The following is a 60,948-nucleotide window of genomic DNA, read 5'->3' on the forward strand; positions in this document are numbered from 1 at the left end:
GAAGCCCAGGTTTTTGTCTGCCAGCAAGCAATTTTGCATATGTCCACATGAAGTTTTGGAGCTTTGACCCCATGGAGCACGCATCCAACATGACTTATATCACTAATAAAAATAACTAGCATCACATTGCATCCAATCAAATATGTGGTAATTCACAAAAATGTTGAAAAACTGAACGTGTAAATTCCTGAAAGTAAAACATAACGAGACCCTGTTTCACCTCAGCGCACTGTAAGGACCTGGGCCGTGCAACAGCAGTTCTACATTTGTAGAAAAGTTACAGATAATGATGGAGCTGATGGGAGCTTTGTGTTTGTTCAGATGCAGTGTGACTCCAGACTTCAAAGACTGGCTGGATGCCTGATGAACCCTCAGGACACCCCTGTGTGTGCATGTGAGAGATTGCGGGTTTATTTTTTCAAATCCGGATGTGGTGTGCTCAGGGTCACTTGGTCTGTAAGAGACGAGAGGAGAGTGAGCATGCTTAGTTACTGTCTGCTTCTCTGAAGTGATGGAAGAGCTGCAAACTTCATGATGAAGGAACAAAAATCTGCATCCTTAATGGGCAAGTACGAGAAAGAAGGGAATGTGAAATTAGAACTAATTAAACTAATTAAGTAATAATAATAATTTGAAAGGCAGATGTCTGTGTGAAAACACACATTCAGTGCAGATGCTAATGAATACGGTTGGTGAAGGTGAACAGCTGCAGGGTCAGTATGTCCACTGTGTTTGAATTTGACTGGGAAAACCAGGAATGCCATTAACCGTGCCTGAGATAGCAGATGCTGGGGTCCATAGTGCACAGAGGTCATCTACTTTCTGCAGAGGCAATCACTCTACACCTGCAAACTTCATGTGGCCTTCAGACTTAGATCACTGCTCCAGAGTCCAGCCAGCACTGAACCAGTGCAGGCATGCTCTCTGGAGGGATGAATCACACTTCTCTGTCTGGCAGTTCAATTAATGAGTCTGGGTTTGTTGGTTGCCAGGAGAACGGTACTCGTGAGATTGCAATGTGGAAGTGTGGAGGGGGGACGGTGTGCGGTTGTTTTCAGGGGCTGGGCTCAGTCCCTTAGTTCCAATAGAAAAAACTGTTAATGCTTCAGCATACCAAGATATTTGGGACAAGTTCAAGCTCCCAACATGTGGGAACAGTTTGGGGATGCATCCTTCCTGTTCCAACATGACTGTGCACGAGGACACAAATGTGCTTCTGGAGGAATGGACAGAAATTCCCATAAACACACAGCTCGTGGAAACCCTTCCCAGAAGAGTTGAAGCTGTTACACTACATGGATTAAGAATAGGATGTCTCTGAGGTACGCATACATTTGAAGGCAGATGAATGAGTGCATTTGGTGATATAGTGCTGTAGACTAGATAGAGTGAAATGAGTTGTACCCTGAATAATGTTCATCCATATAACACTGCTGTGGAACGTTTTTCTGCAGAATAATTATTTTTATGTTTGAGTAATTTGTCTTTCTGTGAAAAACCATCAAGAAGATGCAAACATGGATGCAAACAAAGCAGGATTTCAGTGTCTCTGATCATTTGTTTGTTTTAAGAAACATACACTGAGCTCAAACCTCGATCCTCACATTCACTGTTAAAGCAGCAAAGCCTCGTTTTAGCTCTCCAGCCAAATGGATCCAAGCACTTGGACCAGCTCCATGCTGCTTGGTGGAGACCTGTTTTCCCTCAGTAGGGGTTCAGAATCAAGACGCAGCTGCCATAATGTTTTTGCTCTGTGGAAAGGAACTGAACAGCGTCCAGCTTACAGACCAGGTCAGAGGTCAACAGTCAAGATAACAGCCGTTTCATTCTCTGAACCAAAAACGCAGATTGGTTCATGGCGATTCATTCTTAATCTCTCTGTTTCCATCGATGCTCCGTCAGAACTATAGCTGTTGTCCCAGCTAATGTTGTGTTATTACTGGAAATCTGTATGCAAACAACACATTTCTTCAACCAAGTAAGTGACTTGTTACTTTGGTCCAACAAGTGTGACTGTAAATCATTTCTCAGCAGAGCTAATGAGAGAGCTGCTGGAGCTGATGTTAGACTAGCTCACGGTGCAGAACGAGATGATCTGCGACTGATTACTGCTCATCACTGAACTCTAGCCACACACATCGAGTGTGACGCTGTTCTCTGGATGGAAACGCTGTAACTCCAACATCTTCTTATGGAGTTTGCTGCTATATTATCAATCACGGTAGCCAAGTTTATATAGGTTCTCCTCGTGTATCGTGTGGAGTATGTGATGATGGGAATTAGGTGAATTATGTGGGATCAATAAGATGTTGAGCAGGGGTAGGAATTAATAAGTATGTTCATACTTCTTCCTACTCCTTTTCAGACCAAACATTGTTACATTATGTCAGACGATTTTGTTTTATTTCATTATATATTTTTTGTTTATCTGAACACATACGTGTGTGTGTGTATATCTACATATATATTCGTATCTGTAAATGAAAATATATGTAGTGTGTATATATTGTTTTTTGTTTTATATGTCTGAAACAAATAAAGATACAATACAATACAATACAATATTATGTCTTTCATAGAAACTTTGACTAAAAACACTTAGACACTATAAGCTCTGAGACGATTGATATTTTCAAATTCCATCTAATATTTTTAGTTCTTTCATGCAGTGCTGGTTTGACCTCTGATACTTGAAATAGCATCTGTACACTCTGAATATTACATGGTACACATTAAATACCTCCAAGTTGAATGGTCTTAAGATCAAGGATGGGCGTAGGCTTCAGCCGAACCGCTCATGAGCTCCATAGACGTTAAATGGTAAATGGCCTGTATTAGTATAGAGCTTTACTAGTCCCTAAGGACCCCAAAGCGCTTTACACATCCAGTCATCCACCCATTCACCCATTCACCCACACACTGGTGATGGCAGCTACATTGTAGCCACAGCCACCCTGGGGCGCACTGACAGAGGCGAGGCTGCCGGACACTGGCGCCACCGGGCCCTCTGACATACTAAGTTATGCAACAGAAGCCCTGACATGTTCTCTGTTGTCTCCCTTGGCCTCAGTCTTTTGGTCATTGCCTTATTTGCCATTATTTAGTTTATTGGTCAGTGGACTGATTCTTTTATAGTACTTTTCTTCTCTCTAAGCGCACAACACGCCACATTCACACAATCACTGCCTTCGATGCTTTTCAGTGCTTCCTAGCCTTGGGTATCTTGCCCAAAGATATTTGGCATGCAGACTGGGATCAAACCACTAACTTTCCAGTCAGTAGATGACCTGCTCTACCTCCTGAGCTACAGCCACCCTTTATTTCAACTTTTGCATTTTCTTTTAGTTTTTAAATTCCCTTAATACCCTACCTGGCACTATTTTATTGTCAGCTTTGGTCAGACTTTGTTTTACCATTTCTCTGTTCTGTGGGTTTTAAGGGGTGGCCGCCCACTCGATAGCACAGACAGTTTGTGTTTTGCTAGCGGCTGCTCTGCTTAAACAAACCCTGCTTTAAGATATTTCAAACAGTCTCCTCCAGACTGATACGGGTACCTCCAGCAGAACCAAAAACAGCAATGCTTGAATCCATAAGGGTTCAGATCAATAAGGATGTGACACTATTGAACTAAATGGCAGCAGAAGCTTCCTGTAATCCTGACAGTTCCATGCTTCCCCAGTTTACTCCAACTACAGAGACGGTGCTGTGGACAGCATAGGCCACCTGTGATGAGGAGCAGTGACGTAGCCTTGGAGGGAAACCCAAGACAGATCTGTTTCTTCCCATTGTCATACCTTGATTTGCTGGGGAACCTGGAGCAGGACCTGGTTACATACAGAGCCTGTGGTTAACTTGGTCCCCCTGCTCTGTAACCCAAGTAGACACAACACCAGTCCTGGTTTGATTCAGCTGAACTGGGAGCATGTGGTCCCAACCCTTATCTGCTGATTGGAAGGTGGTCTGCTTCCAGCATGACCAGCTCTGTGTCCAGCGGCTAACACTGCATATCAGACCACAGCTCTGGCAACAGCTGACTCCATTATTGGGGATGTCCAACCAAATTTACCTGTTTCAATCAATAGCCTTTATTGTCATTGTACAAGGTACAACGAAATTGGAGTGCCACTCCCTTGGTGCAAAATGCAATAATAAATATAAATATAAAATATAAAAAGTACAATAAAACAACCGAAGTACTCAAACAATAATAAGTACGATATATACAGAATAGCAACATTCATAGCAGCATAATATAGTGACAGTGGCAAGTATGGTATAGCTAAGCAGGTTCAATTGTTTTGTGCTTATTTACTACGGTGATAGCTCTGGGAAAGAAGCTATCCCTGAATCTGTTTGTCCTGGTTTTATGTGACCTGTACCGTCGGCCTGGCGGTAATAGTTCAAACAGTTGGTTGCTGGGGTGAGAGTGGTCCTTGATGATATTGCCAGCTCTGCTGAGGTTTGCAGTGACCTCCAGGCTGGCCAGAGAGCAGCCAGTGATCTTCTGGGCTGTGTTGATGACCCTCTGCAGTACTTTCCTGTCCGCAGCTGAGCACCCTGCATACCATGTTGTTATGCCGTACGTTAGGATGCTCTCTATGGTGGCTCTATAGAATGTCACCAGCAGCCTCTCCTCCAGGTTGTTCCTCCTGAGCTCTTAGGTTCCATTGTTCGTGGCATAGAGGGGAAAGCCTTTAACACAGTCATCATCACAAATGTTATCCACAAAGAGCAGTCTCAGATGCTTACAAACCCCTCAAACATCTGTTCTCCTCAATAAAGATATCTGTGACATCTATGTTTCTGTCCCACTCCCTCCTGTGGCTGTGCGGTGTACGTTTATCAGGCTGCTATCTCTGAGCGTCTCGCTGTCATCAGCCTACCCCGTCCATCGTGTCTACTGCATTGAAATTTAAGCATCTTGTGGGAACACAGCATCCAAAGCTTCCAAACTGGCATCTCCTCTAACATCTTGTACTTTGTTATCCACCAAGAAACTCTCCTTAGTCCACATGTGCTGGCTAGTTAGACCACTACTTAAGTTCTAGCACCAGTTACTTTGGTTTCTCAGGCTTTGTCTATGATGTTCATGTGGAACCTGTACTGTTTATTAATTTCCCTCTTTATTCCACAGTTTTCCATGGCGTTGGTGCAGAAGCTGAATCTATTGGGATTATTTATGTGGTGTTTGCCATGCCAACACATCAATATAACTGCTCATATACCAAGCAAGGCTTGAGCTTTTAAATGTAAGAGTGTTTTTATCACAACAATTTCATCACTGAAAAGAAATTAGATTTTGTTTTTCTTCTTGAACCTTGGTTCCAGTAGGTTGTACTTTTGTACAGTGATCTTCATCTTGGTGATCTTGGGATTTGCAGTTGTTGTAAGCTCTCTTTGAGCATTTCTAACCTTGTGTAAAGCTGACTTAACAACCTCACCTGAGGCTGCGTGGGGTCCATTCACTTCACACTGATCATTACCCAAAATATTCCACTCACTGCTCCTGTGAGTGTGCTGTCTGTAACTAAAACCACACGACATCTGTGTCAATTTAGCGTACGTGCTTGCTTCTGCAAGCGCGTACGCTAAATTGGATACGATACAGAGAAGATTAGCATGGCCCCTGCGCAAGGATGACACGCAAATTCGTTAAAAAGCAGAGTGGCTTTGGGGACAAAGGTGGCGCTCCTCCTCCTCTCAGTCCTGCAGGAAATGCAGCGGAGGTGTCGCCCAGAGGGGAGCCATTGAAATGCAGGGTGAAGAATGGCAGAGGGGTCGTTGATGATTTCGGCTGCCTGTCTGAGGGCCTGTTGGCTGAAAACCTGTCAGAGTTCTGACAGGCCAATGATCTTAGAGTACACTGATGCAGTGTGCTGCTGTCTGTTCCTGTATGAAGGCTGAGGGAGTGGAACCAGCAGGTGATGGAGAAGGTCCTGATGCTTTCCATGAAGGCGTAGTAAAAACTCATCATGGTGGGTGTGCTGACTCCAAAGGAGATGAGTTTCCTAAGGAGGTATAGCCGTTGGTGACGCCTCCTGAGAAGAAGAGCAGGGGGGAGAGCATACAGCCCTGGGGGGAGCCAGTGGAGGTGGAACGGAGACCGGAAAGAGAGCTGTTCACCCGGAGTCCTGTTGGTCAAAAAGTCCAATATCCACAGGATTAGCTGATCATCAGGTGAAATCGGGAGGAAAGTTTAGTGGGCAGGATATAAGGCTGCAGAGTGATGCACGCTGATGAGAAATCAGCAAACAGAAGTCTGGCGGAGCGATCAGGGAGCTCCAGATGTTTGTGGATGGAGTCCAAGATGAAGATTTTTGCATCATCGACACCTCTGCGTACACGGTAAGCAAACTGGAGTGGGTCCATCAGGGGGTCAGTTGCTCTTACGATGTGCTGTTTTATGATCTTCTCCATGGCCTTCATCACCAGGGAGGTGAGGGCCACGGGACGAAGATCATTCAGAGACTTTGTGTTGTTTCTTTTGGGGATGAGGATGACTGTGGAGTTTTTCCACAGCTGGGGGACGGTGTGACTGTCGACTGAGGGTTGAAATAGAGTCCAGAACACACTTCCTAGGTGCCCTGCACAGTGGCTCAGAGCTCGACTGCTGATGTTGTCAGGGCCGGGTGAGCTCCTCTCCCTGGTCCTTCTGAGGGCTCTCACCACGTCCTCAGTGCTGAAGGTGAGTGCAGAGCTGCCAGGTTTGACTGAGGATTTGGACTCCTCAAGCTCGGTGATATTGTCCATCTCAAACCTGGTGTAGAAAGCGTTGAGGTCATCAGGGAGGGAGGAGGGGTTGCTGCCCTCCACCTGGATGGTTCTGGGGGTGGTGACCACAGTATCCACAGAGGCCATGGTTTTGAGGCCCTGCCAGGCTGAGCAGAGGTCCCATGTGGGGAATTTGTTTTTTGTTTTTCAACAGTGTTTTTGTACTCCATGACTTGTTCGTTGATGTCATCAGAGGGAGAAAGAAGGCTGTCCCAGTCAGTGGCTTCGAAACATCCTTGTAGGATGAGGATACTTTCCGCTGTCCACTGCTTGATGTTTTTGGTGACCTTTTTAATCCTCTTGATGACTGGGGTGTAAGCAGGGGCCAGCAGCACGGTGTGGTGGTCTGCTGAGCCGAGAGGGCGGAGGAGTGGGGCTTTAAATGCATCTGGTACAGAGCCGTAGCATTTATCCAGAGTCTTCCCCTGATGTGTGCTGCATGTAACATACTGTTGGTATCCTTTAAGCGACTTGTCAGGGGAACAGTGGTTGAAATCACCCAGGATGAACTTGGGAGAGTCCGGTGATAGTTGTTCCAGTTTGTACAGAGTGTTGGTGAAGTAAATGGTAAATGGCTTTTCTAGTCCCTAAGGACCCAAAAGCGCTTTACACATTCAGTCATCCACACATTCACACACTGGTGATGGCACCTACATTGTAGCCACAGCTGCCCTGGGGCGCACTGACAGAGGCGAGGCTGCTGGACACTGGTGCCACCGGGCCCTCTGACCACCACCAGTAGGCAAGGTGAAGTGTCTTGCCCAAGGACACAACGACCGGGACTGTCCAAGCCGGGGCTCGAACCGGCAACCTTCCGATTACAAAGCGAACTCCCAACTCTTGAGCCACGATCGCCCCTTACTCTGTGTACTCTGTGGCTTTAGCTGCATCAGCTCTGGGGTGGATGTAAACCAAGATGATGAAAAGCTGTGGAAAGTCTCTGGGAGGTAGTAGGGGCGCAGGGAAACAGCCAGGAGCTCGATGTCTGTCGTGCACAGCTTCTCCCTCAAAGTGACTGTAGAGCACCAGCTGTTGTTTACATACAGACACACGCCACTGCCAAGTTGCTTCCTGATGCGTTTGCGGTCTCTGTCCAGACGAAGAGGTGGTGAAAGGGCCATCAATGTCCAGCGCGCTGTCGTTGCTGTTGTTTAACCACAATTCGGTGAATGCCAGAATGGAGGCAGTTCTGTACTCATGCAGGTGGTTGATGCAGGCTTGCAGCTCATCCAGCTTGGAGTGGAGAGACCGCACATTAGCAAGGATAATGGACGGGAGTGCTCGTTGTTTGTGTGTCTCCCTCTTTAGTCTGGCTCTCACCCCACTCTTCTTTAATCCCGCTCCTAGTTACCTTTTTATTGTGAGTTTTTCGATTTCCGTGTCCACTGAGTATTGCCCCGGGAAAGTAGTCCGTGGAAGCGGAGCGGAAAAGCCGGATGCCGGGCTGCAGCTGCTGCCGCAGCTGGATGAGGGAGTCCCTGGTGTAGGTGAGCCTTGGGGTCATGTTGAAGTGTCGGAAAAAAGTCCGAAAAATCACAGAAATTAAGAAAAGGAAAAGAATACAAATATACAGAGTAGACAGCAAAATACAACAATGAAAAGAGCAGTTAGAAAAAGAACGCAAAACTGCTCAGCTGATTGGCCGGTCGACCACACGAGCAGCGACCTGGAACCGGTAAATTCACATTGTAGTTCAAATAATGTTGTTACTGTGTTACAAAGGTTCTCACCTGTATTTGGACTGACTGCACTGGACCTCTCCACAAATAATGATGTGGTTCAATCTGCCAGGAAGTCTAGTGTTTTCTAGAAATAGCTAGCGCTAGCTCTTATCCTGCTCTCCCAATATGTTAATATTGGAACACCAGTAACTTGTCCTCAATAACAAAAATATGATATTGATGAGCCTTCAAAGTCTTTTATATAACCAATGTGTTTTTAACCAGCATTAAGGAGGTGTTAATGCTGGCATATCTGGTGTGCTACCACTTCCCATTCATGTAAGTTCAGGGGAACAAGTAGTATAATAGATTTAACAGTTATTTCATATATTATTCAATGAATAATGCAAATTAATAATTACATGGAAATTTTTAAAATAAAACCCAAAACAACTTCAGGTGATGAGTTAACTGCAGTTTAGTACCTGGATAAGCCAGAACATCTTACTATTCATCACTGATTGAAGAAAATAAGAACAACCCCAGGTTTCTCTTCAGCTCTGTAGCCAGGCTGACAAACAGTCAGAGCTCTGTTGAGCCAACCATCCCTTTAACGTTAACTAGTAATGACTTCATGAACTTCTTCACAAATAAAAGTCTAGGAAGAAGTCCACAAGAACTTCTTCCTAGAGTATTTAAAAGTAGAATGGGAGGCAGAGCCTTCAGTTTTCAGGCCCCTCTTCTGTGGAACCAGCTTCCAGTTTGGATTCAGGAGACAGACACTATCTCTACTTTCAAGATTAGGCTTCAAACTTTCCTTTTTGCTAAAGCATATAGTTAGGGCTGGACCAGGTGACCCTGACTCCCCCCTTAGTGATGCTGCAATAGACGTAGGCTGCCGGGGGATTCCCATGATGCATTGAGTTTTTCCTTTCCAGTCACCTTTCTCACTCACTATGTGTTAACAGACCTCTCTGCATTGAATCATATCTGTTATTAACCTCTGTCTCTCTTCCACAGCATGTCTTTATCCTGTCTTCCTTCTCTCACCCCAACCAATCACAGCAGATGGCCCCGCCCCTCCCTGAGCCTGGTTCTGGCGGAGGTTTCTACCTGTTAAAAGGGAGTTTTTCCTTCCCACTGTCGCCAAAGGTCTTGCTCATAGGGGGTCATATGATTGTTGGGTTTTTCTCTGTATGTGTTACTGTAGGGTCTACCTTACAATATAAAGCACCTTGAGGCGACTGTTGTTGTCATTTGCCACTATATAAATAAAATTTAATTGAATAAAATTTTTAATCATTAGAGAAAAATTACCAATAATCATCCCACAGATGTAATATTATCTACAGCTACTTTTAGTACCATTGATATTCATTTAGACTCTTTTTCTCAAATTGATCTTCATCCATTCATCATCCAAAACAGCAGCATTTTCCTCTCTGCAGTTCTCATCCACATTCAACACATGTTGACTATTTTCCCCATTTTAAACAAAAATAGTTTTTAAAACATTAAACACGTGACGAGAAGCAGACATTTTCTCACAGATTATAACACCTCATTTTCATTGGTGCAAACGATGTAGACATACTCAGCGGTCAGCGTGTTAATGGGGCCGACCGTGCACACGGCAGCGGCGGCAACAGGGAAACCGTTCAGGGGGCTGACCGTGCGGACAGCAACGGCGGCGATGACACAAGTCAGGCGGCCGACCGCGCAGAAGGCAGCGGCGGCGTCTAGGAGGTCATCCATGTTGACGATGACGCTCCACCAGCGGCCTGGCAGATGACCGTCGATGTCGAGGCGGCAGTTTGGGACCCGAAGGTGGCGTGGCCTTCGCAGCACCAGACGAGACCGAAGCAGAGGCTGGACCAGACGAGGCCGAAGCTGAAGCTGGACCAGACGAGGCCGAAGCGGAGGCTGGACCAGACGAGGCCGAAGCGGAGGCTGGACCAGACGAGGCCGACGAGGAGGCTGGACCAGACGAGGCCGAAGCGGAGGCTGGACCAGACGAGGCCGACGAGGAGGCTGGACCAGGCGAAGCTGACGAGGAGGCTGGAGCAGTAGCTGGACCAGGCGACGGCGTGGGTGAAGCAGTAGCTGGACCAGGCGACGGCGTGGGTGAAGCCGTAGCTGGACCAGGCGACGGCGTGGGTGAAGCAGTAGCTGGACCAGGCGACGGCGTGGGTGAAGACACAGAGGCTGCAGCTGGCGAGGATGGAGACACAGAGGCTGCAGCTGGTGGCGATGATGGGTCTTGGGGCTGGACGGGCTCCTCGGGCCCCCCAGCTGACGAGGCAGAAAGCTGGTGGGGCTCCTCGGGCCCCCCAGCTGACGAGGCAGGAGGCTGGCTAGGTTCTCCTGAACCTCCAGCTGACGAGTCTTGAGGCTGGACGGGCTCCTCGGGCCCTCCAGCTGGCGAGACAGGAAGCTGGGCGGGCTCCTCGGGCCCCCCAGCTGACGAGGCAGGAAGCTGGTCGGGCTCCTCGGGCCCCCCAGCTGACGAGGCAGGCTCAGGACCAGTGGGCACAGGGGCCCCTGGAACACACAGGAGAAAACCAGCAGGCGCGGGGACCTCTGGTGGGCACAGTTCAGAACCAGTAGGCGCACGGGCCTCTGGCAGGCACAGAACAGAGCCAGTAGGCGCACGGGCCTCTGGCAGGTACGGGTCAGAGCCAGCAGGCGCACGGGCCTCTGGCAGGCACAGTTCAGAGCCAGCAGGCGCACGGGCCTCTGGCAGGCACAGTTCAGAGCCAGCAGGCGCACGGGCCTCTGGCAGGCACAGAACAGAGCCAGTAGGCGCACGGGCCTCTGGCAGGCACAGTTCAGAGCCAGCAGGCGCACGGGCCTCTGGCAGGCACAGAACAGAGCCAGTAGGCGCACGGGCCTCTGGCAGGCACAGAACAGAGCCAGTAGGCGCACGGGCCTCTGGCAGGTACGGGTCAGAGCCAGCAGGCGCACGGGCCTCTGGCAGGCACAGTTCAGAGCCAGCAGGCGCACGGGTCTCTGGCAAACACAAAGCAGACTGCAGCTGCACAGAGCATCGACTCAGCTCAGGCAGCGACAGCCGGATGCAGTCCTCAGCTGGCCTCTTAACCTCCAGGGGTCCAGAGTCGGTCGGGGGCTGGGACCCAGCCTCTGGGGAGGCCCTGGAGTGCGTCACAGTCTCTGGGCTGGCCAGCTGTTGCGGACTGACTACTGCGTTATGTGGTGTGTCTCTCTGCTTGACATGAACAGGTGAAAAACAGTGCTTTTCCGGTTGGATGGACTGGACTTGTAGTACAGGCGGAGCTGGTGAAGATGATGGCTGAATAGGTGATAATAAGGCGGATGAGTCTCTTGCCAACTGAGCTATTGACTGAGCTATGGATTGTAACCAAGTGTCTAATAGGTCTGGCTGTGACTGTAATGGGGGTGACGGTTGAGTGGCTAACTGAGGTAGCGGCTGCAGGGCAGCTAACCGAGCTACCGGCTGGGCAGCTGGCTCAACAAACACAGCCCCGGAATAAACAGTCATGCGAGCTGGCGAAACAGACGGAGTGTCTTTTCCACTCACCACAGCCGGCAAAACCTCCTGCCGGCCGGGCAAAACCTCCGGCGGGCCGGGCAAAACCTCCGGCGGGCCGGGAAAAACCTCCGGCGGGCCGGGAAAAACCTTCACCGCCGGGCTGGGTTGGGAAGCGGTAGCGGCTCGAGGGTGGAGGTGCAGCTCATGAAGGAGGAAGTCCCGTGCCAGCGGGTGAAGCGAGGCTAGCAGCCAGGAGTGTGCAGAGAGTAGCTGCTGTAGCCTGGCTTCTACAGCGCGGTGGAACTCTTCTCCCTCCTGCTCGAGCCACAGGTTTACCAACCTTGCGACTGTGTCGGTTACCTCCTCCCGAAACTCCCGGGTAGGTGCGAATGCTGCTGGGTCCATGTTGGTCGGCTCGTACTGTCACGGCTGGCGGAGTGAGCCGTGTGGAGTGGAGGAAAAGGAGGACCCAAAATGCAGCAAACTGATGATACGAGTGACGTTTATTTACAAGGTGGTAGTGGCAAAAACAGGCAATGAAGCATGAGTAATTACAAACGGAAACCTAAACTGGGAGAAACTAAGTGACAAACCTGGGACCATACAAAGGGGTGCGGGGCAGAGAGACGCAGAGACAGGAGCACCATAGAACGCAGATGAATGTAGATTAACGCAGTGATACATGGATGAACGCAAACGAGCCGACAACGAACACAGACCGACACCCACTATATATACACACACAAGGTAATCGGGTAATCGCACACAGGAGGGAAGAACAGCTGATCTGAATACACACGATGACTGGAGGACACAAGCTGAACACAATGACAACAGACACAGACTTTCAGAACAAAACAGGAAATCTAGAACCCGAACCGGACACAAGGGGGGAGGACACAGAATAACTAGAACAGAGGGAAATAATCACAAAACACAAAACGCTGGGTCAACGACCCAGGACCATGACAAATAATCATCCCACAGATGTAATATTATCTACAGCTACTCTTAGTACCATTGATGTTAAGTTAGACTCTTTTTCTCTAATTGATCTTTCTGAGTTAACTTCAATAATTACTTCCTCCAAACCATCAACGTGTCTTTTAGACCCCATTCCTACAAAACTGCTTAAAGAAGTCCTGCCATTAATTAATGCTTCAATCTTAAATATGATCAACCTATCTCTAATGATCAGCTATGTACCACAGGCCTTCAAGCTGGCTGTAGTTAAACCTTTACTCAAAAAGCATCTCTAGACCCAGCAGTCTTAGCTAATTATAGGCCAATCTCCAACCTTCCTTTCATATCGAACATCCTTGAAAGAGTAGTTGTCAAACAGCTAACAGATCATCTGCAGAGGTTTATTTGAAGAGTTTCAGTCAGGTTTCAGAGCTCAGCACAGCACAGAAACAGCTTTAGTGAAGGTTACAAATGATCTTCTTATGGCCTCTGACAGTGGACTCATCTCTGTGCTTGTCCTGCTAGACCTCAGTGCAGCGTTCGATACTGTCGACCATAATATCCTATTAATTGAATTGAATCACCTACAGCTTCATCACCAGCTGAGACATTGCTCCAGTGCTGAGTTGGCATTGTGACCACCAAGCCTCTGAACAAGCCCCACCCTCCTCCTCCTACATTGCTCAGCCTGTACTCTCCCCCACCGAGTGGGCGCTGTACCCATCTCATGATTGGGTGTAATCCTAGCCTGTAGCCATGGTGACAGTTGCTGGGGCTAGGGGCTAGCCAGCAGCAAAGCAACTCAAACGTGAGGACTGCTGAAGGACAGAGGAGGGGTAATCCATTGGCAGCAAGATTTGGACAGATGATGGCAAGTGTGAGTGGTGGTGGAGAAAAGGAGGGGCGGAGGGTGAAGACAGCCAGTTGTGTCCTGAGTCGTGGGGCACAGGTGTCTGTGTATGTAGTCCACAGGGGAGTGCCATTGATTTTTCTTTGTTTCATGTCTCTTTGTGTAGAAACATCATCATAAACTTTAACATAATTTCTATCTAAAGAAATGTTATAGATCAGCTCATTTGAATTTACTGTCAAAATGTGTAATTTAAACAGATCTTGAAACTTTTAAAGCAAAGAAATTAGTTAATAAGTTAAGTTCAAGATTTTGGTTAAATAAATTATGATTAATTTACAGAGCAGCATACACACACCCAACACACCTCTTGATGTACTGTGACTTTACATGAAACATCTACAGGTCACATAAAAACGTGCGCCAGGAAGAACCCTGAGAGCTACAAAAGCTGTCGTCTCTGGTGGATTAACCACCAAAGCACGGACACTGGTGACCTCAGCAGTATTACTAGTAGTAGCACTATTATTACAGTATTGTTTTTCTCCAGCAGTTCTTGTTTTTATTTGTCAGATTTATTATCACTGTGAATGCTAATTCAGCAAAGTGTGTGCCAATGCAATAACACACAATATATATTCTGTGAGAGATTTATTATTCTTAATAGTTAGTATTATTTACTACTCATCACATTTATTATTCTTATTAAGTGTGCAATAGCACTGAGCCATACTGTATAGTATTGGGCAGATTTATTATTGAGTGTGCTGGTATAATAACACTGACTTTAACACTAAGACTTTATTTGTCGTCATGTTATTCTTTTATTATTATTTCTTTTTCTTCTGCATAAAATTTCAAAGCACTGCTTGTCTCGGAGCTTTCAAATGCTCCCACAAAAGTTACATTAAAACATCGGGCTACAACTGGATCAGCGATTTTACAAATTTTGCAAAGAACGTTTACTTTTTTCTTGTACCTTACAATATAAAGTGCTTTGAGGCGACTGTTGTTGTGACTCTGCGCTATATATAAATAAAATTGAACTGAATTTAAAATTCCTTTTAAGGGAGCCTGTCTCAAAAACACCAGCCCAGATCACTTTGGAGCCCAATTTCTTTACCTCTCCCTCGAATCGCTTACTTTAGTTACCATAGCAACCAGTTCCCACCACTGTGATTTCACGCTTTCTCAGTCTTAATTGTGCACGAGGGTCAGTGTGTCCTCTGTTTATTAGCACCATTCAAACAGCAAAAGCAAATGAGCACAGCTGTTATTCATCACATGAATAACACTCCTTGTGTTCCAGCCCATACATTATTATAACTATAATTCATAGTTGAGATGATTGACAGGTAATACAGGAAATGTAATATACTTTCAAAATAAAACCAGCTAAAAAGTTAAACATGCATATTAGAGGCTCTAAATGACATCTTTCAAATTGAAAGTTTAGCCATTTTAAAATGACCTCTCGACACATGTTCTGGGTGTCTCTTTCTGGGGATAGGGTTGCTCTTTGTCACCAATTCTTTGCATAATTTTTATGGACAGAATTTCTAGGCATAGCCAATTGGCGGAAGGCTTTCACTTGGGTGGTCTCAGGATCTCATCTTTGCTCAGTCTCACTTCTCTCTCTACTCTTGTATAAACAGAATATGTTTATTCTGTGTTTCATGTAGTCTGTGTCGCGTCGTCTGTGTTACCACCCCCTGTGTTCCGTATCTCCAGCCATAGCTTTTCCTTAGTTTATGTCCAGTTTAGGTTTCTGTTTGAACTATTACTCTTATGCTGCCCTCACTCTGTTTTGTTCCTTTCATCAGCCAGAATAAAAGGCTCGCTTTTGTTTAACTCCACTCCTGCATCCTCGCTTGTGTTCGCTCCTGGGTCCACCACACACATTTCCGCACGGTCTGCCTCCGCAGACCGTGACAGTACGACGCGACCATGCCGGACCCAGCGACACACGAGAGAAGGATCATCCAGACGGTGGAGTCGCTATGTACTAAATGGCTGCAGTGTTCCGGAGTGGAGGAACGGGAGGAGTTGGCCCGGCAAGTGGGAGTATGCGCGTCTGTATTTCCCTGGTTATGGGAGGCACTACACCCACTGATCGTTGACTTTCTCGTCACCACTCTCCAACTCCATCCGCAGCCGCAGCGGCCCGGTGTGCGTGCGCCTTCGCCAGAGCCATGCTGTTGCGATGTTACCCCGCTGCCTGTTACCGACTCTGACTGTGGCAGTCAGAGTCGGAACGGTGAGGCTCACCACCGACACACCGTTGGCTCCCGCTTCATCGGCTTCCGCATCTTCGCCACCGCCTGACTGCACGGAGATGCCCGAGGCTGTTGACTTCGGTGAGGAGGAGCGGCAGCAGGTGTTGCGGGCGTATCGGGAGGACGAGCTACGCTGGAAGCCCTGGCTTATCTCCGAGGAGGAGCTCCCGCCAGCCGCCCCGCCTCGGACCGGCCGCCCGCCCTCGCCGCCTTGGTCGGACTACTTTTCTCCCGCTTATCATCTGGCGCGGATGTGGTCGGAAGACGAGGAACCAGTCGCCACAGAGATCCACGTTTCGCCCACCACCACTTCAAAAAGGAAGCGGCGTTCACGTCGCCGTCGCTCGTCGCTACGGCATGTCTCGCCCTCCACGGTGCGACGCGAGGATGCTGTGGAGGCAGTGGATTTCGACCTCGGGGAGCGGCAGCGCGCGGCATGCGCTCGACTGGAGGAAGAGCTCCGGCGGAAGCCGTGGCTTGCTCCTGACTATGACGAGGTCTTCCGGGGAACTCGCCTGGCTCTCGGGGGTCCCCTGAGCTTCCAAGAACTCTCACCTACCGCTCCATCAGCGCCCAGTTCCCCAGCCTCCGCGACGCCCCCCGGCGCGCATGAGGCGCCCCTGCCTGGTTCATCGGACGCTGCGATCAGGAAGAAACGGCGTTCGCGTGCCCGTCGCGCTGCGCGACGACCGGAGGTGAGTGAATGCAACCTGTCATCACCAGCCTCCATTGAAGCCGTAGAAGATGAACTAGACTCAGAATTACAGAGCCACGGGTCAAAGTTAACAGAGACACATAGTGTGGAAATGGCTGACTCTGGTACTGTGAAAGGTGTGGTCTGTTCGTCTGGCTTCCACGAACAGGGAGTAAGACCCACTCAGACTGTGAATTCCAACACTGGGGAGTTTCAGCCGGTGTACTTGTCACCGCCACCCGAACAGGTGTTTGACTGTCCAGCCTCTAAGCTGACCGGGGAATCCCCTGTTTCGTGTGTTTCTGTTTGTGAAAATAAAGTCACTGTTTCGGAATTAGCCAGTGCTAACTTCAGACTGAGTAATGCTCTGCTAACCAAGCCACAGCCAAGTGAATTTGTTTCAGAGAGGATCTTGGACAGGCCTAGTGATCGTGTAGGGACCTCTGACACTACACTTGGATTGAAAGAGAGTTCCACAGGATGTGATGTTGCTTGTGTGGGGAGTGGGGTGGAAGTGTTTTCTTCTGTGTCATTTAATGTGCCTGGGGTTCCATCAAAGACTGAGTTACCTGTGGCTAATGCCTCCCTTCCCAAGCCCGCTCCGCTCACCAACGAGCTACTTAAAGTAGGCCCCTGTGCTTCCTTAGCACATAAGGATTATTTAAAGGAGGGTCATGACGTAAAGTATAAGAGTACTTATTTATTTATTTATTATTTATTAACCTTTATTTAACCAGGAAGATCCCATTGAGATTAAAAACCTCTTTTTCAAGGGAGACCTGGCCAAGATAGGCAGCAGCAGATGTCTCACAGTTACAGAAATTACTCAAACACAGGCAGCAACAACACACATGCAACAATAAGTGAAAGAATACAAATAAAATAAAAATAAAATTCAATAAAATTCAAATAAAATAAAAAGTCAGTTAAAATGACAATCAATCTAATTGAAACAGTTGCATGTTATGGACTTGGCCTCAAGGATTCGTAGTTTAGATTTAAAATCACTTAATGAAATGAATTCAGTCATTTTCCATTCCTTCTGCAGTTTGTTCCAGGCCGAGGGTGCTAAATGGACAAAAGCTCTTTTACCAAGTTCAGTTCGGGCAAATGGAACAGAAAGCAACAAGTAGCCATGCGGACGAAGAGAATACCGACCAGCATGTTTCATTACAAGCAGGGAACATATATAAGAAGGCAGCAACCCAAGTATCGCCTTATATATAAAACTGTATAAATGAGAGTTCCTCCGACTTACCAAAGCAGGCCATCCTACCTGAGAGTATAACTCACAGTGGTGAGTCTGAAATTTACAGTTAGTGATGAACCTCAGAGAAGCATGATACACAGAATCAACCATTCGAAGACATTGAGCAGAAGCATTCATATATAGAATATCACCATAATCCAGCACAGGCAAGAATGTTGCAGCAACAAGCCGCTTCTTTGTATTAAAAGAGAAACACAACTTATTTTGAAAATAAAATCTCAGTTTTAACTTCAGGTTTTTCACAAGATTCTCTACATGTGGTTTGAAGGTAAGCGAGTCATCAATTAAGATTCCCAGATATTTATAGGTGTGAACCAACTCTATTTTATTACCTTCAAGAGTGGTTACTGATGGGATTGTTTGGGCTCGTCTCCTTGATTTAGAAAACAACATGAGCTTTGTTTTGTCTGCGTTGAGAACAAGTTTAAGCTGATGTAATGAGTGCTGGACAGCAGAAAAGGCTTTCTGCAAGGAGTCGATGGCTTGGACAAGAGTTGAACCACAGCTGTAAATAACTGTATCATCAGCATAGAAGTGCAAGTTTGCATCTGGCACATGTAGACTAAGATTGTTTACGTAAATGATAAATAGAAGGGGACCTAATACAGAACCCTGTGGCACTCCGCTGTGCACTGTAACAAAGTCAGAACATAGACCGTCAGATTTAATGCACTGAGTCCTGTTACTGAGGTAGTTTGAGAACCATGCCACTGCTCTCTCAGAGAGTCCTGACTGGAAGAGTCTAAGTTTTAAAATACAATGATCAACAGTGTCAAATGCTTTTGACAAATCAATAAAAAGGGATGCACAGTGTTGTTTTTTATCAAGTGCAATAGTAATATCATTTACCACTCTAATTGCAGCTGTGATAGTACTGTGATTCTTCCTAAAGCCTGATTGATATTCAGATAAAATGGCATTGATGTGCAAAAACTCCTTTAACTGCTCACACACAAGAGCTTCAAGAACTTTGGCCAGCACAGATAGATTAGATATTGGTCTGTAATTAGTTAACACTGCTGGGTCGCCCCCTTTTAATAGAGGAACAACAAAAGCTGATTTCCATACTGAGGGAATTTTATTCGTGTCCAGTGTGAGGTTGAAAAGTGTTGTGAGAGGCTCTGCTACAAAATCAGCTGCCAGTTTCAAGAATTAAGGATCTAGTAAGTCTGGCCCTGGAGATTTTCTAGGATCTAACAGTTTAAGAGCTTTACAGACCTCCTGCACAGAGAAAGGAACAAAGTTAAATGGCTGACCAGTGTACACCGGAAGGTTTGTGCCAGATTTTACAGAGACTGGGTTCAGAGAGTCAAACAAAGAGCCAGAAGATATAAAGTGCTTGTTAAAACAATTCATAATCTCCTTCCTATCATAAACAGGAACAGAATCCTTAAAAACATAGGTGGGTAGAGCGTGGGAGCTTTTACTCACTGAAAGAGACTTAATGATTTTCCAAAACTTCTGTGGATTATTTAGGTTCTCAGTGGTGACAGACAGATAATATTCTGTTTTAGCTTTCTTAATAGAGGAAGTACATCTGTTTCTTAGTTGTCTGAAAAGAAGCCAATCACTGGGGTAGCCTGTTTTCCTCGCTTTGGCCCAAGCCAGGTTACGCTCATGAATGATATCTGCCAGCTCTTGGGAGAACCAGGGGTTTTCATGACCTTTTATCCTATATCTTCTTAATGGAGCATGTTTATTCACAATTTGCATAAACCCATCCTTAAAGAATGCCCACGCTAATTCTACATCAGGGATCAATCCTATTTTCTTCCAGTCATAATTTGACAAATCATGATAAAATGCTTGCTCATTAAAATGTTTAAGAGTTCTTTTAAAAATAATACGATGTTGTGACTTGGCCACTTTAGTATTTCTAATAGCAGCAACAACACAGTGGTCACTTAAGTCGTTACAAAAGACACCCAAAGATGAAAATTTATGAGGAACATTTGTCAAAATCAAGTCAATCAAGGTAGACTTTTCGGGGCTTTTGAGATTCGGCCGAGTGGGTAAATTGACCAGCTGGGTAAGACTGATAGAATCACAAAAAGATTTAAAATCATCTGAAACAGTTTTGAGCCAATCCCAGTTAAAGTCACCAGCTAGAACAAGCTCCCCATAATTTAGTCTGGACAGCAAAAGGTTTAAAGAACGCAGAGCTTCTGTGGAGGCAGAAGGGGGTCGATAGCAACAAGCAACTGTTATGCAAAGACCCTTTGCAACATTCACATTCAGAGCCTCATTTCCGCACGGTCTGCCTCCGCGGACCGTGACAGTTGTTTTGATCTCCTCCATATCTGCTTCATGCCCTGGAGGACGGGGCAGTGGCCCCCCCACACCCTCTAGCAGATCATTACATGAAGGAACCTTTTAAAAACAAGCGCGTCCATGCTCACAGGTGTACACACGGGTGATCACACCCACAAACTACACCCTTTTTGGCTCCTACCTCAAAGCACACTGTGTGCTGTCGATCTTACGTGCTGCACAATAATGTTTAATATTTAGTATTTACTGTTATATTCCCACAGATCATCGTGATGTTGTTTATTATGTTGCTCTCGTTTTCTTCTGCTTGTTTTCTTTTTTCATTCTCAACAGGTGAAATAAAAAAAATAAAAAAACAATAACATGTAATATTTAGTATCTACTGTTAGTTAGTTTATTGTGATGGTGTTGTTTTTATTATGTTGCTTGAAGAGAAAATCTCCGTCCCGGTTTCCCTCCAAGGCGTGAGCACCGATAAGCAGAGTTTTGTCCTTTCCTTATAAGACTCCTAATTATTCAAAGTAACACTCAGGTATGCCGCTCAGCTGGGTTAGTTACGACGTCGGGAGCAGCTTGGGAGAACAAGGAAACACAGACTGCTTCAGGTTGCCTTCCCAAATCGACTCAAAGGTTTATTTATCATACAACAGCTTATATAGAGGAAAAAGGTTCGTGTGTCAGCAGATTCTCAGTTCAAACCGGTACAGACCAAATAAGGAAACGTCTTCCTTCCTTGTGAGCAAAGAAGTATCCTTTGTGTAGTTTATCAGTTCAGCTACAATTTATGATCATCCCAGCAAAATACACTCCTAGACATAGAATACAGAGTTCTTTCATTAGTGAATTCTGAAACAAACCACCTGGCCTTTAACAAGCCTTTTTCTAAGAGATAAAGAAGGGAGGATGGGAGTAAGGGAGTGATCTCTGTGGTGTTTTCAACCTTGAGGTACCATCCTGTGATTCTTACACATTAATTCTTGGGTCACAGAGAAAGAGAAAAACAACTAGTAAATGGGCCTTATTGAGTAACAGTTTTCCTGTATAATATCACTATAAAACAATATCCTGTAAATGCTACCATGGTATCAAAATATCACAACAGTTCCCCCCTTTTATCATGAAATGATAACATAGTATAAAGACAGAATGTAATAACATAATATAAAGACAAATCATAAATGTGAAACAAATCATAAATGTAACTGGTCCTTCGAGCAAGCTTAATATCAAAAATTCTGAGAGCGTATACATGGTATCACACAACAGACAATAATCATCAAAAACAAATAATACATGCTGCAACGGTTACAAAGGCTACAATTAGTTCCTTCCATTTTCCAAACGTGTCCTGTAGCCACTTATCTAGCCACTGACCGTGGCCTGTATTGGCAATTAGTTCTATCTTCAATGCTTCAAGTCTATTCATAGCTTGTGTGAATGAACCGTTAGGGGCGGTATTATTGGGAATGAAAGTACAGCATACATCAACGGTCACTAGACCACAGGTACCGGTCCAATTAACAGGTAGAGCTAATCTAAGAGTATTATTGCACAACCAATAACCGTTAGGGATTGCTCTAGTTAGACGCGTGACCATGTGTGATTTAACTAACTCCCCCCAGTCAGTATCATTTAATACACCTTCTGGGGGAACAATGATCGATTCTCCGCTCGAACTTGAACTGTGTGTGTGTTCCTCCAGATATGATAAAACTTCAGCCACAGAGACAGCTAGCCATGTCTCATTACAGCGTGCACCTGGGGAGTCAGAGAAGAATGTATAGTTATCCTTTGTATAATCTATGTGGGTGTCTGGGCCAGTTAACTTTAGTCGATATAAACCAAGTTCAGGTGGAGTTTATTTTAGCTGTGCTGACTTTTTACAGTCAGTTACAATAACTCGTACTGCTACTAGCTAGCATGACAGAGTTAAAAAAAAAAAAAAAAAAAAAAAAGCATGACAGAGTTTCTATACAGCTGGGTGGGTGCTATGATGTTACTGATAGTGAACTTTATTCATAAGGTTAGTTAGCAGAGTTGCCAACCGTCCCGTGAAAAACGGAATCGTCTCGTATTCAGAGAAAATATTACGCGTTTCGTGTTGAGCTGAAAAGGAACAGTTTGTCCCGGACTTCAGCTAGAATGAAAAAGACACAAAGCTGGATTTATTCTGTCATTACGCTGCACAGCTGCCTCTTCTTCTCTCATTCTCTCCCCCTGCCTCTCCTGTTGCTACTTCAATCATGAAACTGATCAATGATCAGCTGATCGGCTTTTCTCTCTTGTTTGTTTATCGCCCACTTTGTGCCAGAAAGAGGAAACCAGCGATGTCGCGCTAAACAACAGCAGCACGTTTAAGCTTGATCAGCTGTTGTTAGAATTTATTTAATATTAATTTCTAGTATCAGCTGATGTTTGCTGGAGCCACAGCTGTAAAGCTGCTGGTCATGATGTCGGTTTGGTTATGTGGTGAGAGGGAAACATGAAGATGAAACCAGGAGATGTCCTTACTGAGTCATCAGAGCTGAACAGTGATGGAGAAACAGGTTTACCTTTTAGGTGACATGAATGAGTTGAAGTTATGAACTGTTTCTGAGACACAAATAACACCAGGATCCTTTTCTAAGTAGCTGACAGCTGGTAACTGTGCAGGGGCGGGTCTAGCAAAGTGTTGCCAGGGGGGGCAGGTAGGGCATTAACAGGGAGAGGGGGGCACAAAGAAATACTTTACTTTATTATTCTCATTTAAAATGTCTCGCTTATATTAAATAATTATCTGAATCTTACAACCAGAGTTTTTATCTGATGTAAAATGTATAGAAATCACACATATACCAACAAGACTGTGCATCACTGTCACCACAGCATCTGTTTTCATTCAAAGGCTTTATGGCTTTAATACCTGGGGGGCCGGTCTCTAGTCAAAATGCCCGGGCCGATTTTTTTGTCCCAGTCCAGCCCTGGACACGACACGCAGTGAGTTAATCTAAAATCACATTAACATGTGTATCTCTGTATTAACAGACATGCCATATTGGCCCAGTTTATTTTTCTTATCATTGTTGTGAGGAGACCATAAATAGCATTTGCATTTTCTGTTGTACAGTTCATTGGCTCTTATGGATAAAAAGTCTTTTTTATTGTTTCAAAATAGCTGATAACTATTCGCTGATAGCTGCCAACATCTGCGAACAAATATAATTATATAAAGTGGTTCTATATAGTGTGTAACTGTTAATATAGAGGATTATTACATTTATTGCTAATGCAATCATATGGCACACTGACCTCTGAGGAATTTTTGATGGCACTCGCCATCAGAAAGGTTGCTGACCCCTGAAATATTGACTGTTGGAGTGTAAACTGGATTTAGTGATCTTTGAAAACTTATTCAGAAACCATGAATATACTGTAACTTTAAAACTGCTTTAATGTCTTACTTGTTAAGCAACAGTATTAGTTAGTTTTTTATGAGAAAAATGAATCTGACTCATATTTTAAATATACAAACAACCCCACTGAAAACAGCAACAAGCAGCTGGGACAGCCATGATGGCTAAATGCTAACATCAGCAGGCTAAAATGCTAACTGTCCCACTGCTAACATGCTATTTGTACATGGTCCATATCACATGCATTTAACCTGACATGTCATTCACACATAGAGGATACTCATAGTCGCTGTGAGCTCTGAAACTCTGACCCTCTTACTATAAGTATAGTTGGTTTCATATTAAAGAGTTTACTCTGACAAATAACTCAAACTTACAACAGAAAAAGAGTCCACACAAGTGCATTGTGAGTTACAGTACTTACTTGTTTATTTATAGAATGGCAAAGTAGTTATGTGGTGTGTGCACGGATGGGTGAGTTTAAATTTGTATCCATCAGCAAGAGAGGTGACACGAGACAGAGAGACTTTAGTCAAGACTGACAAAATGTGTTATTGACACACCAACTTCCTGTGTCAGCTTTTAATTCTCTTAACACAACAGAAAACAACTGCCCCTCTTTCAACATTGTTGATGACAAAACTTACAGATTTCTAGCAATTTATTACACAAATGGAAATTTGGAAGTAAAATTTAAAACATATAGCAATTAAACCAAAGGTACACAGACTTACAGTCCACCTGGTGCTGCAGACAGTGTTGGGAAGGTTACTTTTAAAATGTATTCCATTACAGAATACAGAATACATGCCCCAAAATGTATTCTGTAACGTATTCCGTTACGTTACTCAATGACAGTAACGTATTCTGAATACTTTGGATTACTTAATATATTATCATGCTTTTTACAACAACATGAATGTACTATTGCTGTGTGATTTATTACTATTACTGAAGGTCCGCGACTCCGAACTGTAGTAAAGGGACCTCTGACTAATACGGCGGGGTCCCTGTCGGCTCGTAGCCGAAAAATAGCTTTACTTTGTTGTGTGGGTCAATTTTTCTTGCGAGAGACAGAGAGAGGCGTTGAAAGGCTGCTCCAACGGAACTTATTGTTTTCGGAGGAAAACACGAACACAGTGTACAGTCGAGTCTAAATAGCTTACTTACAACTGGGCTCGTCAGGCACTCTTCTTGGCTGAAGTGGTTATTATTATATTTACATGCTTCCAGCTCCCGTTTTTCCTCGACGACAACTCGTACCTTTCCACTCCCCTTTTTCTCCCTCCTCGCTCACAGACCCATAACGTGTATGGCAGTGCATTCTCCCTGCAGCACGGACTACACTGCCCATGATGCTACATTCTTTAGAGCTATACTTGTAGCATTCTGCCTGTTAGCTTAGCACAACAACAACGAAAAGGCGCTCTCTCACCCAGGAAACACACAGTCGCAGAAAGAGAGAGAGAGCGTCGCCCTGTAACCATGGCAACCGTAACGCTGCCGCCTGGAACAACAGAACGTAGCTGTCAAACAAAACCCAAACAGTCCTGACCCGCGACAAAATGAAACAAGTACCGCAGTGTAATCCATTTATTTCAACAAAGTAACTGTATTCTGAATACCACCTTTTTAAACGGTAACTGTAACGGAATACAGTTACTCATATTTTGTATTTTAAATACGTAACGGCGGTACATGTATTCCGTTACTCCCCAACACTGGCTGCAGATACTCGTAGACAGCAAAGTTATGCTTCAGTCCAGGTTTTGCTGACAACAGGTACAGTTCAGGTTCACAGTGAAACACAGTGAAACAGTGGCCAAAGATCATTGCATTGACTGATTTCTTGGCAAATTTTGCTCTTTACTGATGTCTTTGGCACTACTGGTACCATGAGATGGTATAAATTGTCCATTCAAGTTGTACAGGTCCTCCAGCTCCACCTGAATGGCTCCACTAGCGGGATTTGTCTCAATGTGTCAGCAAAATTCAATTACACCTACAGGCCAGTGGACACTCTTTCAATGATGAGGATGTTCACATCCTGGACAGGGAGGAACGCTGGTTTGAGGGCGGAGTCAAGGAGGCCATTTACGGGAAAAGGGAAAGACCATCTCTGAATCGAGGAGGGGGTAAGGGTACATCTTTCGCCATCTTACAATGCTGTGATTGCAGCCATTCCCCAACTCAAGCACTTTGAACAAGCACTTGGCAACAATCTAGAGATTTCAGATCTACCATTTATCAGCTCAAATATCCAATGACATGAATGCTTCAAAAGCGTCAACATCAGCTCTTCTCTGACAGCATGGTGGGAGTTTCTTTTTTTTTTGTTTGCCTGTCCCGTTTGGCTCTTTTGCCACCAGAATTATTGTCTAAAGGCAAAGAAAGATGCCCAACGGATTTACTTTACCGAATGGATCATCCCAGTCTTGCCGTAATGGTCCATTTGATTCACCTTTTATTGTTTATTTTATTTTATTTTTACTTGTTAAATACGGGACACATTGACTGGGGAAAAGAAAAGGGAGAAAGAAAGAGGGAAAGAAAAACAGCAGAGAAGAGGGACTTGGGTAAAGGGCAAAAAAACAAAAACTAACAAAATAAGCAGACAAAAAATACAAATATCAATCACCTGGATCACCTGTTGAGAAAGAAAAAAGAAAACAAGCAGAAGAAAACGAGAGCAACATAATAAACAACATCACGATGATCTATGTGAATATAACAGTAAATACTAAATATTAAACATTATTGTGCAGCACGTAAGATCGACAGCACACAGTGTGCTTTAAGGTGGAAGATGTCGTCCCATCCAGAACAGTCAAATCCTTCCCAAATCAAAAACCCTGGATTAACGGAGATGTTCGCGCGGCACTGGCGGCACGGAACACCGCCTTTGCCTCCGCGAACACATCGGACTACAAACACGCACATTACCAACTCCGGAAGACGATCAAAGCAGCCAAACGTGAGTACAGGGACAGGGTGGAGCAACAGTTTGACAACCCTCGGAGTATGTGGCAGGGACTAAACACGATCGCAGACTTTAGAGGGAAAACCAGCACACCGCAGACCACGGCCTCTCTGTGTGAGGATCTAAACGTATTCTACGCTAGATTCGACACAGCGAACACCATGAGACCGGACAGTGTGCGCACCGCGGATGACGTCAGTGCGCACACTGTGTCTGAGGAGGATGTGCGGAAGTGCTTCAGGAAGGTGAACGCACGCAAAGCTACTGGTCCGGACGGGATTCCCGGCCGCGTCCTCAGGTCATGCGCGGCTCAGCTGGCTGGAGTGTTCACGCACATCTTCAACCTTTCCCTCTCTCTGTCTGTAGTCCCAGCCTGCTTCAAAATGGCCACCATCGTCCCTGTACCCAAATCCTCCACCATCTCCTCATTGAACGACTGGCGACCTGTAGCCCTGACCCCCATCGTAAGCAAATGCTTCGAGAAGCTGGTCAGGGACTTCATCTGCTCTGCACTACCCGACTCACTGGACCCTCTACAGTTTGCATACCGCCACAACAGGTCCACTGATGATGCCATAGCCCTGACACTACACACTGCCCTGTCACACCTGGAGAAGAGAGACACGTATGTGAGGATGCTGTTTGTAGATTACAGCTCAGCATTCAATACCATCGTTCCCTCGAAGCTGGATAGGAAACTGCAGGATCTAGGACTGAGCAGCTCCCTCTGCAGCTGGATCCTTAGCTTCCTGTCTGACAGACGCCAGGTGGTCAGACTGGGCAGCATCACCTCATCCCCCATCACACTGAACACTGGTGCTCCACAGGGGTGTGTACTGAGCCCTCTCCTGTACTCACTCTACACCTACGACTGCACAGCCACTAACAACTCCAACATCATTGTGAAGTTTGCGAACGACACTACAGTGGTGGGTCTTATCACCAACGGTGATGAGACGGCTTACAGGGAGGAGGTCAGCGCCCTGACCCACTGGTGTCAAGACAACCATCTCACCCTCAACGTCACAAAGACAAAGGAGTTGATAGTGGACTTCCGGAGGTGCAGAGAAGTACACACCCCCATCACCATCAACGGCGCTGCTGTGGAGAGAGTGAGCAGCTTCCGGTTCCTTGGCGTACACCTGGCTGAGGATCTTACGTGGCCAGTACACACAAACAAAACAGTGAAGAAGGCGCAGCAGCGCCTCTTCTTTCTCAGGAGACTGAAAAGATTCGGCATGAGCCCCCGCATCCTCAGGACCTTCTATCACTGTGCCATTGAGAGCATCCTCACTGGATGCATCACCACCTGGTATGGCAACAGCACCGCCTACAACTGCAAAGCTCTCCAGCGAGTAGTGCGGTGCTCTGAACGGATAATTGGAGGTGAGCTTCCCTCCCTCCAAGACATCTACAGGAAGCGGTGCCTGAGGAAAGCGGGGAGGATCATCAAGGACTCCAGTCACCCCAGCCATAAACTGTTCAGACTGCTTCCATCAGGAAGGAGGTTCTGCAGCATCCGGTCCCGTACCAGCAGACTGAGAGACAGCTTTTTCCATCAGGCCATCAGACTGCTGAACACTTCATAGACACCTCAGCTTCACTACTGGAACTTCAACATTATGCACTCCACACTGTATATAAATGCCACTTGTTTTGCACATATTCAACTCTGTATATTTTATTATTATTATTATTATTTTATTTTATTTTTTTACTATTTAATTTGTAAAAATGTGTATACACACACACACACACACACACACACACACACACACACACACGTAGGAAAATATTTAGTATACACATCCAGAAATGCATACACTATTATATAGTGTACATATATTTATTAGTTTCAGGTTGGCCATTCTTGTATTTTGCTCGTTTGTGTCGTTGTGTTTGCACATCTCTGTTGCTTGTGGGGCTCGCACACAAGAATTTCACTCGCATGTGCTGTGCCAGTGTGCCTGCACATGTGATGTGACAATAAAAAGTGATTTGATTTGATTTGAGGTAGGAGCCAAAAAGTGTGTAGTTTGTGGGTGTGAGCACCCGTGTGTACACCTGTGAGCATGGACGCGCTTGTTTTTAAAAGGTTCCTTCATGTAATGATCTGCTAGAGAGTGTGGGGGGGCCACAGCCCCGTCCTCCAGGGCATGAAGCAGGTATGGAGGAGATCAAAACTCTGTCCCAGAAAGAGCTGAGGAGAGTCCCAGATGAGGGCTCACTCAGCAGCCGCGGAGCAGAAGCCAGGGGGAGTTGCAGTGACGCGCCCGTGAGCTCCGCCGGCAGCCAGCCGTGCCTGAGTGACCGAGCCCCAGGCCGAGAGGCCGAGGGCACCCCACCCCCGAAGGAGCCCGAGCGAGCCCCAGGCTCCAGGCCCCAATAAGCAGCCACCAGGAGTGAGCCGGCGTGTACCTGGACGCCCATCCCCGACCCTGAATCCTCCCTTAGTTATGCTGCAATAGACGTAGGCTGCCAGGGGATTCCCATGATGCATTGAGTTTTTCCTTTCCAGTCACCTTTCTCACTCACTGTGTATTAACAGACCTCTCTGCATTGAATCATATCTGTTATTAACCTCTGTCTCTCTTCCACAGCATGTCTTTATCCTGTCTTCCTTCTCTCACCCCAACCAATCACAGCAGATGGCCCCGCCCCTCCCTGAGCCTGGTTCTGCTGGAGGTTTCTTCCTGTTAAAAGGGAGTTTTTCCTTCCCACTGTCGCCAAAGTGCTGCTCATAGGGGGTCATATGATTGTTGGGTTTTTCTCTATCTATGAAGCGCCTTGAGGCGACTTTTGTTGTGATTTGGCGCTATATAAATAAAATTGAATTGAATCTCTTGATTATTTGTCAATAAATTCTCTTTTAGAATTTTATTGACTGTTATCTTTTTGCCCATGGCTGAGATGGTTGGTCAGACCTAGAATCTTTTTGTATGTGTGTGTTACAGTATGTTACATTAGACACCTATAATACTACTCAAGGCTGTATTGCAGAGTGCTGTCACAAGTCGATAAGAAAATCAGAGACATCCTGAAAGTAGGAAAAAGGCCTCAGAAACTATTCAGAGCCACGTGAAACCTGAAGGCAGTAGCGGTTTTTGATACGGGCGACACGGGCGGTTGCCCGGGGCGGCATCGTGGTGGGGGCGGCATCGGCAAAAAAAAAATTGCTCGTACTCATGCTGCCCCGACATCAGCCAGCGCATATTGGGAATGTCACAGGCACCGATCGGTTTTCTGTCGCCCATTTGCTGGGAGTAAGGGCGCCCTCCGTTTGCCAGGTGTGCCTGCTGCTTGCGGCACAGGGAGGAGAGGGCGGCGGCAGGGGATTCACTGACTGGCTGGAGCAGCGTCTAATAACCAACTCACAAAATAAAACAAAATAAAAACAACCCAACAAACACGAAAACACCCGACACCATGATACAGACTAATTTGCACCGATGTTTTTTCGAAATTCTATACGCGAAAAGTGAGCGCAAGAGCCCTCGGTGCGCCTGCTCGCTGCTGAAGTCAAAGTTTATTGTCATCTCCGCTACCAGAGATGGGCAGTAACGCGTTACTTGTAATCTGATTACTTTTTTCGAGTAACGAGTAAAGTAAGGGATTACTATTGCAAAAACAGTAATTAGATTACCGTTACTTTCCCGTAGGAACGCTGTGTTACTGCGTTACTAAAACCGGGATTTTTTGCGAGAATGTCTCATGACAGTGACGTAAGCGAGTGCGACGTTCGTGACAACAGCTGTGTGCAGATCAACAGTGGATCATATATCGAGTGCAGGAGAGAGTATGAGCGTGCAGCGTTTAAAGCGTGGAAGTACTGACCTTACTTTGAGTTTGATTCCATAAAAAGTGACAAAAACATTAGTGTCCGCTGTGCGTGGGAAGAAAACTTCTTTTTACAGCGAAAAAAAACCCTAAACTTCCAAGCAAGCACCGAGTAGCTACGACGTAATGGGAAACTCACAGAGAAACTCGCGGATTCTTCCACTGACCGCGGCACACCTGCACCAGGGTAAACCTCCGCCTACCCTGCTCCTGCTTTACAGGTGAAAATAGAGCAACAGGACCGCTGAGTCTTTGACTTTATTTATTTTCTGCTGTGTTTTATTTTATGTGCTGGAATGTGCAGAAAATAATAAATATAAGAAGAGTAAGAAAATAAATATACACTTTAGGACTCGGGGTAAAGGATCAATAACAATTTAACATTTATAATTTATAGTTTGATGATTTAAAGTCTCACGCACAATCCCATCGAAAGGGGAGGGGCCCTGCTGCTTCCAAATAGAACACATTTCATTCATAATGATGTAAATCCAAGCCCATCATGTATTCATGATTTGAATCCTGGGTTGTGTGAAATCCCAGGAATAAACCCTAGACAAAGTGAATCTGTGAACTAAGGTGTAGGTGTGTTAGGTTATGTTGTGGTGATCCTCATGTTGGGGGATTTGTGTTCATACTGGAGTGCAAAATTAAAACCAACGTAAGATGGACAAGAAAAGTTCAAAGCCATCAGGTGCTCAGTTTAGAAAAAAAGAGAAAAGAAGAGGAGGAGAAACGAGCAAAAGATGCAGGTAAGCAGATGTGTGATTGGATAATGGCAGCTCATCCTGAACCAATCAGAGTCAGAATACTTTATTAATCCCTAAAGAAATAATGTGTGTTACAGTTGCTCCAAGAAGAAATGGTAAAAATAGTAACAGTAACAGACTAAACTCCAAACAATACATTATGTTACAGATTTTAATATTAATGAGTCGTTGTCAGTTGTTGATTTGTCCTGTTCTCATTGTATGACGAATTATGATGGCTGTTTGGTAGCCGTCTGCATACAACGCATACTCTCTCTCTCTTCATATGTGTGTGTGTGTGTGTGTTTCTGTGGTGAAATTCAGTATGGTTCCGACAACAGTTTTATGTTAATGTACAATCCTTATTATGTTTTGTGGGGGGGGGGGGGGGGGGGGGGGCAGAGGGAGTGCTCGCCCAGGGCGCCAAACAGGCTAGGACCGCCACTGCCTGAAGGTCTGGATAACTTTCACACCTGAATATCTAAAAATGGATTAGAAACACTGTAACGTTACAGATTCATAATATGTCCTCCCTAAAGAAAAGAACATGAGGCGAGCCTAAGGTTATTAGTAGAAACTACTAACTAGTAGTAACTAGTTTGATCTGTAAGAGTCCTTCGAGAGGAGTTACATCTAAGCTAAACACCAGCTCAAACACAGTTGCTTCATCTGTTCACGCTGACTGTATGAACAGTTTTGCTGGCATGTTCCTGGATGACTTCCCATGATGCCACAGGATAGGTAAGATCAGACTAGTCAGGCTGCTGCATACACATACGTACTCATTCATGTTGTTAACTGCCTCTTTAATATCATAGTCTGAGAGCATGCAGACTTTTTACACATGTGGAGCAAGTGTGTGTGTGTCTTGTGGTTGCTGAGGTGGAACAACAGCTACCCCTGGTGGCCAGAAGGATTAACTGTGGCTGCCTGCTGTATGCATAACACCAAGATCATTTTATCATTCAGTTAAATAAATGTGTTCATATTATATTATTTTATACTTTCAGAAAACAAAAGGGAGTATTTTTTAGAAACATTCCTTTACCAAAGCAAAAAAACAAAAAGAACAAATAAACAATGAAATTACTTCAAATTCTTTGATGCCTATTTTTACATTTAACTAGTCAATCACTACGCTAACCCCAACGGACTCTGTTTTATCGTTTAGCTAAAAGTATGAAGAGATTTACTTAAAGTTGTCTGATATTATATATGTCAGATGATGAAGTCATCAAAATGACACTGTTTAGAACAGGAGTGGGCATCTCCAGGCCTCGAGGGCCGGTGTCCTGCAAGTTTTAGATATCACCCTTGGTCAGCACCAGAGATGGGCAGTAATGCGTTACTTGTAATGCGTTACTGTAATCCGATTACTTTTTTCGAGTAACGAGTAAAGTAAGGGATTACTATTGCAAAAACGGTAATTAGATTACCGTTACATTCCCCTAGGCACGCTGCGTTACTGCGTTACTAAAACCGTGATTTTTTGCGAGAATGTCTCATGACAGTGACATAAGCGAGTGCGACGTTAGTGACAGCAGCTGTGTGCAGATCAACAGTGGATCATATATCGAGTACGGAGAGAGTATGAGCGTGCAGCGTTTAAAGCGTGGAAGTACTGACCTTACTTTGAGTTTGATTCCATAAAAAGTGACAAAAACATTAGTGTCCGCTGTGCGTGGGAAGAAAACTTCTTTTTACAGCGAAAAAAACCCCCTAAACTTCCAAGCAAGCACCGAGTAGCTACGACGTAATGGGAAACTCACAGAGAAACTCACGGATTCTTCCACTGACCGCGGCACACCTGCACCAGGGTAAACCTCCGCCTGCCTCACTCCTGCTTTACAGGTGAAAATAGAGCAACAGGACCGCTGAGTCTTTGACTTTATTTATTTTCTGCTGTGTTTTACTTGAAATTTGAAAGACTGAGTGTAAACACAAAAAATATTTTATTTAGTAACGGGATTACTTTTTTGGGCAAATAATCAGTAATTAGTTACTGATTACTTTTTTCAAGTAACTTGACCAACACTGGTCAGCACACATGAAGCACACGATTAGTTCGTTACCAAGTCTCTGGAGTTCAGGAAATGTTGAGGAGGTAAATTAGCCATTTGAATCAGCTGTGTTGGCTCAAGGACACATCTAAAACCTGCAGGACACCGGCCCTCGAGGCCTGGAGTTGCCCACCCCTGGTTTAGAAGAATCAAAGACTGATGGTCACACCAGTGTTATGTAACTTGGTTCCCTAAAATCTTTTCCTACATTTCCTTACGTGATATTTTGTTTGGTGTAATTAGGTTGGTGTGTTTCAGTACCGGCTTTTGTTAGCTTTTTGTCACGGTTTTGTACAGAAAAATACCAAAATACAAGAAACTGAAAATGCTGGGTCAAAATGAGCCACAACTGTGACACTTTTATAACGAGCGCCATAAAATTTTAGCTTCATACTCAAAGTAAATTCATTAAAGTTGTGAAAGCCATTCCCCCTGCAATGATTCCGATGGCTAAAGCCAGTTTAACATGTTCTTCCTCTATAATTCGTGAATTTAAAGGAAAGGCATGCAATAATACATTTTTAAGGACAATTCTAACCAAACAACTTTTTCCTTCTCAATTAAAAAGAAAATATTTGTTTAAAGATTATAACTCGAGGTTTTTGACTGAGTATCTTTCTTTTCCAATTCCACCTAAAGCAAAAGAAAATCACTTTAAAATCTTAAATGCCATATATCCATCCAATGACTATCTTCACAAGAAATTCAATATAGATACGAACGCATGCACTTTTTGCAATACTGATATTGAGACTACAGAGCACCTTTTTTATTCATGTGAAAGTTCCAGATCTTTTGGGGATGATTTTCAGTACTGGTTAACCTCTAAAAATACTGCCCTTCTCTAACCTTTCAAGAAATTATATTTGGCCTACAAACAGAAAATAAAAAAAAATAGAATTTGGGATTAACAACTTATTTATAGTTGCAAAATTTTTCATTCACAAATGTCGCTTCTTGAAAATTATTCCGATTTTTTCTGGTATTTAATAATGTAGTAATAATAATAATGGATTGGATTTATATAGTGCTTTTCAAGGCACCCAAAGCGCTTTACAATACCACTATTCATTCACTCTCACATTCATACACTGGTGGAGGCAGCTACGGTTGTAGCCACAACCTGACAGAAGCGAGGCTGCCATATCACGCCATTGGCCCCTCTGGCCAACACCAGTAGGGTAAAGTGTCTTGCCCAAGGACACAACGACCAGGACAGAGAGCCCGGGGATCGAACCAGCGACCTTCCGGTTACAGATACGCTTCCCAACCCCCTGAGCCACGGTCGCCACGTAGTCCTCCTATCCGGTTGTTCAGTGATGACGCGACGAATCCTACTTCCGGGTCTAAAGTAGTCTGCGTTTAATATGGCTTTTGTGTTGTTAACATGTTTAATGTTATGTATTTTCTTCTATTTGATCTCAAAAAGCTCCTAAAACAGTCAGCGACCACTGTTGACCTCCCTCGGCTTTTATTACCACTAATCATTTATTTAAGCTCAGTTTTTAAAACCTTACGATGTAACTACAGCCCAGCCCATGCAGCAGTATATGAATGACTAACCTCGTATTGTGGATGGATTATCTCAGTTGTTCTCCTGGCTGAAGTTTGGTCCTTTTACAGCATCCTGCCATGCGATTACATTTGTTCCTGACCACCGAGAACACTCACATTAACTTTTATCGAGTGGAAAAAAAGTTAGCTTGTTTATATTATGCTAACATAGCTGTGTCGCTAGCGGTCACGTAGCACATCATTATATACCAGCTAGCCCAACTTCAGTAACCCTACAAACGTCACTGCTGTTTAGTTTTCTGTCTTCATTTATGCTGGAAGTGATAACAGAGCTGTACGTTTTAATTTGTTTCCAAAACCCCGCAGTCAGGACATGCTATATTGTATTTAGATAGAAGCTAGCGAGCTAACTCCCTGCTAACTTCTAACTCCGTTAAATGTCATAAATTCCGTTTTCATGGATGCCTGGATGTTAAACTCAATTGTTACACCTGGTAGAGCAGAACGCTGATCATTTTATTAAAGATGAAAGACTTTAGACAGTTTTTCAACTCTCAGTAATGCCATAGTGATCGTTTGATATATGGACCTGCAGCGGAGTTTAGGCTCAGACACGGCTAGTGACGTCAGACTGAACAACCGAAGGCTTCATTAGACAAGTGTAACTTAAATAAAGGTAATTTTTGATGCAGCTTTTCAACTGATGTAGCTAGACTGTGTGTGCGTACTTTTGTTTTTTACTTTTTTACTTTTATATGTAAGGTCACTTAATGTACTTGTGTGTTGCTTTATGTTATCTCTGACCTATACTGTTCTTTTGTTCTTTGTTCGATGGCTGCTTTGTTCTTAACCACCTGTACTTGTACACATCTTTTTGACTTGTAAGATATGCGCTGTAATTGTTAGTTTGTACAATTAAAAAAAAAACATCAACGAAAACTAAACACAGGTTTATGTGGCTTAGGATGACGTCACTGGCGCTCATTTATTTTGAAAACAAACTTTCTAAAAAAAAAAAAAAGAACAAATAAATAAACCAGTTGGCGTGTACTCTTTAACGAGGACCAGAAAAAAACGTTGTGCAGGTTTTAGAAATGAGCTCTTCAACATAAAACCAAATGATAACAGAGGTGTATCATATTTACAAAGAAACTAACACAAAATATAATGTAGCTGAAACTGCCGTTATATTCTCAAATTCGCTGTTTTATCATATGTACCTGATAATCTGTGTAAACCACACATATTTGGAACAGACTTTTATTTTCACTTGACTACAACCTTTTGATCATTTACAGGCAAACTGCCTGAGAAAATGGCTCGTTTGTCTCATTTTCAGTCAGGCGTTTTCAGGCGGTTACTAGCTGTCAAAGGTGGGGTCCTTACGGTCCTTCCTTCCTTCCTTGAGCCGCTCCATCAGCCGCCTGACAGAAAACGACAACCGGAGGTAAAAAATCCAGATTAGCCCGAAATCCTCCAAAAGCCGAGCGGGTCTTTCGAGTTATGATGGGCGGAAGGACGAGTGCCATAGCGGCGGGTGTATGCGGAGCTCTGTTTGTCGGTTACTGTATTTATTTCGACAGGAAACGACGGAATGACCCGAACTTCAAGAACAGGCTACGAGAACGTGAGTGTTGACCTCCTCGCTGCTCTTTTTCTCACCTTCGCCGGGTTCGCTGGTTCGGACACCGGGCGGTTTCGTTCGGTCCAGTTAGCTTGTCCAGAGGCTGTGGAGGAGCGCTACAATCAATTCAGTAAATTAAGCAAAGCATAGCTGGGACTTCATTCATGTTCTCACATCGTTAGGTTAATGGGTTTGTAGCTGACAAGCCACGATGTGACAGTAATCACATTCTTTGCGCCCTCCCTGGATCCTGAGCTCTTCCATCCTCTAAAAGGATCTGTAGAAATAACTGGTGACATGATTTGTAAAGGGGAGCATACGATTAGTGGCTGTGCTTCAAAACAAACCATTATTTTGGTGTTGCCTAACCCTATTTCGAGGCACAAAATAAAAGGCTTTTATATGGCTGTACACACATAAATATACTGAATATACCAGTGCCGGTCTAAAGTGTGCTACCTCAAACTTGAGCCGCTGGGCAGCTTATGGAGGCTGGATTCAGAGAACCTCAGTTGTCTCCAAGGCCACATTACCAGGTAGTATTTATATACGTCCAGGTGCTCATCCAGATTTGTCCTGCCAGCAAAACTCCAAACACTGTGAGAGAAAGGCTTTACTATCCTGTGATGTGACCTGCAGCACACACTCATTCACAAAGCTATTTCCATTTCAAGTAATTACACAACAAACATATTTAGCATGATGTCTTGTTAGCTGGGCTTCCAGCCTGCTGGAGATTATCGTGTTATTCCAGGAAGACTGGGCCTTGTTCCAGTTAGTTAATCCAAACATGAGGAAGCTCCAGGTTTTCACGTACATGGTAACAGACTCTGTGAGCAAAACCACAGCTCTGAGTTTCTTTCCGACTCCTCTGCTGCTCCTGGACCAGCTGACTGACACTGATGTTTGCTCGTTCATAGAGTTTCTTACAAACAACGACCCAGCTTGTATGTTTGCCATTTTGTGTTCTCACACAAGCGCAGAAGAGAGACGGCAGTTACACCACAGATTGGTAACATGCGCAGAAAAAGATCTGTATTGTGTATTTGTAGCTTTGTAACTCTGACTCTATCCACAGTAATGCTGCCTGACTTGTGTGAGCATCATATTCTGTCTATGGTAACGACACAGTGGACCAAGCTGATTAAAATAACTCTGTCCTGCGTGGTTTTTGAGAGAAATATGACCCACGCTGGCACACATTCATATTCCTCAGTCCTCTGGGTTATAATCAAGGCTTTACTGTTTATTTACCCGTTGCCATGGTGCACTCAGGTGTTCTGGGGGACACTAAAAGTTTGAAATTGGAGTTTGTTAAATTTGCTTCAGGGAATACGGCCGAAGCAGCAAACTGTGTATAAACAGAAATAAACACATTCCAGTTTTTGTATTGCAGGCAGTTTGTAATTGTTACCAGTCACCTGAACATGGTCAGCTGGACGACAAGGTGACAAATAATCACTGGCCTACAAAAATCAGGCCTAAATTTCCAGTAAATAGTTGATTTGAGGGAGCAGAAGCTGAACTTGGAGCTAGTTTAGCTTTAAGCCTATTTCTGTGTCTGTCTTATACTCGTAACTTTGTGAGTGTAGCAGCTACTGTCTAAGACTACTTTCTTGTTAAAACCAAGATGGACATGTTTTGAGGGCTGGAGCAACATGAGCAGTTTGTCCTGTTCTTGTCACAGGGAGAAGAAAGCAGAAGGCTGCCAAAGAGAGGGCAGGCCTGGCAAAGGTGAGCAGTCTCTACACGCCTGCACCTTTACATGTGCACACGCGTGCACGGAGCTGACCGTGTTTCTGTATTAAAGCTGACACCCACCACATTAAAGGACAACTTCAAACGAAAGCACTGATACTGACTCTGCTGTACAACTGCAAGCTACTTCACACAAACGTGACAGAAATCAGCTGTGACTGCTTACTGTGACTGTTGTGCAGCTTCCAGATCTGAAGGATGCTGAAGCCGTGCAGAAGTTCTTCCTGGAGGAAATCCAGTTGGGAGAGGAGCTGCTGGCTCAGGGTAATTTACTCTTTATTGAAACTCGTACCACTGAACTGGTCAAACGGTTTACTGCAGTACAGCCAGTGGTGACCTTGCTGCGGCGCTAAAATGGCTCCTTCCCTGCTGTTGGGACACCCAGTATGGGTACAGACGCCTGCATGTGGAGCTTATAAGCTTTTGTTTCCTTTTGCTTTGACTACAGGAGACTACGAGAAAGGTGTGGATCACCTGACCAACGCCATCGCTGTGTGTGGTCAGCCTCAGCAGCTACTACAGGTGCTGCAGCAGACTCTGCCTCCACCCGTCTTCCAGATGCTGCTCACCAAGCTGCCCAGTATCAGCCAGGTTTGTGAATTGCTCTAGGATCAGTTATTATGACAGCATGCAGGACATGGAGTCGAGCAGTTTTAACTCTGGAGTCTTTGAATCATCTCTAAAGTGTTCATCAGTCATGCACACGTCAAACCATAAAGCCGAGGACCTTTGTTTCCTGTCTTGCAGCGTATCGTGAGCGCACAGAGTCTGAGTGAGGATGATATAGAATGAGAGCCCAGAAGAAGCCACCCCTGCTCCCCGTTTGTTCAACACGACCTGCCCACACCTCGGCCTCCTGTCACTTTCACCCCATCCAGCCTCCCTAAAGGGGTTCAGTTTCTCTTCCTTTGTCCATTGAAAGGTTTTCTTTTTGAACTTGTATTACCCGTTTTGGGGTATTAGGATATCTAAATCATGAGGCCACAAAAAAATGTAGAGAAATGCAATCCGGCCTGTCCCCGCTCCCAAATCCTCATGTATGTAATAACCAACTGGGCTGGATTCAAAGATGAATCCGCTCCTTCCTCCAAGGTGGTGCAACACACATCTGACAGGATTATGTACAAGGTTTACGCTGCCTGATGTGGTTGTACCTGCCGTCTCCATGACAACGTCAGTAGTATAAACCAGAATGTGCTCGGATGAGTATTTATTGTTTTGTTACGTCTCGTCTGTCTTTCCATTCTAGACTTGGAAACGCTTTTTAGAGTGACGATATGTTTTGTTCTGTTTGAAGAGGACAGCCCTCTTTAGCAAGAATAAACCATCTGAACAAACCGCAGCTGTGTTGAGTGTTCAGTCCTGGTCACCCTGGCACTGCGCCTCAGAACAGTTTGAGGTCTTTATTAAACCGAGCAGCTGAACCTCTGTGCCAAAGCGCCCTGAGTGCTGGAGGTGCAGCTACTCTGTTCTAATGGTCCTCATCTACAGGCTGGTGGAGGTACAGGGAGGAGAGCAGGAGGCTGCTATGAACTGTGGCACGTTAGCAACAGTGACACGAGAGAACGATGCTGCACAGCAACCAACACACTGGTGGTGAGAAATGTCTCTGCTTTCTTTTGGAGAGAGGACGCCACCGGGCTCTGTGACAGAGGTCAGAGGTCACGACAGCATCTAAACTTCACTGACTCATCTGCCTTCAAAAATTATTAGTGTGGATCATTTGCTTTCAATAATAACCCGATTTAGAGGTTTTGCTGGTGATTTGCAAGGAAGAAAGAAAACAGTGACAATAAATTCAGACACAGAATAAAAGAAATGACGTATTTTAACCAAATAAGTGAAACGGTTACAGATCAAGTCCAACACAGCCCTGTGGGAAGGACCTGTGACTTTATGCTGGGCAGAGGAAGTTCTCGTTTAGCTGCCTGGATGTCAGCTGTGTTGGAGTCGGGCTCTGAACCTGCTGCTCTTCCAAACGACTCTGATCACAGCGACCACATGCTTTTTCTGTCCTCAGTTTAAATATGAACAGACTTTTCTGGCTTCACTCTCTTTTTCTTCAGTGCTTTCTTTTTAGTCTTTTTGTCTGGATCTGCCATCTCTCCTTTGAAAGAAGCGGAGCTTCTGCTCAACTTGCGCTGGTTTCCCATCACCTTCCTTGGGGACTTGAAAGCTCCTCGACCAGCCGCCCTCTCCCGTCCAGAACCCGTCTTCAGAGTCTTGCCGGTCTTCCTTGTTGTTGCTTTGCCATCACCGTTACTCTTCTGCTTCTCCTTCTTCAGTGACCTCTTCACCCGGATGGATCTGCCCTCCAGCTTTGAGCCGTCCAGTTTCAACGCCAGCTGCACAGAATCGGTACTCTGCACAAGGAAGACAAAATGAAGTGTAGAAACACATGGCCTACTTTGACCAAAGCACCAATACTGACGCTTAAAAACTGTAGAATGGAAAAACCACTGGCTGATGTCACACTGGCTACGCCCATCAATGGCACACAGTCTATTGTGGATTCTAATTTATTCTAATTCTGTGCTTTTAGACTTTAAAGTTCCCAAAGTATGAGTACACAGTATAGGTCAGCGGTCCCCAACCCCCGGGCCTCGGACCGGTACAGGTCCGTGAGTCGTTTGGTACCGGGCCGTGAGAGTTGAGGCTCAGGTGTGAAATGTCTGGTTTTCAGGGTTTTTATCGGTTTTCAGCGTTATTTTGTTATCGTTTTTATCGTTAACTCGGTTTTCCTGGGTCTTTTCACGCGTGTTATGAATAAATCTTATTTTTTTCGGTACCGGTACTAGTTTTATTTTGTTGTATTTATCCGCGACACCTTAAAGGCCGGTCTGTGGAAATATTGTCGGGCATAAACCGGTCCGTGGCGCGAAAAAGGTTGGAGACCGCTGGTGTAGGTGATACGGCCACCATCTGTCATATACACCTTTCAGGAGCATAAATCAAAGAGCGCCATTTGATTTAATATTTCCTGACTGCTGGTGTGGAAGTTTACGGCAGCTGCTAATAAGCTCATGCAGTGACACCCCCGAAACTAAACACAACATAAGGCACCAATTAGTAGAGCAATGCAATAGAAACCCCAACAATATGACAGTGGGAAGGAAAAACTCCCTTTTAACAGGAAGACAGTTCCTGCACATCCAGGCTCAGAGAGGGGCGGCCATCTGTCATGACTGTGGGGGGGGTTCATAGCCAAAGCTGTACTGTTTAAACATGGACTGACTTTTGTCACCAGCCATCAGAGGACAACCCTGCAGTGATGCGTATTCAGTTAGAAATCCCAAGCCTCGCCACAGGCGTCTCAAAAAGCAAAATATAAATGCAACTAGAGCTGGGCGATATGAGATTTTTTCATATCACGATATGTTTTTTCATTTCAGGCGATAACGATATCTATCACGATATCAGCCAAATAACTATATTTGTAAGATTTAAATGTGCCGTTGCTCACAAGTAAAATGTGAAATAATCAGCAGCTTGTTTTTATTTAAATATTTATTTCCCATAATAAGTTCAACAGGGTAGATGTACTTAAGGAACATGAGACTTTTTCAGATAAATAAAGGCAAATATTGCAAACTACACAAAAGGCAGCCGCTAAAGCGTTTAAGTTTCAAAATAGAACAAACGAAACAGACTAAACTGTCAATTCCACTTAGAAACAAAATATTAATTCTAAAAATAAATCTTAGTTTGTTTTACAGAAGAACAGACAAAACTGACTAACTTTTGTCAATATCAAATAAACTGAGAACTAAAAGGAAATTCTCAATCTCTCCTTGTTGTATAGCTGAGCTTTTCAAACAGTTGTAACAGTTACTTTAGTCTGACAAAAGCCGAATGACGAATTAGCGCTTCCAGTCAGAGACTGAGGCTACGTCCACACGTACACGGGTATTTTTGAAAACAGAGAGTTTTCGTTTTAAAAAATAATCCCGTCCACACATAAAGGCAGAAATGAAGGAAAACGCTGCTATGAACATGCCAAAGCAGCAGGTGGCGCTAGATTCCTAACTGTGCAGAAATGTTGGCCAATCAGAAGTCTAGAAGCCTCGGTGGGAAAAAGTAAACAAAGCTGGGGCATAGAAGCAGAACCGAGTCGTATGTGTGGACGGACAGTAACTGTGTGTATATGTAAGCATTTAAACACTGCAGAGAGTAGAATTAACAGTAACAGTATTGTAGAAATTCATTTCACCGAAACAATAACGTGGCGCACAGTGTGACGTCACAAAATGCGCGCACCTTTGACGCTGCGTTTTCTCCGTTTTTCTCGTCCACACGTAAACGCAAAAACTGAGTTTTCAAAAATCTCCACCCTGGCCGGAGTTTTTAGAAATCTTCGTTTTCAGTGAGCAAAAACGCCGTTTACGTTTGGACGAAAGGTGCAAACGCATAGAAAAATCTGCGTTTTCAAAAATACCCGGGTACGTGTGGACGTAGCGCATGCACCAGTTTATTGTATTTCCAGACTTGCTTTCGGCACAATTTACAGTGCACGCTACTCTGTTTTTTGTCAGACTTGAAATAGCAGAAATACCTTCACACTACGGAACTTCTATGGCTCTTCCGTTCGACAATCTCTCCGGCGTTGGAACCATCATCTGTTTTCTCTTCGGTCACGCTCGGTTGATTTTTCTAGTCGGCACACTCATTTCCTCCATTACCCGGGCGGTACGGTGGCTTGGCACTTGTGCTGTACGTAACAAGTCACGTGACGTGACGCTGCGGCTGTGATTGGTTCGGCTCTGCGCTACTTAATTTGGATTGGATGTTTTTTTTTTTTTTGTTTTGTTTTTTTTTTTTTTTTTTAAGAGGACAAGAGCGGCGAGGTCTATCGCGATAGTTTAATTTTTCTATCGAGAAAAAGTTATATCGCGATACATATCGTTATCGTTCTATCGCCCAGCTCTAAATGCAATCCAATATTATTATTTGTTACTCCAGAACCACGATCGTCTCCGAGCTCTTGTACCTCAAACAGGACGTAACCAAATCCTTTCCCCAAGCCCGAGTTCTTGTCTCGCACCAGTCGCACCGCCTCCACTGTCCCACACTCTTCGAAATGCCTTCGAAAAGTCAGCTCGTTGATGTCTGCAGACACAGCAGGTTGGCTTGAGCTTCAAACTACTCACTCATGGACAACTACACCTTTACCACTGTCTGGAACTCTACAGACGAACTCACCAAATGAGAGATTCCCCACGAAAACAGAACGCTTGTGGTCGTGCTGAAAGAGAACAACAGGATTTCAGTTTAACTCCCAGGAGACAGATACAGCAGAGCATTCTGGGACGTCTGCTGACTCACAGATGAGCTGTCGGCCACTCTGTCCACTCGGATGTGAAAGTCTTTCTCTATCTCCATGCCATTCCTGTGAGGGCAGACAGACAGAGCTCTATCAGCACGTGTATGTTTGGGTCTTACAGCATTAGCAGGTTTCAGGAGGAGCGTCTGACCTCTCCAAAGCTTTGGTGATGCCATCTTCATCTTTAAACACTACGTAGGCATTGATGCTCTGCTTCTTTGGGTGGACTTTGCGCCTGCGAAGTGAAAAGAAGCTGTTTGGTACAAATGGAAAGGAGTCAACTGAAACCATACTATTAGTTTGTTGGTGGAACCTAGTGAAAGCTCAGGATTAAAAAATAAACAACTTTTAGAAACTCACTTGATAGCAGCTACTTTACGAGACATGGAGGGGTCCTCTCTGACCTGTTGGAATGAAACACAATGTTACTGAAGACGAGAAGCTGCAGCAACCTGGCGACTCTCTCTTTCTTTCAGAGGTGTTTTTACCACAGAGCGAAAGCGAATAGATTCGATGGATCCTTTATCCCTGAAGAGGCTCCGCAGGGTCTGAGAAGGAACAAAAAAGGTTGCCAGTCTTTGAACTTCCACATTATTATTGTCCTAGAAATACTGCAATTATTGCACAACAAGCAATTTGCACGTCTCCTGAAAGATCTTGGAAAGAGCCACAGTACAGTTGTGTTTTCACTCTGTCACATAAACACCTGCTAGAAGCTAAAACGTCCAACAAGCGTTTCCAGAGGTTGCAGATCAGACCGGCTGCCTCAGCTTAGCCAGTTTCTCCTTGTTATCGTCCCACAGCTTCATCCACAAGCCTCAGTCTGAGGTCAGACCGTTGAGGCTCAATACTGACTGTGTACAGCGTCTCAGTGCATCTAAAGTGCCATCTGACTCATGACCATATTTGCTCCTGTTACTGCGCCTACGTGACTGAACGAGGGTCATTTAAAACAAACACGGCTGTGTCTCGTCTTCTCCATTCTCCACATAAGGAGAAACAGTGAGGTGGCTCACAGAGGAAGGAGTGGCGCCTGGCTGCTGAAGCTAACACGCAGGGAAACTGACACTAAAGAGAAACTCCAGTACTGTGTTAGTCTGCACCTCAGCACTAAACTACACTGCATGTTACGTCCATGTAGTTTATGGATGCAGACTGCTAGTGTCAGATACAGTCAGGCGGTCACTATGGATACAGGTGGGTAAAACAAAGAAACTAAATAAACCTTCTTGGTGCAGCTGATGGGAAGGTTGCCGACAAACACAGTCCTTTTCTTCTTCAAGGTCTCCTGCGCCTTGCTGGCCTTCAGCCTCTGTCTCTTCATCACCCAGTACTCTGTGTCGTTCTCTCTGCCCGACTCGGAGGTTTGTCTCTTCCTCTTCCTGTTGGGTTTTTCTGGCCCGTCCTCATCCTCGTCTGCCTTTTGTAAACCACTCTCTCTGAAACCAGCAAATTCAAATGAACACTTCAAACAAACGGGTTTGAGAAGAGACTTGAATCAAGAAAAAACTGGGGAAAAAGAAATTAACACTCACCTTTTTTCCAGCTCCTGATTGGCTGCTGATTTCTCCTTAGCTGGCTGCTGCTGCTTCTCCTGGCGTGGCTGACCTTTGACCTGTGGGCTTTTCTGCTTCTGCTCTTTGGTTTCTGTGCTTTTTTGAACCGGCTGCCATCATAACACAAAAAGACACTTCAGTCATTTCCTCCCTCTTAAATAATCCATTAGCATTAGAGGCGCTCACTAAAAGTTTGAAAATAAAACGCACAAACTCTAATAAAGAAAAACACTTCATCAAGCTCAGCGAAGGTTAATGCACCTCTGCGTGTCTTAAAGACACCTTACAATAAATAAGTCATGACACACAATAGAAGAAGACAGATTTTCTTGGTTTTTACAGATTTGGTTTCGACTGGTGGTCAAACACGCAGTCACAGACGGGCTGGTTGTGTGCTGCGCTCACCAGAGGCGCAGGCTTGAACAGCAGCGCTGTGGATGCTGCTGCTGTGCTGAATAAAGCCGACAGGGATCCAGAGGCTGCAGAGTTCTTCTGGAATAAGCTTCCTGACACCTGACCCACTGTGTAGTCAGCTGACTGTTGTCCTGGCGACACCTCTCTGCAGAGGACAGAAACACTGAAGTTAACAGGCGATAACGCTTTTTGTGCCATATTTAGTTGAGCTGGCACAGCTGTGTGCTCGTTCATATCTGTACACAAAGAAGCAGGGAAGTCTTGGGTCACTCCTTCAGCTACAGAGACCCTCCTACGCTGCCCTTTGTAACTGTTGGATTCGGAGAAATCCAAAGAATCCAGGACACAGAAGTCCATCGCCGAACTTCTGGAGTGGATCTGGGTTCCTGCTCAGTTGGAGCTCATGGCTCCTCCAGCAGACAAACAACCGAGTGAAAAACCTGGACCCTGCGGGGGTCTACTGCTGATGCTGGCTTTGTTTCTTTGGGAGCACCGGTCCCCCCAGATCGAAGGCTCAAGTCTGCGTTCTGAACGTTATCTCACTAATCGTCGTGATATTTTCACTCGTGTTATTAAAGTGTGTGTAAACAAACCTGTTGTGGGCTTTCTTCTTCATGGCTTCCCCTCTTCTTTTTTATCTGGAATAAATGTTTACTGAATGGCCTAAACTCCAGTAAACCTTACAACACATCCACACGTTTTCTATCCGACTGGACCGCTGTCCTACTTCGAAATATTCCCCATAGGAACACGGCAAAGCCCCACAAAGGTTCCTATGCTTTTTCTAGCTTTAGGCTGATTTGGTACCGTATAACTAAACTGGGGTGATTTATAGGAAAGGACCAGACACACGTAACGTGTCAGTGAGTATATTTCCTTCGTGGTATAACTTCCTTTTAGAAAAAGGTTTGTGGGAAACCGGTGCGACGTTGAAATAGGTCCCATCCGGTGACGCAGCTGCAGGATGTTTTGGTGGGGGCAGGCTGAGTGACTGTTCCGCAGCAAACGCGATCAAAGGTGTGTATGATTTTACATTAAGTTTGCATTTTTCAAACATTACATGTTTCTAATTTTTCAGAAAGACACAATAAGCTATCCAAACAGTGACATACCGGAAATGTGCAGTATTTACTTATTACACTTAAATGTAGCGTAAGCTGCTTCCTGTTGGAGAAGAACTACAGAGTGGCTTTAGTTTTTTTCTTCGTAGCTTCCATGGGAGTAGACGAGGCGGAGGTGCCGGTGGATGCGGTGGGTAAGCGGGTGTCCTGCGGCGGGGAGCGGGCCACAGTGCGCTACTTTGGACCTGTACCCCCCACAGCAGGTAGGACCCGGGTTGTACCTCTTACCTCATCACGCATGGATGAACATCATAAACCGCGAACACATAGAGCCAGTCAGTATGACAGAAAGACTTTGATCATGAAATGTTTGCTACGAGCATCATACTGACTGCAGGCCTACTTGTTGTTCCTAGAGTATTTAAAAGTAGAATGGGAGGCAGAGCCTTCAGTTTTCAGGCCCCTCTTCTGTGGAACCAGCTTCCAGTTTGGATTCAGGAGACAGACACTATCTCTACTTTCAAGATTAGGCTTCAAACTTTCCTTTTTGCTAAAGCATATAGTTAGGGCTGGACCAGGTGACCCTGAATCCTCCCTTAGTTATGCTGCGATAGACGTAGGCTGCCGGGGATTCCCATGTTATCAGGTCACTCCTCCAGTTAATCGTTAGTAATTATTACACGATTATATCACTGTAGGTCTGTCTCCAATAGTCTTTTCTTCACCACCACCAGTTGCAGCAGATTACAGCCTGGTTGTGTCGGAGGTTTCTTCCTGTTAAAAGGGAGTTTTTCTTCCAAATGTCGCCAAGTGCTTGCTCATAGGGGTCATAGGGCCCAGCTGCCTCACATTTGTCATTTAACATATTGATCAAACTTATATTTTGATTAAGAATAAATATGATTGACTTTTAGCAACAGTGTACCGAGACAAAGCCTGTGTCATTTCAAAGCCAACAGACTGGACGCAGAGAGGGAGGAAAGCTGGGAGGGGGCGGGGCTTTTTCCTGTCCCCCTCTCTCGATACATGTCCAGTCCGAGTACACGGATGAAATCACACCGATGAAGCAGATTTAACCACATGCTTGCATCACTGCATTGCCATTAGTATAGCTGTGTGTTTGTTTTGTGGTTTGTAGGTCTGTGGCTGGGTGTGGAGTGGGACAACCCCGACAGAGGCAAACATGACGGCAGCCACGAGGGAGTGCAGTATTTCACGTGCAGGTAAAGTGCTCAAGCGTGCTTTGCCTGCACGCCTCCTGTGAGATAATTACTTTATAAAGTCTTCTGTGAAAATGTCCTGATACGTTCCCTTTGTTCTCAGACACCCCACAGGAGGCTCCTTCGTCCGTCCGGCAAAGGTGAGCTTTGGAGTGGACTATCTGACCGCCGTGCGACAGGAGTACAAGATCGACTCAGAGGAGGTGCTGAGTGAGGAGATCTCCATCTCCAAGAAGAAGCTCAAGTGGGGGAACATCAAGGAGCGTGGGTACGATGCTGTGTGGTCAGGAGAAGAGCGTCACACAGCTGTGCTATTAGAGCAAAATATCATAAGGATGTTATCAGCTTCAGTTCTGTCGCCTGGTAGTTGTTGGTAGCATCCACCTGCAGTAATGCATGTGTTATGACGATCAGCTGAGCTGCAGAGTCAGTGCTGATGAAGAGAGGAGGAAGATGAAAGTCACCTGAGACACAGCTCACACGTCTAAGGTTTTATATAGTCAGACATCATAAAATCATCAGGTCTCATAACTAAGTAAACACAGCCTGAGATGAACAGCAGCACCGAGTCATTACTGTGTGAATCCAGCCTCTGGGGTTCGTTTGGTCTGTGTCTCAGGATGTGTTTCGTCACAGTCTGTGAGCTGTTCCCACAGTCAGATCCAAGACATCAGTTACATGTGTGTCCACTCAGAAACAGTCACAGCCTTTGTGTTCACAGTTTTCACTCCTGTTATAAACCTGCACACTTTGTATTGTGTGTCTGTGTGCGTGCAGTTTTGAGAGCCTTCCCTCAGTGCTGCTGAGCCGCTCTGACGTGAGCTGGTCTGGTGCTGATGGGGAAATCAGGACCACAACTCCCAGTATCCTTCTACAGACGGTGCTGGATGCTTTACTGGCACTCAGGATGTGTGAGCTTCACAAAGCGTTCCCATTTCTCAGAGTCTGTCAGGTTGTGATTGCGAGCAGTGTGGATGCGACACCTTAACCATGCTGATCAGATGTGGAGTGGCTGGACCTGACTGGGACTCTGATGTCGTGCTGGGAGGATGTGGCCACCATCAGCCAGCAGCTGGACAGACTGGAAGGACTGCAGCTCAGGTGTGGGTGTGTGGGACGCTTTGTTTGGCCTCGCTTTCCTTCCACTCAACATTGTGTTGTGTTTCTGTCTTCAGTTACAACAGACTCCGTTTGCCCCCTGACCCCTCGGCTCTACGCCACGCTTTCTCAGCCCTCAAAGTCGTCGTGCTCAACGGCTGCCAGCTCACCTGGCCACAGGTACGCAGCGCTGTGGCACTTATATTTACTTTTGTGTTTCAGCTCCGGGGTAACATTCACATCAAACATCAAACTAACTTAAAGTCTAAAGAAAGGAGAATTTAAAGCGTTCCCTCTTTTTCTGTTCTCTACCACTCACATTGCTGCGTTCAGTCATTTTCTTTCTGTCATGTTTCTTCTCCTCTTCCCGCTGAACCTGCTTCTGGCTCGAGTCTCTTCCTCTTCAAAGGGAGTTCTTCCTCCCCGCTGAGGCCAGATTCTCGTGGGTCGTCCGTTCTCATCATGGACAGGGTTGGGTCTTGAGATGATGAACTGCTTCTGTTTAAATGAAATCTCTTTTCCGCCTCTGATCTTGCTTTCCTCTCAGATTCTGGAATGCGCTCCCATGTGGCCACAGCTGGAGGACCTGTGTGTGGAAGAAAACAGCATCACAGAGCTGCAGAGGTAACACTTTATCATCATCATCATCTTCTGTGTGCCCTGCCTTTAGATGTGTGTGTTTTCACTCAAAGCTGCCTGAAACCAGCTGTGCTGTGTCTGTTTACAGGCCTGAGGGACTGCTGCAGTCGCTGAAGAGTCTGAGCTTGTCCAGTAATCCTTTGGTGCAAGACAGCGTGCTCAGTTTATCTGCTCTGCCCAGGTACAGTACAAAGTGTCAGCCACGCGTCGATGTAACGTGCTGCACGTGCTTGTGTCCAGTGTGAGTTCATCCATGCAGACACGTTTGCAGCTCCACTGTCAGTTAACCTGATGCTGAGCAGCATGCGTGCGTTTCTCTGACTGCGTGTGAGGACTGCTCCGTCCTGCAGCAGCACGAGTGGGAAACATGCCATTTATTTTCTGTAACATTTAAATATCATAGAAAATGTTTCAGGTTCTCTCACTGAGTCGGGTCATGTCTGTACATGTGTGCTGCGCTCAGCTGTGAACCCTGTCCGGCTGCTCTGTTTCTAGACTGCCATCCTCAGCCCTTCTGTTGAACTGCAGTCCTCTGTATATTTAGCTAGCTAGCTCTAGCTCATGTTAGAGCAGCATCTTGTCAAAATATATGGAAACAGCTGTGTTGCTAGGCAACCCAGCGGCCACAGCAGGGATTTTACCCCGCCTCCTGCAGCTCTAGGTGGAAGTGGTGATCCCACACACCCCAAAAACCAGTACTTGATCTGATTTTAGGAGGGATTTTTACGGCGTTTGCACCATAGTCACAGTTTTCTGTTTGTTGTTTAATAAAAGCAGCTGGAGTGAGTCTGGTGTGTTTCTCGTGGCAGGCTGGAGCAGCTGAATTTATCCAAGACCGGACTGTCTGTCATTCAGTTTGAAGATGCTGCCCCCGGTAACGACACAGTTTCCAGCCTAACAGCATCTGTTGTCCTTTTGTGCGTGTAGAACAGCTTTCTGTGCGACTGCAAACGTGTCAGTGACAGTCTCTGCTCTGCAGGGTCTCACACAGCCGCGTATGCAGCGCTGAAGAACCTCAACCTGGACCACAACAGCATCACTGAGGTCAGTGTGTTCCTGCACCAGCACACGGCTGCGGGTGGTTAACCAGAACTGTGACCGACGTTTCACTGGAACACAAACATCTGCAACATTGTTCTGTGGTTACAAAACTAACAAACATCAAACATGCCAGAAATAACTTTAGCTTCAGTTTAGTGAAACGTGTTGCCATAGAAACGGTCAACAGCTGCGACTGTGTCTGTTTGTGTTGTTGTAACTGTTGTTACACTGGTGTAAGTGTACTTCTGTAGACTGGAGTGAAGCCAGTCTGGAAGCTGTCTAACACTGCAGTGCTGTGGGCGAAGGCTGCACTGTGACACACAGCAGCAGCTCCAGACTGCGTGTTTCATGCAGTCACTGTTACATCCAGCGTGGGTGCTGAGGCTGTCTCCACGTTACGCCGGCTCGGTCGTGTCATTTTTGTTCTTCTGTCCAGCTTCGTGATTGGACGTTATTTAAAATAAACTCTACGCCAGTTTAAAGGAAGTGTTTCTCTCTTTCTCACTTAGTGGTTTGTGGTGAACGAGCTGGCCAAACTTCCCAGTTTGGTCCGGCTTTCTTGCCGTGGCAACAAGCTGGTGAGCAGGGATGGAAACCCGAAAACAGCCAATCAGATGCTGATCGCTAAACTGGGACAGCTGGTTGTGCTGAACAGCTGCGAGGTGAGCTCGATTGTGAGGACTCTGCCGATGCTTTGGAAACGTGCGGACGCTGTGTCCTGACACGTCTTCAGATTGTTGTGTGACAGATTAGAGCGCCGCAGAGCCCCGCCTCTTGTGTATGAGTTCTGGGCATCATGTCGGTGCTGTCCTGTGCTCAAGCTGCTGGGCTTTCCTTCAGATTCACGCTGACGACAGGAGGGGAGCGGAGCTCGACTATATCAAGATGTTTGGAGAGGAGTGGCTAAAGGCGGGTGGGCGGAGTCAGCCCAGCCCTCAGTTCATCTGTGAACACCCTCGTTATCAGGCCCTCATCAGCAGTAAGTCAGGCTGTGGGGTCAGATGACCTGAGACAGCTCCAGCTTTATTATTACTGACATGGTCTCAGTCACTAACTCCATGTTCCTGTTCCTCAGAGTATGGTGCTCCTGAGGAAGGCGAGCTGAGGAAGCCGGAGCCTTTTGCCCTGAAAAATCAGCTGTTAAGTAAGTCCCGCCCCTTTCTGCTGTCTGAGTGGCTCCACGAATGAACGTGAATCAAAGACAGTTTCATTGTCCTTCCTTCATCAGAGATTACCTTTGTGTTTCCGGACGATGCTAACCGCAAACCACTGGAGAAGAAACTTCCAGGTACGAGCTCAAAGCCTCGACTCTCATTAGATTATCAGCGCTCTCATCTGTCTGTGGAGCTCTGCACATAAACAGTGGCATGTGTTTCTGTACTGTAGCCTCCATGGTTGTGCAGAAGGTGAAGGGCCTGCTGTACAGGCTGCTCAAGGTCCCTGCAGCAGATCTGAGGCTCACCTACACCAGCCCCAAGGTAGCACACTCAGTAAAGGCAGGAGCCCCGTGGCCTTCACAGAGAGCAGCACACACGTTCAGTCTGAACATGCCACTGTGGGACAGTAAAATGTTCTTGCTCTTATAGATGGTGGGGACAGAGTTCGAGATCGACAGTGACCTGAAAACACTGCAGTTTTACTCCATAGAGGATGGAGACCAGGTGCTGGTGCGCTGGTCCTGACCCAGTCCAGGTCTTGAAGACCCACAGGAGGAACAGAGGAGAGACCTGTTGAAATGAGATGGAGACTCACATGAGCTGCTTCTGTGCACAGCTGCACGCCACTGGATTTGTTGATGCCTCATTTCAAACATGGCAGACACGTTTTATTTTTGTTGTGGTTCCTCTGACGCTGCATCGTCCTCAGAGGAGGTGAGCATTACAGGCAGAGATGCAGACTGAACCATGAAGTGTTAGTGTCTGGTCTGTAAATGGAAACAGCAAAGCGATGCTGAGAAATCAGAGGAAAAACACTGAGTGGAGTGTTTCAGTCAGGCTCAGTGTCAGCTGGTAATAAACCACCATGGTGCAGATCGTTATTAGTGTGAATGCTGATTAAACATTGACAGCACTGAGACTCTGTTTTTATTCTGCTCTCTCTCAGCACCGTTCATCCTCCTCTGTGGGACGTGTTTATAGTTTATTTATTTATATAGCACATTTAATTACAACAGGAACTTCGACCAAAGCGCTGTGCAAGAATACAACATACCAAGGTAACTTATACTATTGATAGCAAACACCAAATATGAATTAACAAATAACTCTCATGCTGTATTAAAAGCCAGCAAATAAAAATGTGTTTTAAGATAAGATTTAAAACGACTGACAGTAGGAGCCTGTCTGATGTGTAGGGGCAAATTATTCCACAGCTTAGGCGCTACGACTGCAAATGCTCGATCGCCTCTGTGAACCAGCCTCGACCTTGGTACGGCTAAAAGCAAAAGATCACTTGATCTAAGAGATCTAAGGGGGGTCAGACAAACAGCCGGGAGCCTGTCCATTCAGGGCTTTGTAAGTCAACAGTAACATTTTAAAGTAAATTCTGAAGTGGACGTAAAGCCAATGAAGAGAGGCGAGCACTGGGGAAATGTGTTCACATCTTTTGGTACGTGTCAGAAGACGAGCTGCAGCATTCTGGACCAACTGCAGCCTTGGGTCTGGCTAACTCCAGCATATAAGGAGTTACAATAGTCCAGCTGGGATATAATGAAAGCATCAATCGCCTGTTCAAAGTTTTTAAAAGATAAAAATGATGTCACCTTGGATAAAAGCCTCAGTTTGAGGAAAGACCGCTGTACGACTGAGCTAATCTGTTTTTCAAAGGTGAACTTGCTGTCAAATATAGCCCCCAAATTTTTGATAAAAGGCTCAAGACTGTGCAGGTTAAAATGGGAGGTGCTGGGATTGCCGCTCGGTCCAAAAAGATCACTTCAGTTTTGTTCTCACTGAAGTTAAGGAAGTTAGAGGCCATCCGGGATGTAACTTCACCGAGACACTGAAGTAAGGGTTCTAGTGAGGCCGCACTGTTTCCCTTCAGCTGAAGATAGATCTGAATGCCATCAGCATATGAATGAACAAATGTTATATTTTCTAAAAATGTGCTTGTGTTTTTGGCATTTCTAACTTAGAGGTTTTTTAAATATTCTACTTTATTCAGCATAAATGTATAATGTATCTAAGCGGGGAGACTCTTCACTTCTACTGGTTCCACATACATTCACCTACAGACAGCACTCAGCCTCTAAAACCCTGGATTCATCTTCAGCAGACGGGTGGGTGCTGCTGGAGTCAGCTGATGACTTTTAGATTCATCTTCTCTGATTGGATGATCAGAGCTGACACCTGTCTGTAGTGGATCCTCCCACATGTTATCAAAGCCCTAACTATTTTACTGTTCGTATGATGCCAGTTCTGCCCTTTCTCTGTCTCACACACACAGAGACATATTCAGCTACTTTCCACCTGTGAACTTCAGCATTCAACAGTCCTGCACACACTCTCTGTGTTTCAGTTCACACCAAAGGTTTGGTTGTTGACATGTTCAAGTTCAAGGTTCTTTATTTGTCACATGCATAGTTATACAAGTATAACACACAGTGAAATGTAGCCTGACACGCTCCTCGACATGTGCAAAAAAATTGGGGGGGAGGGGGTGTAGAGGAAGAACATCATATATATATATATATATATATATATATATATATATATATATGTAGTACATACATTGGGTGAATGTGCAGTAGTAGCAGCAAGCAGGTGAATTCTGTACATTAATATGAATAGACATCTGACTATTTTACAGGATAGACAATATATATATATATATATATATATATATATATATATATATAGTTAACGAGAGACACCCGGAATGGCTAACCGAAGGCCGGACGGTCCTGATCCCCAAGGACCCCAAGAAGGGACCGGTCCCCTCCAACTACCGACCAATAACCTGCCTCAGTACTACATGGAAGCTCCTGTCAGGCATCATATCGGCTAAGATGAACAGGCACATGGGTCAATACATGATTGGGACACAGAAAGGAATTGGCAAGAATACCAGAGGCGCAAAACACCAGCTACTGGTAGACAGAACAATCAGCCGAGACTGCAAGACCAGACTGACCAACCTGTGCACTGCCTGGATTGATTACAAGAAGGCCTATGACTCAATGCCCCACAGCTGGATACTGGAATGCCTAGAATTGTACAAGATCAATGGGACCCTAAGAGCTTTCATCAGGAACTCAATGGGGATGTGGCGTACAACACTAGAGGCCAACTCCAAGCCCATAGCACAAGTCACCATCAAGTGCGGGATCTACCAAGGAGATGCTCTGTCCCCACTGCTGTTCTGCATAGGCCTGAACCCCCTCAGTGAGATCATTAACAAGACTGGCTACGGATACCGACTACGGAACGGCGCAGTTGTCAGCCACCTCCTGTACATGGATGACATCAAGCTGTATGCCAAGAGTGAACGAGACATCGATTCACTGATCCACACTACCAGGCTATACAGCAATGACATTGGAATGTCGTTCGGACTGGAGAAGTGTAGTCGGATGGTAACAAAGAGAGGGAAGGTAGTCAGAACTGAGGGGATTGAACTACCAGAAGGCAACATTGCAGACATAGAGGACAGTTACAAGTACCTGGGGATCCCGCAGGCGAATGGGAACCATGAAGAGGCCGCTAGAAAAGCTGCAACCACCAAGTACCTGCAGAGGGTCAGGCAAGTCCTGAGGAGTCAGCTGAATGGTAAGAACAAGATCCGGGCCATCAACACGTACGCCCTGCCCGTGATCAGGTACCCTGCTGGGGTAATAGGCTGGCCAAAGGAGGAGATAGAAGCCACTGACATAAAGACAAGAAAGCTCCTTACCATGCATGGAGGGTTTCACCCCAAGTCCAGCACCCTGAGGCTGTACGCTAAGCGGAAGGAAGGGGGCCGGGGACTGGTGAGTGTCAGCACCACAGTCCAGGATGAGACAAGGAACATCCAAGAATACATTGGGAAGATGGCCCCAACTGACCGAGTGCTCAGTGAATACCTCAGGAAGCAGAAACCCAAGAAAGAGGAGGGAGACGAGGAACCATCATGGAAGGACAGGCCCCTGCACGGTATGTACCACCGGCAGATAGAGGAGGTGGCTGATATCCAGAAATCCTACCAGTGGCTGGACAAAGCTGGACTGAAAGACAGCACAGAGGCACTAATCATGGCAGCACAAGAACAAGCTCTGAGCACAAGATCCATAGAGGCTGGGGTCTATCACACCAGGCAAGACCCCAGGTGCAGGCTGTGTAAAGATGCCCCAGAGACAATCCAGCACATAACAGCAGGGTGCAAGATGCTAGCAGGCAAGGCATACATGGAACGCCATAACCAAGTGGCCGGCATAGTGTACAGGAACATCTGTGCCGAGTATAACCTGGAAGTCCCGAGGTCAAAATGGGAGATGCCCCCAAGGGTGGTGGAGAATGACCGAGCTAAGATCCTGTGGGACTTCCAGATACAGACGGACAAAATGGTGGTGGCTAACCAACCGGACATAGTGGTGGTAGACAAACAGAAGAAGACGGCCGTAGTGATCGATGTAGCGGTTCCGAATGACAGCAATATCAGGAAGAAGGAACACGAGAAGCTGGAGAAATACCAAGGGCTCAGAGAAGAGCTCGAGAGGATGTGGAGGGTGAAGGTAACGGTGGTCCCCGTGGTAATTGGAGCACTAGGTGCGGTGACTCCCAAGCTAGGCGAGTGGCTCCAGCAGATCCCGGGAACAACATCGGAGATCTCTGTCCAGAAGAGCGCAGTCCTGGGAACAGCTAAGATACTGCGCAGGACCCTCAAGCTCCCAGGCCTCTGGTAGAGGACCCGAGCTTGAAGGATAAACCGCCCGCAGGGGCGTGCTGGGTGTTTTTTTTATATAACTATGTTAACAGAATAAGTTCAGATTCTCTTAAAAATAATAACACTAAAATGTTAAGGACTTTTTGAGAACCCCAGCACAGACACATCTGAGGGATAAATATTCTTTAATCGTAGATGAACTCAGCAGAAATATCGATGAAAGCAGCCTCTCCCAGCTGTCTCAGTGTGAGAGGAGGCTACAGCCTGGACAGGTCCCAGTCTGTCACAGGGCTAACACACAGACACCCATCCACACCCACAGTCACAGCTGTGGGCAGTTAGCTAACCCCACTAACCAACCCAAGTCAGCTTCCCTTTTCTCATTTAAAGACATTGATGATAAAAGGTTAGATCGCTGATGTGCACAGAGTTTGTATCTTAGGATGAAACAATAAATAAACTCAGTGATATTGTGACTTCACACACGCATTAGTATGAGCAACCATTAATGAATGAAACTAAAGTTATACAGACCTTTTTGATCTAAACAGGGATTTTTCTTCATGCATTCATTTATGATGATAGTTTTTTATGTTCAGTCAGTAAACCTCTGCTCCTAAATGGACCTGTGAGGATTTGGCAAACATAAACTTCCTCTTAATTATACACAGATCAGCAGGATGCTCCTTTTATTAATATTCTTAACTCAAAAACACTGTTGGGAACTTTTTTAAATTCACTGAATCTGTTTGCGTACGTCCTTCACGACTGTTAAACTTAGAAAAACCACATAACTGACATTATTCCTTGTGGACAGATGTAACATGGTGGACTAATATACTGACTCATCCCCATTTTTGCTGTGGACTGGTTTGTTTGTGTGTCACAGTTGCTGGTTTGGATTAACTGGAGGCAGATGTGTTTGATTGCACTGATGTGCGGCTCTGTGCAGGTGTGTCATATGGTCACATCCTTTAAATGTGTTTACGATGGACAGTTTGCTGTGTTAATACATAATTATACAGCTACAGTTGTATAATTAGCCTAGACCCGAACAGTCACACGTACACGTGACACACAAATTGCAATGGGACAGCCCAATACAGCCACCGGGACAGTCTGGTTGCATATTCAAAAATTCATTAAAAATCATTCTTGATAGTTGATGTCCAGCTTTCACCACATACCTCTGTGCCAAGTTTCATCCAGATTTACTGTAATATTCCTCAGAAATTAAAGGACATTTATATTCAATTCTATACGATTACTTAAATATTGCATCGTATTCAAAAATTCATTAAAATTCATCATTAATAGTTGATGTCTAACTTTCAACACCGTCTTACTCTGGGCCACCTACTGTACCTCTGGGACGCGTTACATCTCAATTCGTTGTAATCTTTAGCAAAAATTGAAAGAACAATTATATGTCAAGGCTGGCTCTGTGACACTAAATAACAGAACTCAGGGAATAATCCAAAAGGCGGTTTTATTAAACAAAAGCAACATACAAAATATCCCTAACCCATACTACATAACCTAAAAAGAAACATAGTGGAAGCAAAGGGACACTTAGAAGCACAAGAAAACAATATTATACTGAAAGGGCAAGAGACACAGCCCAAACATAATCCACAACTAAAACGCCAAAAGAACAAGTCATCCCACATAGCAGACAGGTCTGGCCCGGATCTGGTATCAAGCCAGCAGTGCTGGCTGACTTCTGGTGTGGTAAGTGGTATATCATCCAGATATGGGCCAGGCCTGGCATAGATGGCACTGTTTATGTGATGGCATGCCACATCTGGTCTGATTGTGGTTTGCTGTGTGTGGCCCAGGCTCATAGAAAACAGGTCTGGGCCGGATCCAGCATCAAGCTGGCACTTTTTCTGACTGACTGATGTCATGGCAGGGTGTATGTCAACCAGATCTGGGCCAGGTCCGGCAATGATGGCACTATTTATGTTCCTCTTTTCCTACTTTAGTTAGAAGACCCAAATGCCATGTTGCAATACTATACTGCTATGGTAGCCAACGTTTCACATGCAGCTTTGACAGGTTTGTGAGTGTACACTTTATCCAAAACCTAGTGACTCATGTTTATCACTGGGTGGCTGTAGCTCAGGAGGTAGAGCAGGTCACCTACTGGTCGGAAGGCTAGTGGTTTTATCCCTGGATCCTCCAGTCTGCGTGTCAAGAGTGTGAATGTAGTTAGGAAGCAGTCAGTTTAGAGAAAGTGTGTGATTGGGTGAATGTGACATGTTGCACAAAGCACTTTGAGTAATCTGGGAGAGTAGGAAAGCGCTATGTAAGAATCAGCCCATTCACTGTCTGAACAGAGTGTTGTCATGTTACTTTTGCACTGTTATGTTCCGGCACATGTTGTTATTACATGGCTTGATTAAGGTACACATTAGGCTGACAGATCTGGGCCACCAAAGGGCCGTCATTCTTTGCGGTACGCAGGCCATGTGTAAGCACATTGTGTGGGACAGATCCAGGCCATACCAATTTTGCTATGTGGGATGAATTATGTAAAAATAGAAACATCATAAAAATGAAAATGAACATAAAGTAAAATGTACTGAAAAGAACATCAGTATGGCCATCATTATTTGCTTGGAAAGTCTAAAGATCCATGGCTTTGAACAGCCAGAGAACGCAATGCCCAGCTTAGAACGACTAAAAGTAACTTCTTTTAACATTCTGTCATTCTGCCTCTATATCAAACATCCACTAAAAATAGTCATTTGGAAAAAAAATTCACCATTTTTCAGCAGTTTGGGTTCTTCTGTTTATAGGGGCTGTAGGGGCTCTATCCGCCTTAGTGCAGCTGCCGTACCATTAGGGATGGGTATTGATAAGATTTTAACGATTCCGATTCCATTTTCGATTCTGTTTAACGATTCGATTCTTTATCGATTCTCTTATCGATTCTTTTTTTTTTTTTTAAAAAGGAGAACACTAAGGTCGATTAGCTCAGAGCTTTGTTTTATATCTTCTCTTTGAACAAGATAGAAATTTAGGAGTAACATGGCCTTACAAACCCAACAGTGAGATCTTGAGAGATCCAGCCTACGGCTCTTCAATGGGGTGTCACAGGGTCCCCAGGAAAAAAAAATTGTAAATGTAAAATAATAAAATAAATATTCTTGTGAGACATATCACATATTGACGGGGTCGGGTTATGTTAAAAAGTATAAATTGTTATACTTTGTTCATTGGTTCAAAGGTACCCCACACTTCTTTTTTTGTTTGCTTGTTTGTTCTGGTGTATTTTTCATTTGAACTGTTACTCTGCCAGAGTACTCATATTTACAAGATGGCATTGAACGCCCCATTGGTGTATCAGGAAAACTATTTTGTACGTATGTTCCTTGAAGGGGATTGAAGTCGTTCTTTTTTCCACCGCAGCGAAGGGCTAGGAGTAGGAGAGGAGCTGCTGTATGTTTTTGTTATCGAATCAATCTGATTGTGAAATAAAGCATATGCAGTGAGAAAGCAACTCCAGGAGTCAAAACCTGCCTTAAAGCTGCAACATTCTTCTGTAGCAATAACAAAGTATAACATAAATTGTTCTGTGGCAATTACACAAGAATATCCAGTAATGTCCCTGCCTACAATTAAACACATTCACTTACCAAAAATCGGGGGCATCTGCTGTGGCAAATGGGTGCAAGCCTTTGACCACAAACTTAGACACTGCTCGGTGACATTAGTCTATCCTGGCCTGAAAGGAGACGCTACCGGTAGACTGCAGCGAGAACTGCCAGCGAGCGCCAGCCAGACTCTGTCTGTCTCTCTCATCATGGTCACCTACATGTACAGTAATGGCAGGTCTTGTAATAAGGCAGATTGCGCTAACATAATATGCACTGTTAGTTGATTATTTACCTGCCGCATTAACGGGAGAGGACGTGCAAACGTTAGCGCTGCTGCTGGGTTGAGAGTCACGAGTCCGGAGCGGAATTAAAAACGCGTGTCATCGCGTGTTTTGTGAGCAAATGCTTTTGCATATTCGTAGTGTTTCCTCCCTTAAATGAAATATCTACTTTGCAAGTTGCCCTGTTGTCATCGGTTCTCATAAAGTATAATCAAACTTTTGAGCGTTTGAGCCGCTTAGGCGCCGTGTTTCCTGCCAGGTAAATGACGCTCCGCAACGTGGTGACTGGAATCGATAAGGGAATCGTTTGCAAAAATGGCAAACGATTCCAAGGAATTGAAACAGTGGGAACCGGTTCTCAACAAGAACCGGTTTTCGATACCCATCCCTACGTACCATACTGTAATGCAGTAAGTTAGCAGGCTCTCAATGGGTGAGTGGTGGAAGGTCAGCAGTGGATGTCTGGGATGATTGTATAAAGGCTGAGCTGTAATCCACGAAGAGCATTCTGCCACTGTTCTAGGTGACTCAGCACCGAGTGGAGGGTCGTGGCGTCTTCTGTGGATCTGTTTGTGCGGTATGCAAACTGGTGGGGGGGGGGGGGGGGAATTCTGGGGGGAGGTAATCCTCGGTGTGCTGAAGGACTAGTCTCTCAAAGCAGCCATCCCATCCTTTAGA

At 45.3% G+C, this 60,948-nt stretch overlaps 3 protein-coding genes and 1 non-coding gene across 4 annotated transcripts; 3 read left to right on the forward strand and 1 right to left on the reverse strand.

Annotated features, from left to right (window-relative positions):
- Positions 1-5,565: 5,565 nt before the first annotated feature.
- On the forward strand, positions 5,566-5,672 carry LOC113024873 (U6 spliceosomal RNA). Its single transcript, XR_003272735.2, has one exon. It is a non-coding gene; the product is annotated as a U6 spliceosomal RNA (small nuclear RNA).
- A 30,480-nt stretch (positions 5,673-36,152) lies between these two features.
- Positions 36,153-39,520, forward strand: tomm20b (translocase of outer mitochondrial membrane 20b). The gene is made up of 5 exons (XM_026172156.2): positions 36,153-36,427; positions 38,112-38,158; positions 38,365-38,446; positions 38,631-38,773; positions 38,930-39,520. The coding sequence occupies exons 1-5, from the start codon at positions 36,304-36,306 to the stop codon at positions 38,972-38,974; spliced, it is 441 nt and encodes a 146-aa protein (XP_026027941.1). The 5' UTR covers positions 36,153-36,303; the 3' UTR covers positions 38,975-39,520.
- A 472-nt stretch (positions 39,521-39,992) lies between these two features.
- On the reverse strand, positions 39,993-46,354 carry rbm34 (RNA binding motif protein 34). The gene is made up of 11 exons (XM_026172155.2): positions 46,066-46,354; positions 45,464-45,617; positions 45,038-45,168; positions 44,728-44,941; positions 43,991-44,050; positions 43,863-43,906; positions 43,654-43,737; positions 43,505-43,568; positions 43,382-43,424; positions 43,170-43,288; positions 39,993-40,545 (listed from the first exon to the last, which is right to left on the reverse strand). The coding sequence occupies exons 1-11, from the start codon at positions 46,086-46,088 to the stop codon at positions 40,204-40,206; spliced, it is 1,278 nt and encodes a 425-aa protein (XP_026027940.1). The 5' UTR covers positions 46,089-46,354; the 3' UTR covers positions 39,993-40,203.
- Positions 46,352-52,607, forward strand: tbce (tubulin folding cofactor E). Its single transcript, XM_026160627.2, has 17 exons — positions 46,352-46,489; positions 46,683-46,796; positions 47,672-47,756; positions 47,857-48,021; positions 48,531-48,616; positions 48,755-48,854; positions 48,929-49,031; positions 49,399-49,475; positions 49,579-49,671; positions 50,300-50,364; positions 50,470-50,534; positions 51,041-51,193; positions 51,372-51,510; positions 51,607-51,675; positions 51,760-51,819; positions 51,918-52,009; positions 52,118-52,607. Exons 2-17 carry the CDS (start codon positions 46,688-46,690, stop codon positions 52,211-52,213), a joined length of 1,557 nt encoding a protein of 518 aa, XP_026016412.1. The 5' UTR covers positions 46,352-46,489; positions 46,683-46,687; the 3' UTR covers positions 52,214-52,607.
- The last annotated feature ends 8,341 nt before the right edge of the window (positions 52,608-60,948 follow it).

Source organism: Astatotilapia calliptera, chromosome 6 (genome assembly GCF_964374335.1).
Source record: "Astatotilapia calliptera chromosome 6, fAstCal68.1, whole genome shotgun sequence".
NCBI classification, from domain to species: Eukaryota; Metazoa; Chordata; class Actinopteri; order Cichliformes; family Cichlidae; genus Astatotilapia; species Astatotilapia calliptera.

What these genes read in the sequence shown, in the direction of transcription:
- tomm20b (XM_026172156.2), top strand. Translation starts at nt 36,304, where the DNA reads ATGATGGGCGGAAGGACGAGTGCCATAGCGGCGGGTGTATGCGGAGCT. An exon ending in CAAGAACAGGCTACGAGAAC is followed by an intron (nt 36,428 to 38,111) that starts GTGAGTGTTGAC and finishes TTCTTGTCACAG; the next exon opens with GGAGAAGAAAGCAGAAGGCT. An exon ending in AGCTGCCCAGTATCAGCCAG is followed by an intron (nt 38,774 to 38,929) that starts GTTTGTGAATTG and finishes CCTGTCTTGCAG; the next exon opens with CGTATCGTGAGCGCACAGAG.
- rbm34 (XM_026172155.2), bottom strand. Translation starts at nt 46,088, where the DNA reads ATGAAGAAGAAAGCCCACAACAG. An exon ending in ATCACCAAAGCTTTGGAGAG is followed by an intron (nt 43,569 to 43,653) that starts GTCAGACGCTCC and finishes CTGCCCTCACAG; the next exon opens with GAATGGCATGGAGATAGAGA. An exon ending in CGTGGGGAATCTCTCATTTG is followed by an intron (nt 43,289 to 43,381) that starts GTGAGTTCGTCT and finishes CTGTGTCTGCAG; the next exon opens with ACATCAACGAGCTGACTTTT.
- tbce (XM_026160627.2), top strand. Translation starts at nt 46,688, where the DNA reads ATGGGAGTAGACGAGGCGGAGGTGCCGGTGGATGCGGTGGGTAAGCGG. An exon ending in GTGCAGTATTTCACGTGCAG is followed by an intron (nt 47,757 to 47,856) that starts GTAAAGTGCTCA and finishes CTTTGTTCTCAG; the next exon opens with ACACCCCACAGGAGGCTCCT. An exon ending in TTATCAGGCCCTCATCAGCA is followed by an intron (nt 51,511 to 51,606) that starts GTAAGTCAGGCT and finishes CCTGTTCCTCAG; the next exon opens with AGTATGGTGCTCCTGAGGAA.